Here is a 72,089-nt window from a genome sequence, read left to right as displayed (position 1 = left end):
CGATGTGTTCCGAAACGTCCGTCCGCAGCCTACTCGTTTTAACAAACCCCGCACTTCGGACTTGCAGATAGCCACACATGTTTTTGTGCGTTACGGCCCTGTGCGTGGCGCGCTCCAGCCCCAATACCTCGGACCATTCCCCGTTTTGGAACTTTTTCCTTCTAACGTCATCGTCGACTTAAACGGGACACAAGATACGATCGCGCTTGAGCGACTCAAGCCAGCATTCAGCGAGGCACCCCGCTTAATTATTTGGCCTTCCGGGGACATGCGGACTCCGCCTTGCAAGTGCGCAGTTCGTCACCTCTTCGTCGCGTTCACTGGAGTGCTACTTGTGCATTGTGAGCATCGTTCATCACTTCAGCTTCCTCTCTAAGGGGGGAGCAATCTGTAGTGGCCCGGCGATGGAACTGCGAACTACCCCTGTAGGCATAGACAACTCCGCGGTGCGTCCCGCAGGCCTCCCGCAAGCGGACCTTCGCGAGTGTTGGACACCAGCCACACGGACACATGATCCGACTCATTGTGCCGAACGTCGTACGCGAGCTCCCTTTTCTGATTACTTTCTTTACTGCTTTCCTTTCGCACTAGATCCGCGCACTGCACTTCTCTATGCTCCTTTTCCCTGTTTTCTCCTCTCACTCTCTAAAGCCCTCGCCATTTCCGGCGTGCTGCGCGCGCCCGCTCAATTCTCTCTTTTGAGAATAAACTAGACCTGGCTACCGAAAAGACGTGTGTCCGTCTCGTTTACCACGGCTCTACCCAATCGTTCTGCTCTGGTAGTCTGCGCAACCGGCGTTCCTCAGTTGGAACTGCCTCAACTCGGCGATGCTCCGAGCACCGTCCCACCACACTTGTGCTCTCTTCAAGATGTCCGTCTGTCACCCGAGGCAGTCACGTACGTCATTTTGACCGCCCAACCACAGGTTCCTGGCGGTGAATATGTGAATAAACCAATCGTCGACGTGCTTTTAGCGGGAACGTTGCTGTTCCGTATACGCTGGTCCCGGTAACCAATAATGACGTCGTTCTACCGTTTCCTGATTTCATCCTGTGCCCTCAAGTGCTTCCGGCTGATATATTCTTCGCCAGCCTTTCTAGTAGTTCCAAATTTGACATTCACATTTGATATTGAATGCCGAGAGTGGTTTATTAGCGCCAGTTGTAGCTCACAGCTCTGGTTACTTAACGGATGACTTCGCAAAAACGATTGCACCTGGCCTCACCTCTGCACAGGCCACGGACATATACGTCTCCTGCAAGCATCGTACAGTGCTTTCTTTTATTTTGGCGCGAGGCATTTAGGCCAAACGTCTGTTGTTCACCGCCGTATAAACACTGGACACACAAATCCTATTCGTCGGCGTTATTATCGCCTATCGCATGCTGAACGTAGAGTTTTCCGATCAGAAATGGGCGAAATACTCCCCAAAGGGGTCATCGAACCATCAGCCAGCGCGTCGGCTTCACCTGTCGTCCTTGCGAAAAAAAATGGTACCTGGGGTTTTTGCGTCGATTATCACCGCTTAAACAAGATCACGCAAAAAAGCGTCTACCCAATACCACGCATCGATGACGCCTTGGACTGTTTGCACAGAGCTAAACACTTCTCGTCCACTGATCTTCGATCCGGCTACTGGCCGATTTATATGATTTATATAAGTTCAACGTCGTGCCGTTTGGCCTTTGCAATGTTCCTGCGACATTTGAACGTATGAAGGACTCTCGTCTTTGAAGAGTACAAATGGACCAACTGTCTTTGTTACCTTGACGTTATTGTTTTATCTCCCAAGTTCAGCAGCCACCTTCCCGACTTGCTGCCATTCTTGCGGTCTTCCGAAAAGCCGGCCTCCAACTGAACTCCACGAAACGTCAATTCGGGCGCCGTCCCATTACCGTGTGGGGAACACCTCATTGACGCATCCGGTGCACAACCAGATCCGGAAAGTTCGCGCCATTCGCAGTTTCCCTATGCCACTTTCTCTTCTGACGTGCGCTGCTTCATTGGCCTGCGTTCTTGCTTTCGCCGTTTCGTCAAAAACGTCGCCAAAGTTGCTAGGCCGTTGACACATCTTATTAAGAAGGACACACTGTTCTCATAGGGCCCTGAACAAGTTCATGCGTTCACCGCTCTCATAAGGTTTCTGATCACCCCTCCAATACTTGCTCACTTTGAGCCATCTGCACCGACAGAACTCCACACAGATGCCAGCGGTCACAGCAGGGGCACGGTTCTCGCCCAACAGCAGAACGGTAACGAGTGCGTGACAGGTTATGCCATGCGCCTGCTGTCAGCTGCAGAGAGAAATCACTCGATCACCGAGCGGGAGTGCTTGGCTTTAGTTTAGGCTGTCGCCAAGTTCCGGCCATATTTGTACGGACATCTGTTCTAGTTCGTTACTGCGGTCTCTGGTGGCTGTCTTACCTCCGCGACGCGACAGGACGGCTTCGTCGCTGGGCTTTAGGGCTCCAGGAATTTTCATTTATTGTGAACTGCAAGTCTGGACGTCTGCACAAGGATACTGGCTGTCTCTCCACGTCACCCCGTGCATCCTACTGATCCTGCTGCGCATGATCATGTGACCTGCGGAGTGACCTGGCTTTTACTCACATGACCGACATGAGCCCTCAACACAAACGCCACGAATCCTTACTATCCATCATCGCTGGAGTGCAATCTGGCAGCATCGACGGCACGTGGCGCATGTTCCTGCTGCGCGATAGCATCCTCTAGAGCAGCAATATCAACCCTGATGGCCCTGAGTTCCCCCTTGTACTTCCTCGTTATCTGCGATCTTTTGTTCTTGAACAACTTCCCGATGCACCGATGGCGGGACACCTTGGGGGTTTTGCGTACATATGATCGCGTATGACGCCGGTTCTTCTGGCCGGGTCTCTGCCGCTCTCTGCGTCGGTATGTCGCAACTTGCGAATTGTGTCAGCAAGGAAAGGAACATCCCCTGCCACCTGTCGGGTGACTCCATCCAATTGAAGTTCCCTGTAAACCTTTCTTTCGCATAGGCCTTTGCCTGCTTGGCCCTTTTTCGACTACGACCTGAGGAAATAAGTGAATCGCCGTCGCTCCTGATTACGGGCCACGCTGCGTGATAATAAAGGCATTGCCGACTAGTTACGCAACTGAAGTCGCCAATTTTCTCCTCCGCGACGTCATTCTCCACCACGGTGCACCTCGACAGTTACTTACAGACCGCGGCAAAATTGCAATGAAGCGCATTCAAGAAGCAATCCCAGCTGTCTCAACGAACATGCTCAGACAGGCTCGAAACTACGCGAGAAGCATGGCATGTGGACACATTTTGATCCGTATACGAGTCCGAAATTATACCCATAGGATGTGCGAGCTGCGCACGACTACTTTTCCGAGAGTAAACTTGGCTGCTCTCGGTAGAACCCGTATAAGGACGACATTGTGTCAGTCATGACGAACGTCAACAACGGCTACGCCTCAAAGCTTTTTATGGCACGTTTTATCTGCGCGACATTCCAGGTATTCAAGGCAGCTCGCCTCGGAACTGCCATACCCGCCGTGGTTGCTTAGTGGCTATGGTGTTGGGCTGCTAAGCACGAGGTCGCGGGATCGAATCCCGGCCACGGCGGCCGCATTTCGATGGGGGCGAAATGCGAAAACACCCGTGTACTTAGGTTTTAGTGCACGTTAAAGAACCCCAGCTGGTCGAAATTTTCGGAGTCCCCCACTACGGCGTGCCTCATAATCAGAAAGTGGTTTTGGTACGTAAATCCCCATAATCAGTTTTGGAGCCTTCGCTCAATATAGGTGCTACTTGCACTACAACAAAATGTTTGCGTTTATCTTTACCCCGCTAATTCCAAGCTTTGCGTTCACGCGCTGGAGAGCGTAATCGGCAAGAAAAGCTTGTTGGAAGGCATGAAAGCGTTGAGCCGCTGTGGCTCGCTAACCACAGATTGTGTGTAGGATGTACGTGAGCACTGCCCAAGGAGTGAAGGCATCATTTGGCGCTAGAACACACAATGTGTTCTAGCGTCTCGTCGCAAATACAGGCATTGCAGAGAGCGTTGTCTGCCATTCAAACGCGAAATGAGCAAGATATTGTGAATGCCGCCCCTAGTCATAAGCCATAAAGCACAGTGGCCTTTCTTAGGCGGAGTCAAGTTGGCATACACAGATGCATCAAAGAGGGCAGGTGGTATTGACGATTGCTCCGGTTCGTCCGGCTGCTTGGTGTGCACTATAGAGGGAGCGTGATCTCCTGTGCAAGCACTCGAAGTCTGCTGGCTTCGTCGGACCGTGAAAGTGGCATGGCCTCTTCCCGTGTGTCTTCAAGACCTGACCGAGCGGCATTAACGGCGTCTTCGTTTCCTATGACTCCGCAGTGACTTGGCAGCCACTAAAACGTCAGGTGGTGACCTTTCAAATGTGATTATAGAGTAGGCATCTAATATTGAATACGAGCCTTTCGTATGACCCGCGACACAGAGCTGATAGCACAGATTGCAGGACTGCCTTTGAGTCACTCAACATTCACCATTGCCGAAGTGGTTCTTGATTGATGAAACAAAGAGCAGCGCGAAGAGCAGCTAGTTCACAGATGTTGATGTCGTCAGGTGGTCAATCCTAAAGCTGGTGGTAATAGCTCTTGCTTGGACAACGAAAGCACCGGACGAGCACTGGATCTCTGTGGAACAATCGGTATAAATATGTACACTGTCCGCGTACCTCTCGTGCAGAAGAAGCAGAGACAGTGGTTTCAGCACAGGCTACGACAGCTCAGACTTTTTCTCAATTCCTCGTACACTGAGATGTACTTTGGGGCTCAAACGACACCAAGGGGGTATCGATGGTTTAGATGCAGCGGTGAATCCCGAGGGAAGTTTATCGTTGTACTTGACGATAGCTTTAGAAACTGATGCTTGGTGCCTGTCTGAAGGTAGTGTTGCAAGGTGGTGATGGGGGCACGTGCAAGATGTCTGGTGTGCGTTCTCACGGCTTCCACCGTAATGTCAGTTTGCATTGGGTGGTCCCGAGTAATCGCAATAGTTGCCTCTGTTGACGTCCATCCGGGCAAACCAAGGCAGACTCTCAGTGCTTATGCTTGTGCTTACTGCGGAAAACGAATATTTGTCTTGCAGCTGTTGTTCAGTACAGGTAGACTACATCTTAAAAAAACGAGAAAAAGAGCTCTGTAGACTTTTACCATTGCGTCTACTGACATGCCCCACGTCTTTCCTGTCAAGTATTTAAACAACTGGGAAGTTGCTGTCAGGCGCCGTTTCGTGTAGGCCACGTACGGCCTCCATCAGAAGTCTCGGTGAATAATGACGCCAAGAAATCTGTGGGTTCTGATGGAGGAAATTGTCCGCGCATTCATTGAGATGACGTAAGGCGTCATTGAACCATGCGACTTTGGGAGCCGCCTCGCAGTAGGCTGGCTTCAGCCGGTCAGGTTCGATTTACACTAAACAGAAAAACAGCCAAATGGACGTTTTTCGCTTGCATTCTAGCGCATTCCCATATGTACAAGTTTTTCTCCCATTGAAGGGACGTACAATAAAACTCTGACTTAGGTGGACATTCCTTCGGCATACCAAGAGAGTACCGTAGTATGTTTACTTTACCCCCTTTTGTCTGAGATATTATGGAAGTAAAACTGAAAGTTTTATCATCTCCGATTGGGAGCACTTGCGATGGAATTTAGGCGGACTTTATGACATTTTACGGTAGTAATGAAGCAGTTTAATGAAGGAATTAAACATATATTGTTTAACCCGCCTAAAGTACTGATACGCTTGGTGGCACGGGTCACGCGCTTACGCAGCGCTAGAAGGAACACCGCCAGCCAAACTGTTGGACGCCGGCGATCAAGGCTCAAAGGAACTCAGCCGTCCGTGGAGGTGTCGCCCAAAAAGGCGTTGCGCCTACTCGGAGCGATCGCCCGCATCCTACACTTTGTAAAGCTGTAATCTGTTTGCAACTGTGTAGCCGCGGCGTTCCGCCACTAAGCATTTAGCGACGTGCTCGTCACACGTGGCCCAATCGATGGCACAGAGTGAATTGACGAAGTCACGCGCAAACGCGGTCTAATGACGAATGAACTCGTCACCGCACTACCTAATCTTTTCGTTTCACAGATCACAGAGCCCTTCCTTGCAAGTCACGTGCTGTCATGCAGTCGTTCTCGCGACAATGCTAGTTATCGACAGTGCCTGCAAGGCCAGCAAACGCCTTCGAGAGCATTCGCTACTTGCCGAAAGGAAAAATACTCGAAACATATGCACTGAAAGAGAGTAATACTCATTACAGACACCAGATGTCACAAATATAATAAAATATTGCTACGGCACAATATGTGGAATCACGAAAGGCGAGCAGTGGGAAGACGACGACGACGATTAGAAGCTAGCGCGGGCTGTTGCCTCTTGGCCAAGCGCAGTGTATTGCCTTGTAAATATACTTGTAAATAGCTTTTCGTCGGTGTCTTCCTACGTAACATATCTGGTGGAGGTGGAAGTTCCGTGTACCTCGTCACGGAGCTTCGCAGTGGACGGTACGTCGAGCCTTCCTTCATGGCTCCCGGCGACGACAACCCGACTCCGCCGGCTCCGACACCTGCTGCCACTTCGACGACCTACATCACTCTCCCCGCTCCCCGTGATCCTGGCGTATTCTGAGGCAAAGACGGGGAAGGCGTCGATGACTGGATCAGCCTGTAGGAACACGTCAGCCGCAATAACCGGTGGGACCCTACTATTATGCTCGCCAATGTAGTCTTTTACCTCGGTGGCACACCTAGAGTTTGGTATCGCACGCACGAAGATGAGCTCACCAGTTGGGATTCACTTAAGACACAGCTTCGAGACTTGTTCGGCAACCCCTACGGTCACCAACTTGCCGCGCAGAAGGCGCTTTCCGGCCGTGTGCAGATTTCAACAGAACCCTATGTCACGTACATTCAGGACGTCTTGGCTCTGTGCCGCAAAGTTGACACCCACATGACTGAGTCCGACATGCTTTCCCACATCATCAAAGGCATTGCCGATGACGCCTTCAACTTGCTCGTGTGCAACAACGTAGCGACGGTGGATGCTGTTATAAAAGAGTGCCGCCGCCTGGAACTCGCCAAAAGCCGACGTATTGACCAGAAGTTTGCCCGTCTGCCGAACACCCCAGCGACTTCTTCCTGTGCCGACGCTCCTCGTCCCAACAACACTGCTGATGTTACCAGGATCGACCGGCGTGAGATCGAGGCCGCCTATCCGGCTGCCTTCGACTCCAGTCCCACCAACACATCTGCTATCACGGTCTCACTGATCCAGGCAGTTGTCCGCCAGGAGTTTTAATACATGGGTCTTCACACCATCTACTCGGCCCATCGCCCTGATACCCGCCCGGCTTCTTCCTTTCCGCCCCGTCCCGCATCTTCTTACTCACCACGTTTCCGCAACCCATCTGAATGGCGCACTGCTGACGACAAGCCCATTTGTTTCTACTGCCATCGAATCGGGCACATTTCCCGGCACTGTCGCAGTCGCTGGAGTTCCCCGATCCGGTCTACTTCCACTGCCTACTCTCGCTCCCCAGGTGGCCCTTCTCGTCCCTATGCCGCACGCTCCGATAATGCCGCCACCGATCCTCCTGCAACGAACCGCCCCTATTCTCTTCGCATTCCCCCCAACGACGACAATCTCGCTCTCCCCAGCCCCGTCGCTCCTATTCGCCGACTCCTTTCGGACGCCGCTCCCAGCCGGAAAACTAGACGATGCAGCGCCTCGAGGTGACGCTGCATTGCTCCAAATGCCGCCAAATCCTATACTGACGTTGCCCACTCATCTGAACCTTCTTGCCGTGTAAGTCGACGGTGTTTCTGTGTCTGCACTCATAGACACTGGGGCGCATTTGTCCGTAATGAGCGCTGACCTTCGTAACCGGCTCAAGAAATTTATCACGCCCGCCACGACGCCTGTTGTCCGTGTCGCCGATGGCGGAACAGCCCCCGTTATTGGTTTGTGTACCGCCCGCATCTCCTTCGCCGATCGCTCAACAATCGTGCTATTCACAGTCATCGCCCACTGTCCCCACGACAGCATCCTCGGCTTAGACTTCCTCTGCGCACATTCTGCTCTCATCGATTGTTCCGCCAGTACTCTCCACCTTGACCTGCCTGTTCTCGATCCTGCTGAACCACACCCCAGTCGCCTCAGTACCGCCGACTTCGTTCGCTTGCCACCTTCGTCACTGACCTACGTTGACCTAGTTTCATCCCCCCCAGTCCGCGACGGTCACTACATCGCGGCTCCTATGCAAGACGTCCTCCTTATACACGGGATGACAGTCCCTCATACAGTTTTATCTATTACGGCGAATTGCGTCTGCCTGCCAGTGGTCAACTTCGGCTTGACGACACAAGTGCTGCCACGTGGGATGTCTCTGGCCCACCTTTGCTCATTCGAGGATCACTCAGTAGCATCCATTGCAGTTGACGACACTTCATCCGATACTCCTCTACCATCGCACTCGGCAAATTGTACCATCGCTGACTTCCAGAAAATGATTGCCCCCGACTTGCCATCCGAGAACGCTTTAATTCATAGAAACAAAAATTTTCTACACCGGCAAAAATGCTGCCTACATTTCATAAAAAGCACTGTACATGGTAAACATGCCAGTCACTAAAATTCTGTATGTCTTAACACACTAAAATTAGCAAACGAATGAAATGCTAACTTAGGAAATCTTATCTCTTTCCATATTCAACTGCAAATGCAGAACCACGTGTTTCAAGCGTTACTTTGCACAGACAATCCACACTTTTGCACAGACTACACAGGGTGTCGCGCGCAACTTGAGTCAAAGGTTAAAAATATGCAAGGGCCACATAACTGAACAGAACCAAAGTAACGTTGTTCGCCGGTGCTTGGAGATATTCAATTCATTTTTTTAATTCTGCTTAATTATCTGATCAGTCTTAATTATTTATTCAACTTCTGAAATATTAAAATTACATGCAAAGTGTCAGTTAGAAAATTGTAGACCAATATGAAAAGCTCCCGATAGAGCTTTTCGCTGCGCAAAAGGTGCTACATAAAAGTGCTTTTCCGCGCGTGGAAGAAGCTCGCAAACACATGCAAGACAGCGGCGCAGCTCGCCGCTTGAGACACTTTGCGCCTACTCGTCGGCTTCTTCCCCTCTCGGAAAAACACTTTTATGTAGCACGTATCCAACAACAGAAAGCGGTGTGGGGAGTTTTTCATGCTCCTCAACAATTTTATCATTGCTTTCTAATCATAACATGAGGATAAACATGAAGTAATTGGAAAGCAATACTGCATTTTGTTCAAGTAAATAATATACTGCTCATTCTAGTTTGCTGGATGCACAGGACATTCTCTTTCTTCGAATGTGAATTTGTTACCTTGTCATGGGTCGCCAATTGTATTGGGGTAACGTTGATCAAGAGTGGTCGAATGGAGGATGTATTTGTCAGGCTATAGAAGAAATGCTTCGACAGTGGTTCGATGTCAGGATGAACAAGAAATTCTTCAGGCTGGAGGCATTTGATTCCCTTGTGAAGATGTTGGCTACATCTTGAGACGTCCTTGACTAATGTCGCCATCTTTCTGTTTACCGTCGTGTTATTCAGCCTATTGCTGCATACAGCGGCTGCATTTTCTGTTAAAAAATATTTTTGCACTCAAGAACCTTGTGCATGGCTGGGACTCCAATTACGAAAATTTGATTTCAGTAAATCACAGAGTTAGTACCTTTCTTCAGAATTCAAAATAAGCTCGAAACAGTGAAAAACAAGCTCCCTGTGGACGTGGAGTGTCATTTCTTCCTTTTACACCTAGATTATCGTCAGCATGAGATGCTCTGAATATTGAGCAAAATTTTATAATGAAATACATATTGAGGACATTCTCTTGATATTTCAAAATTTAATCTCTTTATTCATATTTACGTGGAAACAGCGCCAAGGACACTGACCAAGTAAGGGCTGATAGAATAACGACACGTAGTGCTGACTTACATGTAACTCACGCTGCAACAGCCGTACAGTTTAGTACTCTGGGAGACTTCCTAAAAACCAATAAGATTCCTAAGAGGCCGGGAGCGGTTACGCACAATAATTTATGCCCACAGAAAATGTATGTGGTCATCTGTTAGCAAACAAGTAAGCCGTTTCCTAATAAGTAAATAAAGAAGGGGCTACACTGAAGCGTTTTTCCTTCAATTGGCGATTCTGCGCACTTCGATAATTTCTCGGGTCAGTTGGTTCCTGTGCTTAGTGCTATTAGAGTACGGTGAATTGCAACATATGGGACAATGTGAGGCTAGACAGACAGGACAAGCGCTACTGACAACTGTGAAGGTTTTAGAAGATTTCGCTGACGCAGGACAATGCGCTACGCATCCAAGAGAAGCTGAAACCAGCAACAAGCAGATCAGGCGTAAAAAAAAACTGGAAATTCGAAAACATTGTTAACAACACGTGCGCAGCCTTTCTGTGGAGCCTTTCACTTGGGAAGCGCGTATCCGCTATCAACTGCACACAACTGGCACGACAGAAGTAAAAGACCCAGCTTGGCCTTGGCTACCCATTAATCGCGCTTTGTTTAAAAGTGCCACCGAGCCACTCTAATGCACATACTAGACCCAGAACTTTCAATTAACACCACTTCCGAAAGTTCACGTTCTGATTTTGTGTTAGGGTGATAGCTCGACTATTCTAGGTAGAAACCCAGGAAATACTGGTTCCGTAGATCTGACCTTCAAGCTCAGCTAAGCTCATTTCATTCGCGTTTCATTTCACGCGCTATCGAGGTGCGACTCCCGCAATGCAGCTGGCGTTGCACCTCATCAGACCAGCGTTCTGAGATTATCGCTTACAGTGCAGCTGCCAGGGCTGCTCTTACTGCTACGCAGCAGCATTTGGTTGACATGCTGCTGCAGGCCAACATGTCTTCCCTGTGTATTGTTCGAACACCAAGGCAAAATAAACCTTGCTATCGCTTTCGATGCTTCGCCCCTCTGTCGCGCACGCGTTTATAGTAGTTCTTGCCGTATTTCCTTGTTTTTCCGCATGCTGTGTTTGTTTCTGGTTTCCGGGTGTCCTGGGCGCATGCGCACACACACCTGCTGCTGCAAAATCTGTCAATAAACATTCACAGAAGTCCGTACAGCTTGTCCCGTTTGTCTCGCCGCAACTGGTCCTATCTATTTCGCTTCACTGTACTCTAGTATCCATCACGAACACGCCCGAAATTGTACTGTTCTGAAGGTCTTCCTGTTACTTCGCACTTGTAAAATTCAGGCCGGCCGCTGTACTTTGCACTATGTATACCTACATGAATTGGAAGTTGAAGACGTGGATTTATTTGGGCGCAACGACTAAACGGAAAGTAAACGATGACAAAGACGCTCAGGACGCAAGCGCTTACTCCTAACTAGCTTTAATATTGTTGCGTAGGAAGACGCCGACGAAAGCTATACACAAGTATATTTACAAGGCATTATGGCGCACGTGACCAAGAGGCAACAGCCCGCGCTAGCCTCTAATAGTCGTCGTCGTCGTCTTCACCCAGCTCGCCTCTTTGTCATCGCAAATACTGTTCCGTAGAACTACCCCCGGCGGCAAAAGCACCGTCCCGGAGCGACTAAACGCCGGACTCGGAAGCAGTGTAGTTGGCCTTGAGCCTACTGACGTGCACATCACTAGATGCCAGAGCAGAGGACGAGGTTGAACGCACAGGTGCAATTTCGTACGTCACAGGCGTCATCTGGCGTAGCACGCGGTAGGGTCTTGTGTATCGCGAAAGGAGTTTCTCGGAAAATCCGACGTGACGAGAAGGCGACCACAGGAGCACGAGCGCACCAGGCGAAAACTGTACGTCACGGTGGCGGGCGTTGTTCTGACGCTGCTGAGTGGTTGCGACGCCGTCAGTCGAGTACGAGCAAGCAGGCATGCATGTTCGGCAAGGGCGATGGCGTCGCGCGCATACTCGCTTGTTCAGATCGCAGCAGAAGGAAGTGCGGTGTCTAGGGGCAAGGTCGGTTCGCTACCGTACAATGGATAAAATGGAGAAAATCCGGCGGTGTCGTGCCGGCAAGAATTGTACGCAAATGTGAAGTAAGGAAGGGCAATGTCCCAGTCCTGGTGGTCCATGGAAGCGTACTTGGACAGCATATCTGTAAGGGTACGGTTTAACCGCTCTGTCAGGCCATTGGTTTGAGGATGGTATGAGGTAGTCAGCTTATGTTCAATGGAGCAGGAACCCACAATGTCGGCGATAACTTTCGAGAGGAAGTTAGGACCACGGTAAGTAAGCTGCTCTCGCCGGGCACCATGAAGTAAGATAATGTCACGCAAGAGAAAGTCCGCGACATCAGTGGCGCAACTGGTAGGGAGAGCCCGCGTGAGAGAGTATCGAGTGGCGTAATCAGTTGTGACGGCTGCCCATTTATTCCCAGAAGATAACGTGGGAAAGTGACCAAGTAGGTCTAATTGAACACGAAAGAACGGTTCCACAGCGACGGTGATCTGCTGGAGGTGACCGGCAGGTAACACCTGAGGTGTTTTCCGACGCTGTCAGGGATCACAGGCAGCAACATAGCGTCGGACGGAGCGAGCGAGACCAGGCTAATAGAAGTGGCGGCGGGCGCGGTCGTACGTGCGGGTTACCCTACGATGTCCTGCAGAGACTGCGTCATGCACCTCAAAGAGCACAGTCTGTCGTAGATGTTTTGGCACGACAAGAAGAACATCAGAGCCGTCAGGGAGGAAGTTTCTTCGGTACAGAATGCCGCCCTGGAGGACGTATCGGCGAACGGATGCGTCGGTAGGTGTAGCGCGTAGACGGTCGATGAGTACTCGCAGCGATAGGTATCGGGAATGCTCATTGGCGATGTTAGCGAAGGCAGGAAGAGAGAAAGTGCCGCTAGCGGTACTACTCTTGGCGTTGTAAGGCTCGTATACCGGGTAGCGAGACAGACAGTTAGCGTCCTTGTGTAGTCGGCCAGATTTTTAGGTGACAGAGTACGAATTATTCTTGCAGGCGTAAGGGCCAGCGACCAAGTCTTCCGGTAGGATCTTTCAGTGAGCATAACCAGCACAGCGCGTTTTGGTCTGTGACAACGGAAAAGGGTCGGCAATATAAGTAAGGGCGGAACTTCGCAACCTCCCAAACTAGGGCCAGACACTCACGCTCAGTGATGGAATAGTTGCGCTCCGCGGGCGAGGGGAGCCTGCAGGCGTAAGCGATAACACGGTCGTGGCGGCGCTCGCGTTGTGCCATTACTGCGCCAATTCCGTGACCGCTGGCATCAGTACGGACTTCGGTATGCGCAGAAGGATCGAAATGGGCCAGAACGGGAGGCGTTGTGAGAAGGTCGATTAGAAGCGAGAAGGCAGAGGCCTCGTTATCGTCCCACTGGAAAGGGGCGTCTTATTTCAAAAGCACGGTTAGTGGTCATGCTATGGCCGCGAAATTTTTCACGATACGGCGGAAGTGCGAGCAAACGCCGATGAAGCTGCGCGCATCCTTGACAGGCTATACAACTGGCGACGGCTGGCGACGGCTGAATCGGCACTTTGATGCGTTGAGTTGCAGACCGGCTGGACGAAAAACGTCCAGGACTGCTGAGAGGCGCTCGAGGTGCGCAGCGAACGTTGGGGAGAATACAACAACGCCGTCCAAGTAACACAGCTACGTGGACCATTTGAAACCGTGAAGAAGGGAGTCCACCATGCGTTAAAAAGTAGCAGCAGCGTTACATTGACTGAACGGCATCACTTTGAATTGATAAGGACCGTCGGGTGTTACAAAAGCAGTCTTCTCGCGGTCGAGATCGTCCACGCCAATCTGCCAGTTGCCGGAGGGAAGGTCAATAGAGGAGAAATAGCGAGCACCGTGGAGGCAGTAATGGGCGTCATCAATCCGAGGTATAAGGATACACGACTTTTTGGTAACCCTGTTAAAGTGCCGATAATCCACCCTAAAGCGCCATGATCCATCCTTCTTTTTCACCAGTATGCAACAGGTGACGCCCATGGACTACATGACGGTTCAGTAATGTTCTTGGGAAGCATATTGCGAACTTCGGCGTGAATAACTTGACGGTCAGCCGGTGATACTCGATACGGGCGGCGACGAATAGGAGGGGCATCGTCGGTATTAATGCGATGGTTAGCAGCTTTAGTTTGTGCCAAAAGACGATCGTTAAATTCAAAAATATTGTGGGAGGAAAACAGAACGCGGCAGAGCTCACGAGCGTGCTCGGACGGCATGTCGGGCGCAATCATTTTCTGTAAGCCGGTGATGCTAGAAGTTGCCGACGGCGATGATAAAGGCGGATTGACTGAATTGTCGTCTACTGCAATAGATGCTACTGAGTGATCCTCGAATGAGCAAAGCTGGGCCAGAAACATCCCGCGTCGCAGCAGTTGTGTCGTCAAGCCAAAATTAACCACTGGCAGGCAGACGCAATTCGCTGTAATAGATCAATCTGAATGAGGTACTGTTATCCCGTGTGTAAGGAGGACGTCTTGCATAGGAGCCGCGATGTGACCGTCGCGGACTGGGGGGAATCACACGAAGTCAACGTAAGTCTCTGCTGAAGGTGGTAAGCGAACGACGTCGACGGAACTGAGGCGACTGGGCTGTGGTTCAGAGGGATCGCGAACAGGCAGGTCAAGGCGGAGAGTACTGGCGGAACAATCGATGAGAGTAGAATGTGCGGAGAGGAAGTATAAGCCGAGGATGATGTCGTAAGGACAGTGGGTGATGACTGTGAACAACACGAAAGTGGAGCGATCGGCGAACTAGACGCGGGTGGAACACATACCAATTACAGGGGCTGTTCCGCCATCGGCGACACAGACAACAGGCGTCCTGGCGGGCGTGATTATTTTCCTCAGCCGGTTACGAAGGTGAGCGCTCATTACCGATAAATGCGCTCCAGTGTCTATGAGAGCAGATACAGAAACACCGTCGATTTGCACGTCAAGAAGGTCCAGATGAGTAGGCAACGTCATTAGAGGATTTGGCCGCGTAAGGAGCAATGCAGTGTCACTTCGAGGCGCTGCATCGTCTGGTTTTCCGGCTGGGAGCGCCGTCCGAAGGAGATCGGCGAATAGGAGAGACGGGGCTAGGGGGAGTGAGATTGTCGTCGTTGGGGCGAGGGCGAACGAGAATAGGGGCGATTCGGCGCAGGAGAATCTATGGCGGCATTATTGGAGCGGGAGCATGGGGACGAGAAGGTCCACCTGGAAGGCGAGTGTGGGCAGTATAAGTAGACCGGTTCGGGGAACTCCAGCGACTGCGACAGTGCTGAGAAATGTGCCCGATTCGATGGCAGTGAAAATAAATGGGTTTGTCGTCAGCAGTGCGCCATTCAGACAGGTTGCGGAAACGTGGTAAGAAGATACGGGACGGAGCGTAATCGAAGAAGCCGGGTGGGTATCACGGCAATGGGCCGAGCAGATGGTGTGACGACCTTTGTTTGCGAACTCCTGGAAGACAACTGCCTAAATCAGGGAAACCATGACTGTAGGTGCTTTGGAGCAGCTGGAGTCGAAGGCAGCCGGATAGGCGGCCTCGATCTCACGCCGGACAATTCTGGTGAGATCGCCAGTGTTGTTGGGACGAGGAGCGTCGGCAGAGGGAGATGTCGCTGTGATGTTGGGCAGACGGGCAAACTGCTGGTCGATACGTCAGCTTTTAGCGAGTTCCAGGCGGCGGCACTTTTCTATAACTGCATCGAACGTCGCCACGTTGTTGAAAACGAGCAAGTTGAAGGCGTCATCGGCAATGCCTTTGAGGATACGGGAAACCTTATCTGACCCAGTCATGTGTGTGTCAACCTTGCTGCACAGAGCCAAGGCGTCCTGACTGTACATAACGTATGGCTCTGTTGACGTCTCCACACGGCCGGAAAGCGCCTTCTGTGCGGCAGGTTGGTGACCGTAGGGATTGCCGAACAAGTCACGGAGCTTTTGCTTAAGCGAATCCCAACTGGTCAGCTCATCTTCGTGCTTCTCAAACCAAACTCGAGTTGTGCCACCGAGGTAAAAGACTACGTTGGCAAGCATCATAGTAGGGTCCCACTGGTTATTGTGGCTGACGTGTTCGTACAGGCTGATCCAGTCCTCCACATCTTCCCCATCTTTTCGCGAGAATACACCAGGATCACGGGGAGCGGGGAGCATGATGTAGGTCGTCGAAGTGGCAGCAGGTGTCGGAGCCGGCAAAGTTGAGTTGTCGTCGCCGGGAGCCATGAAGGAAGGCTCAACGTACCGTCCACTGCGAGGCTCCGTGACGATGTACAGGGAACGTCCACCTCCACCAGATATGCTACGTAGAAAGACGTAGACGAAGACCTATATACAAGTATACTTGAAGGAAAATACGCTGCACTTGGCCAAGACGCAACAGCCCGCGCTAGCCTATAATCGCAGTCGTCGTTTTCACCCTGCTCGCCTCTTTGTTATCGCAAATAGTGTTCCGTAGCAATATTAAAATACACCTATACAATAGTGGTGACATGAAGTGACTCATTCAAAAACAGGTTATTCATGCAGTGTAGCTGAGAATGAGTGATGCATTAATTTTGTCGTTTCAATTCTGAATCTCGCAAAGCCTAATTGTCTCATGTATAGTCTGGTCATAATTTCTGGCTAGAACGAGTTTCGTAGAACGCAAGGATGAACCCATCTTTGTTGCAGTGCGTCAAAATGCGCGGATGAGGGCTGTTGGGCACAAATAGCTCAATTAGCCCCATACTCAAATTAATACAATGTCAGTCTGCACATTGTAGGAACGACCAGATGTGAGTGGCGGACTGTACACAACCTTGGTTGCACAGTGCACCGCCTGAGAATAGTTCCGCACTCAACTAAATTATTCGTTTTCATAGCTTCTGCCTTTTTCCTCACATAGGAGCAAGTCTTTCCTCACACGCTTCATACTGAACAATATTTGTAAACCGCAGGGACCTGCTAGGCTATCTTTAACTCATGAAAATCAAAAAAGCATACGGAAGAACTGCGACAATTACCGCCGTGCTTTTTAGTGGCTGTGGCGCTCGGCTGCTTAGCACGAGGCCGCAGGATCGGATTCTAACCATGGCAGCCACGTTTCTACAGCGGCGGAATGCGAAAATACCCATGTACTTAGATTTAGGTGCACGCTAATGTACCCCAAGTGGTCCAAATTTTCGAAGTCCCCCACTAAGGTGTGCCTTATAATCAGATCGTAAAACAAATCATTAAATTTTTTTTTGAATGGGACTCTCCTTTTCGCTCAACTCACTCATTACATTCCATCTTCATGCCTTGTTTATTTGCGTAAAACATTTTTTTTTGCATGCCCTTGTTCTGAGGGTTTTGTGCTGGGCAATAAAAGGCAGAAGCTGAAAAATAAAAAAAACGTTGGTTGTGGCTTGCAGCATAATATGCGTCCGGCGAGATAGGCCACATGTGTTGTTTACAGTCTGGCGTCATGATAACGTCTCGCCTACACAGGACAGATGGGACACTGTGCTATAGCGCGATAGAGCGCAGCGTGTGTCATCTGTGTGAGACTATCTTCCCTGACACATCAGAAAAAATGTGGCTGCGGTCCTGTATTTCACAAAACTTCCATTGCAGCGAGGTATTATGACCAGACATGCGGTGTAATTATGGCTTGCGACATAGAACAGCAAATGCAAATATTATCCATCACATGCACCGCATGAAATGTTTCTTTTAACAGATAACACCGCAGCGTGTCTCCACGTGTCATAAATTTTTCCTGTTTGAGTATTACTGTTTCCGTTACAGTTTTGGCGCAGCCGTTACAACGTGAAACTCATGTTGGCTCAGGTTGAAACCATGATGGACGTGAATACGTCCAGAGTTACCGGATCGACGGTAAGGAGCTAGTCAGCTTAGAACCTGGAGTTAGCTCAACGGTGTTCCTTACCTACGTCGCGACCAAGTCGGGTACAACCGGGGCCGGACTCCTTGAGTAAGGCAAGGTGAAGATTTCTGTCAAGATGGAAGAGTACTTTAAGTTCTTCCAACCAGTTCAACTAAAACGACCTATGGATCATCAACGAAACTTCACCGCAGTAATTCTGCAGCTCATTGAGACTCAACGCGAAGAGTTAGAAAACGAAAAACAGCTTTTGTCTTCTAATGGTAGAAGCGATGCAGCCTAAGAACTATCAACAAGATGACACCATAAAACCAATCATGGTCGATGGAAAATCAGCAGTTCCTACTTAGTGGCTGGACTTTTAAGAGTACGCTTGTGTGCAGTATCTGTGGATGACTGACGAAGAAAAGATATTTAACCTACGCTGCTTTCTCTATGACACTGCAAGGAAGTGGTACGACATTCGACTTGGTGGAACACGTTATTGACGAATGGACTGAGTGAAAGAAGAGCCTGTTGTCCTGTTTTTCCTTAAATGTATTACAAGAGTTGGATAAGGCAACTGCTTATAAGCCCACTGGTGGCAGTATCCGTTACTATTTTGAAAAAACGAGACTACTTCAACTTGTCGATCCTATTTTAGCAAAAACATCAGTAGTGCCCCTTCTGTGGCTTGGTAAGAGTAAAGAGTGTGAAACACAATTGCAGGCTTGGCAGGTCAGCACTGCAGAAGACATTATTTACTCTCTAAAAGGCATTGTTGTAGAAACCACATGATGCGGTAGTCAGTGTGGAAGCATCGCCATCAGGCAGCAAGCAGCCATCGTGCAACTCCAGCGAATGTACTACATAGGCTGAAACTTCCGAATGTGGAAACGCCGAATATACCCCCCCCCCCCATGGTGCATCCCAGCAGCCCGGACCACCTGAAAAATATTCCGCTGTATATTTGATAAAAACAACATTCTTCGCGCGAGAATGAAAGTAAACAGAAAGGAGGTAGATATTCCTGTGGATAAAGGTGCATCCGGCAGCTTGATAAACCCAAGTTTGGTAGAGAGAAGTCAAATCTGCAAAGACAAAATTATTGAGGTGCGTAGTTATCATGGAACACCAAGGCTCCTAGAGAACCGGGCAACAAAAACAGTTTAATTTAAAGATGCCACTATACCTATTGAAGCAATAATCATGAATGACGTCGAGTTCATGTTCATACTGTCAAGGACAAATATGAAGCTTTTGAGGGTCCACATCTCATGGCAGGATGAACTGACTATCGATCAATATCGATATGAAGATAATAAGGGAAGAAGCGGAAACCTCCGAGTTGTGAAAACGTCAGAGAATGGTCGCAGTGCTTACCCAGAAGTGGTATGCATTGGGCCTTACCATCCTGCTAGACCATATATTGAAGTGCCATTAAAATTTAGAGAAACAGAAACTTTACAGTCTATGACACGAGAAAAAGATGTGGTTGAAAAAGGTACTACAGCAGATGCTTCCAAAGGGAATTATAAAACCGTCAACGTAGCTTTATGCTTCTCCCATTACAATAGTGCCAAAGGAAGCTGGAACATTAGGTCTTTGTACTGATTGCCGTATGATTAATAAACAAACAGACCTGCTTCCGTTTCCTATGCCCCACATCGATGACATTAATAATAAAACAGGGGGATGTCATTGGTATTCAATGATTGACCTTTCTTTGATACCACTCCGGAAAGAGTACAAAAAAGTACACCGCTTCGTGACCCCATTTGGTATATATGAATATAACAGGCTCCCATTTGGCTGGAAAAATTCAGAGGCATGGTTCCAGAAAATGATGCACACCGTGTTAGAATCTCTGGCTGCTAAATGTTGCAATGTGCACCTCGACGACATTATTGTCTACTCTCGAACAAAACACGAACATAAGCTGCATTTATCGCAAGTTTTGAACGCTTTGGCAAAGGCAAAGTGGAAGATCAATTTTGAAAAGTTTGTTTTTCAAAAGATCAGGGGTTTTTCTAGGAAGGACATATGATGGTCATGCAAGAAGTACGAAAGAAGAGTCAATGCAGAGGAATAATACTTTGACAAAACGTCGTGACTTGCACTCTTTGAGGGTTTTCCTTGGTCTAGCTGGGCATTTCAGTGCCTTCATCGAGAACTTTGCCACAAAAAAAAGTGTTTGACAGCTCTGACCGAAAAAGACACCCAGTTAAATTAGAGTAAGGAATGCGAAGACATTTGTCAAGAACTTGTGAAGACAATATCGTCGGATCCTGTATTAGTACTCCCAAACTTCAATAAACCTGTTGAGTTGTGTACTGACGCATCCCTCTATGGAACCGGCGCAGTCCTCTATCAACGAGATGCCAGTAAACCAACTGCGATCCAGCTGAATATAACTGGATATTACTTATACATCAGAAAAGGCTACAATGCCACGGAAAAAGAGGCATTGGCCGACATCATGGCGTTGCGATGTTTCGCCTTTACCTCGAAGGTCAACACTTTAACTTGTTTACGGACAACCAAGCTTTACCTTATTTGCTGAATATCACTCAATCGAAGGGAAAGATTGCTCATTGGGTCAGCGAGATCCAGCAGTTCGCCTTCGATGTCGCTCACCGTCCTCGAAAATGCTCCCCGACGTGGACGCTTTATCAAGATTGCACATTACGGAGACTCAAACAACTGAAAGTCAGCGTGTCGCAAGTATTTGGGAAGACACAGTACAGATTGTATTAAAGGATTAGAAACTTCGAGGTACGAGAAAGAAGTCGCCAGAAGATTTTCAAGCTTTATCATGACAACCCCGACTCGGGAGGGCACGATGGCTTTTGGAGGACATATATGAAAGCGCAACAGCGGTTCACATTGAAACGTATAAAAGATTATATACACGATAACGTTAAGACATGCCATGATTGCCAAGTAAGAAGCGCAATATATAGGCCTAACGGAAAAGAATTGACCATACCTATGTACTCCAATATGCGATTTGAAGTTGTGCAGCTAGCCTTTGCCGAACTTACATATAAAGGGGAAGGAGTGCGTGAGACGCAAGCTTTTTTGGTTGCTATTGGCCGATGTACACGAATGGCAGCTGCGAAACCAGGGAACGAAGACTCCAACGCTGTCATTTCGCTTATGCAGCGGGAAACGATTAAGAAAACTAAAATCATTGTCACAAACAACGGTCCAGCATTCAGAAGGGAAAGGCTAAGAGCTTGGCCAGAGCAAAAGGGGATCACCCTGCGATTCACTCCACCATACCATGCTGAGGGTAACGCTCTGGCCGAGCGATTGATCCGCGATTCAAAGCCATACATACCATTATATCGAAACTTCCCTGGTGCATGTAACTGCGCTCTGGAAGCTGCTGTCCAGCGTCACAACCGCTCCTATACGGCTGGCCTTTGGCGCACACCTCATTTTGCGGCCTGTGGAAACAGCCCATGGCTACCGGCGGATCATCTCAATGGAGTAGCGGGCAAGACAATTCTACACGAACGTGCCATGCCAAATAGCAACAGCATCAGTACAAGCTATCATTGAACAAGTGTTACGACTCCAAATATCGGTATAAAATTGCAGACATCGAAGCAGGGCACTTATTGCTTGCAAGCAAAGGACTGGACGGCTCCAAGTCTCCATTCGCCGGCCCCTACATAGTGATCAAAACAGTGAAGCAACTACGCGTTCTGAATGCCATTCATTACAAATCACCAGGGGAGAAGAGTGAATCGAGCGCCATCAGCAACGTGGCTGCATATTAGCCTAGGAGGGTACTAGCCAAAAAACCTCCGAAACTTGAACGTTTCTATAGACACCCATACTTCAAACGTCGCCCGCAATTTTGAACAAGTTTCCGGCCGTACGTAACAGCACTGTTTGCATGAGATCTCTGGCTAGGCGCGCAGAGCATATTTCTATGGGAATATTTCGAAAGATTGCTTCTATGATTAGTTATTCTCAAAAAGCGACGTTCCTCCATTAAAACGAGCATGTTTCTAGGATAAGCAGCTAGAGGCACTGTCTGCCGATGTTCGGCAGTACGGGCGCGAGGGGTTTGCATGGCTTCGCGAGTTTGTTTAGCAAGAGGTGGTAGGAGAATTGGTGGAATAAAAGTAGGGAAACGACAAACAAAAAACGGAGACGTACAAAAGCACAGTTCGGAATAGGGGATCAGGAAAATTGGTCATGGGAGTTTTTAGTTTTTTGTTCTTTTTATTCTTGTTTAACCTAGGTAGGACATTATGCAGTATAATAACAAGAGCTTGGTGGCGCAGCCCACCACCCCGTTTCAAAGGGGACGCTCATAACATCCATCCATCCATTCATGAATCCATCCATCCATCCTAGTTCCTGGTCATTAGGACACGCCGCACTCTGCCCCTTTGGCAGATCGCTTTCAAGAAACGGGCCCGCGCGTGTCTCTTCAACGTTAAGCTACGAGAAAACAGTGCACAAAGCAATCAGCAGTCGGCACTCTCTGTCGGCACTGCGTATCGCTTTTAAGTTATGGGCGGCCCTGCTCTGCAATAGGCAGCAACCCACCGCAGTACATTCGGTCATGCTTCATAAAGGGCGATCCACATGACGGACCAAATTGCTCTTTTGGACTGCAGTCCAGATGTCACGTGATAGGACGTCACTAGTCCGCGCAAGACCGCGGCCCTCACGGTCCAGCAAATCGCCGAGGCCTATCCCGCTTCAGTTTTCGCGGCGGACCGCATGCAAACCGCAGCAATTTTGGCGCAGCCAACGAATCTTGTCCGGCAGCAAAGTGTCTTCAGCCAAATCCAACCTAGTTTTCGGCTCAGCAAAAACCCAGTCGTTTCATATCCGCCGTTTTGACGATTCCAATGCGCGATACACGCGCAGTATGGGCGCGAAGGGTTGGCATGGGTTTGCGAGTTTGTTGAGTCGCGAGCACTGTGGCCGAGAGTGTAGCTGGTTGGTCTACTCTGTCGTCTGCTATGACGTTCCGCCGTGTGGATACGCTCTGCGCAGGACCGGACCGCGGTGGGCCATGACCCCGCATCACATGATCGCTCGGCCCGCAGTCTTGGTCCGTTGTATGGACTGACCCTAATGGTTCGACGCGGATGGATAAGTCGCTAAAGAGTGATAACGGCTTTTAACGGTTCTAAGGAAACCTCAGAGGTTTCCTTAGAACTGACCGGATCAAGTTTCATGACATTGATAAAGACATCGAGATGCGTGGAAATGAGCAAGTGGCACAATGCTGACGCATACTTAGACAACTGCCGGAGGAGTATGCGTGAATTTTTTTGCACCTAGTGTGGGCCCTTAAAGTTTAATTTAACAATCATGCTCGCTCTCTATTCGTAGTGGGCCCGTTTCCTTTGCAGACGGCGTATAGGCACTAGGGTAAGGAAATAACGGTGATCGTTGGCGCTCCTGCACTTGCCTCAATCGCTTGCACTTGCGCTCTCTATAAAGACGGACACATTCCGCTGCGACAAAACGGGTTAGATATCTCTTCGTTTTGCTGCCCGAGTCTCTCTAGGCATTGTTCTTGGCCGTGCGTGTTGATAACACCAAGACCATGTAAAATGAACTTCACCGCAGTAATCAAGGGATGAGACGAAGGCGGGCATCACAGAGATGGAAATGAAACAAAAAAAGATTTTCGCAAGATTTGTACAGCATAGTCGCTCTATCAGAGACTTCCGCTGTTTCGTTTAAAGATACGACCTCGCGGAATCAAATGAAGTGTCGCTAAAGCCAAGAAAATCAATGGAGAGGTGCAAGGAATGGCCGTTAAAGAAAATGGCGGGCCCATAGCTGACTCGCGACCTCAACAGCTGCGCTCCCCTCGTTGTTTATTTCACTGGCTCAGGTGATTTCAGGGAGCGCCCGGGGCCTATGCGACTGGAAAATGGTTATTCATAAATTAATGCCCGAGGCTGAGCTCAAAGAAGACAAATTCAAATTGCGGTTTGCAGTTTTACCATAACCACCTTAGTATGTGACACACCTCAACAGAGAACACGATTTATGCAATTTTCTTGAAGAGGGTGACAAAAGAAAGCGAGCTGCCAGCTTTGACCAAACTTGCGATACCGAATACAAGGCCAGTCATAACAGCATCGAACGCAGGGGGGCAACAGCCAGATAGAAAAACACTCGCCAAGGACAACAGTATAGGTAGAGCTCTACAGTTGACACACCAAAAATTTCGCTGTTTGTTTTTTGTTGTTGTTGTTGTCGTTCTAGAATGGGGCAAATCTGTATCTCCAAAAGAATATCCGCCCCTCGACGTACGATGCATCGCCGAACCTTTGATGACACCTAATTTCCGCGAAAGTCTCGCAACAAAGCGCTACGAATATTGTCACGTGGTGGCGACGTTGAAGAGCACAATAGCAATAGTGTGAAAGACAAAACTAACTTTTATTGGGCGAACCTGTGCCCACAAAAACAGGCTACACTTATAGCTCAACGATAGCGGCGAACACGGTCGGCGATCGTCGAAAATCTGACCAGCGGGTCAAGCGCATCGGCCTTTACACATCAGTCGTCGAATGTTCCAGAGTAGTCGCTGAGACCCGCGTGCCTTCCACAAAGTTCTACATTATTCGCGTCGCGCACACATGCGATCACATTACACAAGGTTCGGTCAGAGACAGCGGATAGAAGCATTGATAACATTCCAAAACTTCCGACACATGCAGGCGCGTCCTGCGCTGTGCGATAACATTTGTTAGGTGGTAAAACGTGTCGCCCGATAAAAACAAACAAGTACACGTGTCAATACCCCCCTCTTAAATAGCATCGACCCGATGCTGCACACAAACGAAATAAAGAATCACTCGTAGCAAAGAAAACAGCAAAATAAGGAAAGTTTGTTAGCGTCCGTAAAAGGGTTTAAGACGCACCACGTGGACCACTTCAGATCGTGCGCGGCGCCGCTGTGAATGCGAAATGCCGTCTGGCACGATCTCATAGTCCAGTGTGCCAATACGTCGGATGACCTTGCAGGGTCCGAAATGGCGTCGCAATAGTTTCTCACTCAGTCCTCGTCGGCGTATCGGGGTCCATACCCAAACACGGTCGCCGGGCTGGTACTCGACGAAGCTTCGTCGGAGGTTGTAGTGTCGGCGGTCGGTCCTGTGCTGTTTCTTGATCCGCAGGCGGGCGAGCTGTCGGGCTTCTTCGGCGCGCTGGATAGAGGTAGCGACGTCAAGATTCTCCTTGTCAGTGACGTGCAGCAGCATGGCGTCGAGCGTCGTCGTCGGGTTCCTGCCGTAAACCTACTTGAACGGTGTGATCTGTGTTGTTTCTTGCACCGCCGTGTTGTAAGCGAAGGTTACGTACGGCAGGACCGCATCCCACGTCTTATGCCCAACGTCGACGTACATCGCTAGCATGTCGGCGAGGGTCTTGCTCTTGTCTTGTGAGACCATTCGTTTGGGAACGATAGGCAGTTGTCCTACTGTGGCTTGTCTGGCTATATTGCAGTATGGCTTGGGTGAGCTCTGCTGTAAAAGCCGTTCCTCTGTCGGTGATGAGGACTTCTGGGGCACCATGTCGCAGCAGGATGTTCTCGACGAAAGATTTCGCCACTTCGGCTGCGCTGCCTTTTGGCAGAGCTTTAGTTTAAGTGAAGCGAGTGAGATAGTCCGTCGCCATGACGATCCACTTATTCCCAGATGTTCACGTCGGGAACGGCCCCAACAAATCCATCCCAATCTGCTGGCATGGTCGACGAAGAGGTAACATCGGCTGTAGTAACCCTGCTGGCCTTGTCGGTGGTGTCTTGCGTCGTTGACAGTCTCGGCATGTCTTTACGTAACGGGCGACGTCGGCGGTCAGACGCGGCCAGTAATACCTTTTCTGTATCCTCGACAGCGTGCGGGAAAATCCGAGGTGCCCAGCGGTTAGATTGTCGTGTAAGGCGTGCAGTACTTCTGGACTCAGCGCTGACGGTACAACAAGAAAGTAGCTGCTGCGGGCTGGTGAGAAGTTCTTCACAAGCAGGTTGTTTTGTAGCGTGAACGAAGACAACCCGCGCTTAAATGCCCTAAGGACAACGTCGGTGTTTCCTTCTAAATACTCGAAGAGGCCTTTTAGCTTCGGGTCTGCTCGCTGCTGTTTAGTGAAGTCTTTCGCGCTTATTATTCCAAGGAAGGCGTCGTCGTCCTCGTCGTCTTGCGGAGGGAAATCGATGGAGGCGCGTGATAAGCAGTCGCCGTCAGAATTTTCTTCAGGACTTGTATATTACGGAGACGTCATATTCTTGCAGTCGGAAGCTCCACCGCGCCAGCCGTCCTGGAGGGTCTTTTAATTTACCTAGCCAACACAACGCGTGATGGTCGCTGACGACTTTGAATGGCCTGCCATAGAGGTAAGGGCAGAATTTTGCAGTAGCCCGAATGATGGCGAGGCATTCCTTTTCAGTCGTAGTGTAATTGCCTTCCGCTTTTGACAGGGACCGGCTAGCATAAAATATAACCCGCTCAAATCCGTCTTTCCTATGGACTAGCACGGCACCGAGGCCTAGGCTACTGGCGTCAGTGTGGATTTCAGTATCGGCGTCCTCGTCGAAGTGTGCAACTACCGGCTGCGGCTGCATGCGTCGTTTGAGTTCTTGAATTGCGTCGGCCTGCGGTGTTTCCCACTTGAACTCGACATCACATTTCGTTAGATGTGTTAGCAGCTATGCGATGCGTGAAAAGTCCTTGACAAAGCGCCTATCGTAGGCACACATCCCAAGGAAGATGCGCACTGCCTTCTTGTCGATTGGCTGCGGGAACTTTGCGATGGTCGGGGCGTACCCCAAATTTGCTGATGACATGGCCTAGGAATAGAAGCTCATCGTAAGGGAAGCGACACTTTTCCGGCTTTTAGAGTGAGCCCTGGTGACTTGATGGCCTCTAATACTGTCGCAAGCCGCTTAACGTGATCGTCGAAATTTCCTGCTTAGATGACGACGTCATCCAAGTAAACAAGACATGTCTGCCACTTCAATCCTGCTAAAACCGTGTCCATCACGCGCTGGAACGTTGCAGGCGCCGAGCACAGTCCAAATGGCATAACCTTGAACTCACAGAGGCAGTCTGGCGTGATGAATGCGGTCTTCCCGCCATCCCTTTCGTCGACTTCTATTTGCCAGTAGCCAGACTTGAGGTGCATCGATGAGAAGTATTTAGCATTGCAGAGCCGATCCAATGCGTCGTGTATTCGTGGGAGGGAGTATACGTCTTTCTTCGTGATTTTGTTCAGTCGACGATAATCGACGCAGAAACGTAGGGTTCCGTCCTTTTTCTTCACTAAAACAACTCGAGACGCCCACAGGCTTATCGACGGCTGGATGATGTCGTCGCGCAGAATTTCGTCGACTTGTTGTCGTATAGCTTCGCGTTTTCGCGTCGAAACTCGGTAAGGGCTCTGGCGGAGTGGTGGAGCGCACTCTTCGAGTATTATGCGATGCTTTGCGACTGGTGTTTATCGAAACCTTGATGATGTCGAAAAGCAGTCTTTGTATCTTCTAAGCACACTGTTGAGCTGTTGCCGCTTAATCACGGGGAGACTTGCGTTCATGTCGAAGTCTGGCTCGGGAACTACGGTCGTCGGGGTAGATGCGACAGAATCCGAGAGGACAAACGCATTGTTGGTTTCCAGAATTTTCTCGATGTATGCGATCGTCGTGCCCTTGTTGATGTGCTTGAACACCTGGCTGAAGTTTATCAGTAACACTTTCGTGTTTCCTCCGTGCAGTCGAGCGATCCCTCTTGCGACGCAAATTTCACGGTCGAGCAGTAGACGTTGGTCCCCTTCGATCACGCCTTCTACGTCAGCGGGCGTTTTGGTGCCGACCGAGATAACATTGCTGGAGCGAGGCGGGATGCTCACTTGATTTTCGAGTGCACTCAAGGCGTGGTGACCAAGAGGGCTCTCCGGTGGTATCGCTTGATCTTCCGACAGCGTTATCGATTTTGCCTTCAGGTCTATGATTGCGCCGTGTTGGTTCAGGAAGTCCATGCCGAGAATGACGTCTCGTGAACACTGTTGGAGGATAACGAAGGTGGCTGGGTAAGTCCGGTCATGAATGGTAATTTTTGCCGTGCAGATTCTAGTCGGCATGATGAGGAGTCCTCGAGCGGTTCGAATTAACGGGCCTTCCCATGTAGTCTTAACTTTCTTCAACTGGGCTGCGATGGGTCCACTCATGACGGAGTAATCGGCTTCTGTGTCTACTAAAGCGGTAACTGCGTGGCCGTCGCGAAGCCCGTCGAGGTCGGTGGTTCTTTGTCTCGCGTTACAGTTAGGCCTTGGCGTTGGATCACGGCTTCGTCGCGTTGACCTGTGGCTGATACGTGGCCTCGTCAGGTGGTCTTTCGTCGGCGTATTCTTTGCTTCCAGTCTTCGTCGGGACGGCGGCATGTCGTTGTTGTGTCGTCGAGGCAGTCTCTTCGTAGTCTTCGTAGGCGGCGGAGGATCTTCTTTAGTTCGACGAACAGCAACCTCACCTCCGTCGTTTGCTGCTTTTAGTTTTCCGGATATGGACTCGCGGATCGGCCCCGTGCTGGGCCAGTGTATAGACTGCGCTGCGGCGACAGGTAGCGGCCTGGTGACGGCGAACAGGACGGTCGTCGAGGGCTCCACTGAGTACCGGTGAGGTAGTCAGCGATGTCACGAGGGCGTTGACCTTCTCTCGGGCGCTGTGCGTTGACGGCGAATCCTCGCAATCCCAGGTCGCGGTATGGGCATCGGTGGTACATATGGCCTGCTTCGCCGCAGTGGTAGCAGAGCGGGTGGTGGTAGGGGCTGCGCCAAATGTCCGTCTTCCTCGCGTAGGTGCGCTGGGCGACGGGTGGTCGTGCTGGCGGCGGCGGCGGCGGACGACCGAACTGCGGCGTGACGGGGCCCTGGCGCGGTCGTGAAGGCGGACCTTCACAGCTTGCGACGTCGGCGCAGGTCATCGCTTCTGGCTGGGGTTGCGGTAATTGAGGTTGCACCTCAGGAGCTCCCAGCGATCGCTGAACCTCATCTTTCACGATGCCAGCGATCGAGGCTACTTGAGGCGGCGACGAAGGCAAGACCTTGCGCAGTTCTTCGCACACAATGGCCCTTGTGGTCTCTTGGAGATCAACGGAGCCCAGGATGGCGCAGTGAGGCGTGAGCACTTGGCGGTTATATTGCCTAGTGCGCATTTCTCACATTTTCTCAATCGTCATAGCCTCTGTCAGGAACTCCGCTACGGCCTTGGGTGGGTTTCGGATTAGTCCGGCGAAAAGTTCTTGCTTTACGCCTGGCATCAAGAAACGCACTTTTTTCTCTTCGGACATTTCCAAATTGGCGGGCCGGAAAAGACGGGTCATCTCGTCTGTGAAGATGGCGATGGTCTCATTGGGTAGTTGGCCTCGGGTTTCCAGCAGAACTTCGGCCCTTTCTTTTCGGACAACGCTCGTGAACGTCCTCAGGAAGTTGCTGCGGAACAGGTCCCATGTTGCTAGGGTGGACTCCCGGTTCTCGAACCAAGTCCTCGCGGCGTCTTCCAAGGAGAATTTCCAAGAAGTCCAGTTATTGAAGTTGGAGATCCTTTCGTAGGTTTCGAGCCAGGTTTCAGGATCCTCCGAAGTACCTCCACGCAAGGTAGGGGGCTCTCTGGGTTGTCTAAGTACAATTTGTGACACTGGGCCAGCCACTGTGGTTGTCTTGGCCACAATCTTCTCGGTCTTCTCAGGTAGAAGTCCGTGCTCCGGGAGCAGCTGTTGTAGACGACGGCTTGCTCGATGGTCCCTGACTACGTTGGTGCTCTCTTTACCGTCCGGGCTTAGATTACAGTTTGTCGGGGGCGTCGGGTACATGGACGAAAAGCACGTCCACCAGATGTCTTGTGGTGGTGACGTTGAAGAACACAGTAGCAATACTGTGAAAGACAAAGCTAACTTTTATTGGGCGTACCTGTGCCCACAAAAGAAGGCCACACTTATAGCTCAATGATAGCGGCGAACACGGTCGGCGATCGTCGAAAGTTTCACCAGCGGGTCAAGCGCGTCGGCTTTTATATATCAGTCGTCAAATGTTCCATAGCAATCGCTGGGACCCGCGTGTCTTCCGCAATGTTCTGCATTCTTCGTGTCGCGCACACATGCGATCAGATTACACAAGGTTCGGTCAGAGACAGCGGATAGAAGCATCGATAACATTCCAGAAACCTCCGATACATGCAGGCGCGTCCTGCGCTGTGCGATAACATTTGTAAGGCGGTAAAACGTACCGCCCGATAAAGCAAACAAGTACACGTCTCAATATTATAAAAGGGCGCAAGGGCCTAATACTTGCGAGTGCAGCCAATTGGATGAGCCTCCTGCTGCGGTCGCCATAAACGACATACGGCGAACTCGGCGCAGTACAGTCATGCTCGTGTACACCTGTCTTTTGTGATGGGATACGCCTCCTATCAAGTTCTTTTTTTGTTTATCTCGCTCACACACTTGTGTTCTCTCCTCATGTGCGTTATACTTTCAAGGCTACGCGAATTGCCCTGAAGCTTTGCTACCTGTGGCTTTTGTAGTGTGTGCGGCCTTTTGCAGCACGTCTTTTGCTTTTTGGCAGTTCAAGTAGGAGCTAGTTGAACTAGTTGGCAGTTAATGACATAATATGTAGGTAAGTGAGCGTGACTCTACATTATTCCGAAACACAGATTGCAGTAAAGAACTCTACCTACTGAATGTACACATCATGCAGCATACAAACAATATGTGGTAGTGCGGCGCAGCTAGCCATCCTTTACCAGCAACAAAAACATTACTTGAATGCGGGGTCACCTTTAGAAACCAGCCGTGGAGCACCGTGAGAATATGAGGCATTATCGTTGTCAAGAGCCTCATTGATACCCCTTAGCTCCCGTACAGTTAGCGTGTCCTATGCCACTACATGGCAGGCAAAGAAGCGTTGCCACGTCCTTCTTTTTTTACGCCTTCAAAACTTGAAGCGAACACAACATCTGAGAAGCCATGTTCAGCGTGAGATACCACGTGTGGCACGCGCGGCGAACATTCCCTGCCAGTTGCCGATGACAACAGAAAAGGGCTCACATGTGGCTAGGTTAAAAGGCAATCTCAGTCTGACTTCACGCACCCAAGCTTTTCACGCATGCCAGCATTTCACCTTGGCCGAAATCTGCGCCCCACCCGACACAGCGTCCGCGCATCGACGATCACGAAGCTGCCGTTCAGTTTTGGACGAGTCATATGCGAATCACCAGTTTCTTGAGTGCCCTAACTGTGGCGTACACTTTTTTTGTCGTTTTCAGACACCACCTGATATAGTCCACATAATCTGAAGCTAACCACCACGAGTTTCTAGAAAGGCTCCGGTATAGGTATATCCAACCGTCACAAATCGATTCCACAGATGGCTGTGAAATGTTTTGTACGAATGTATACTGAGCTGATCCGTGTTGATAATGTAAAATGATGCAGTTCCCCGCAATGTTAGTTTTAGGTGGTAGTTCGGAGTGATCTTTATCAAGCTACCTCGTCGGTGTCTTGCCTGGCATTATTTAATTAAATGTGAACTTCAGCCCGCAACACTTCCGGAGCACACTAACCGCGCAATTGTGATAGTTCACGATCCCGGTCCACTTTGTTACACGAGAAAATTTCAGGCTTTTTTGAACGCGGAATCGTTTATCCGATGCAGCAAGTTCGGGCATCATGAACGATTCCGCATTTCTGTGCGACAAATCAAAACAAACCAAATTCCACGGATTGATGCGATGGCCTTCACCGACAAGTGCTCCCACTGTCAGCTCATCGCTTTTCATGCGGCTAACAAAGTGAAACTTCAATAGCGCATCTAGATGATTCTATGCGATATGAAATTGCTCGTACGCTTGATATTTTTTTTGTCTGTCTTTTTATGTGTCTTTTTATGTGTTAAAAAGCGTTATCGGCACCCGAAAATGAATTATATTTCTAATTGGTACCGCACGCAGAAGTGAAAGCACTTATTGCAATATTTTCTGAATTCACGGTCGAATTCGGTGAAATCTAAAGACGTTATGTCGAAAGCCTTCTTATTTCCTTTTTCGGACGCTTCAGCGTATGTCTTTTCCATTTGTTTTTGGTGTGGCCTACACTGGAAAAAATAAGAAACTTCAAACACAGCCCCAACGTCAAAGGCTTTGCAACTTTGAACCACTTTTATGCGGCTTGAGCAGAATGTAAATATAGAACGTTACATTTGCGGCATTCCTGCATATGAGTGTGTTCCTGAAAATAATAATAGCTAGATAGACAATTCTTTACAAAAAGCTCAGTTTCAAAAAAAGAAAGCAAGAAAACTTCACTCCCGAAAACAAAAAAAGAACAAGTGTTGATGAGAGTCGGCTTATATGAAGGAATGTATGTCTTGCGAATTTGTTTTCTCGTTTCCTTTATTCACATAATATACCGGGCCAAAGTGACCATACCTTGAGCATGCTACCTTCGGTGCACTTGCTGGTTGTCTACCAGGCTTAAGTGTGTGTTCTAATTATATAATTATATGTTCTAATTATCTAATTCTAAATATATAATTATATGGTCTAATTTCGTTTCTCCAAAAGAACTTCGCACTAGTAGCTTGCTTAAATAAACATGTATTCTCAGTTTTTGTTTGTACCGTGTGTGTTTGGCTGCCGGCCTCTTAAGTGCTAACGCGTGCTCACTTTCGCGCATACATCTTAGATATTCCGTTTGCACTTATGTAGCGCGATTTAGTTCTTATATATTTCTTGCCTCAGAAGGTGGTTCGTATTATATTTGTGCTTGTTACACGATTATCAAGCCTCTTTTTTCTTTGACTCCCTCTCTACTGCTACCTCTACGGCTTGCGCAAGTGAGCCCATACTGATTGTTGCCACTGTGCATTTCGTGCCCTCATTGTTATGATTTAGAACACTGTTGATGTCACAATAATGTGTTTACGGTGCATAATTCGCAATCTTCAGCAAGGCGATCGGCGCTGTTGGGTAGGCGTATCAAAAGGGTCGTCTTCGAAGTCACGTGGCGCATCACCTTGTGCATCGTGAGTTAAGAGTGAAACGCTTTGCCGTACTCAGTTATCTCCCGGGCAATCTTAAAATGTTTGCCAACGCCTGTCGCAAAACTTTGGTGGAATGGAGGAACACGCCATTGTCGCCAACAATCACAAAGACGTCAGCAGTGACAAGTAATTTCGCCTGCGCTCCGCCCTCCACTTCATTTCTCGGCGGCAGTTACTAGTAACAATGAATAAAGCCGTGCGCCTCCGCTTTTAGGCATTCTTTTCAGTTTTTGTTTTTGCGACATCACATAGCGTTATATTCATTCATTGTTAACGAAGGACAAAATAAGAGAAACCAAGAAGAAGATCGCGAGACGCTGGCTGCTGCGAGTTGCTGGTCAGCCATTTTAACTACATTGACTCTGCTTGTACGAGTACATATATTGTAAATACAATCTGTCTATACTCGGAACTTCCCTGTAACCTATTGGCGGACGCGCTAGGTACCACGGCTGGAAACGGAGCTCCGCAGTGGACGTCACATCACCGTACCAATCAAGAATGACGGTGAGAACGCGGGATCAACGTCGTTGCTTCCTCCAATGTCACCATCGCCAGCTGCGTCGCTGTTGCCTTCGGTTGTGGTTGTGTGCAACCCAAGGATCTTCGAACTTTCGGCGAAACCGATGGCGCCGAAGTTGATAAATGGGTGGGTGTGTACGAACGCGTTAGTGGAACCAACAGGTGGGACCCTACGCTCATGCTAGCTAGCCTGTTGTTGTACCTAAGAAGCACGGGAAAGGTGTGGTACGAAAACCACGAAGAAGAGGGAACCAGCTAGGACCACTGCAAAGAGATGTTGACAGAGTTGTTTGGTAAACCAGCCAGCCGTAATATCGCCGCAAAGCAGAAACTGGCCTCCCGTGCCCAGTCCCCCACGGAGCCCTATGCATCGTACATTCAGGATGTGCTGGCACTTTGTCGTAAAGTCCATCACGACAAGACAGAAGCTGAGAAGGTTGGATACGTACTCAAGGGAATTGCGGACGACGCCTTTAATCTGCTTATGTGTGCTCAACAGTTGATGCTATTATCAAAGACTGCCGACCATTCGAACAGGCGAAAAGCCGACTCGTCCTGCAACCTTTTGTCAGACTTCCCAATAGTGCCGCAAGGTCAACATGCGCACCCGCACAGCATCATGCGTCGCCATCAGAGGACGTGGTGCGAATCGTACAACGTGAATTCGATGCGAGCGCGCCCGCAGCTTTCTGTTCGCATAGTGCTGATGCCACCACTTTTTCTGGTCCTCCCGTACAATCCGAACTTCGCAAAGAACTTGAAAGCATTTTTCTACATTCTGTCTATGCTGTCGCCAAACTAAGAGCCAATGAACGCCCTTCTACTATTTCGACTTTACCCCGACGCTTCTCTCCGCGTTATCGCAACCCGACTGAGTGGAGAACTGCGGTCGATCAGCCGATATGTTTCATCTGTTACGGCCTTGGACATTTCGCCCGATACTTTCGCAACTCGTGGCCCTCAACACCCCGCGGCAACACAACAGTAAACGATGACCGCCTTCCAGTAAACGTTCAGATGGTACTCGCTACAGCCGCGGTATTGGACCTCAACAGCCTGGCCAGCTTGGCGGACAACGTCATGGAGGTGGTGGCACCAGCGGTGTGCAACGTAACACCATCAAGCACTACTGCGAGTTCAGTGCACCAAACATTATCCTTAGCCCCTTCTCCCATCGACGCGCTCTGTAATCGCCTTGAACAATTAGGTTGTGCTGCGGAGCGTCATCGCACTTCACCCCGTCACAGAAGGTACCGCAGCTCGAGTGGATCACGGCGTACAAGAGAAGAACGCTGCCGGTCTCAAACACCACCATGGGTATGCTTTTATCACCGCCGCTTCGGGCAGGAGGCCCGGCGCTGCCTTCGTCCTTGTGCATGGCAGCGAAACCAGCCGGCCGACCTTTAATGGCGACAACCGGTCAGGGCCAAAGCAAAATTCACCTATTTCATGTCATGGACAGAACCACAGGCCAGCAATACCTGGTGGACACCGGGGCGGAGGTCAGCATTATTCCCGCGCAACATTCCGACCGAGCGACACCACCGACATCCTATTTTCAAGCTGTCAACAGTAGCAGGATACCTGTTTACAAGTCGCGGTCCCTCACCCTGAATCGTGGCCTGCGCCGCGTGTTCCGTTGGGTTTTCCTCGTCGCTGATGTTTGCCGCGCTCTTATTGGCACTGATTTCCTGAGCTACCTTTTGACTGCTGATGGATGTGAAACGGCAACGCCTGCTGGACACTGCTACGTTGCTCTCAGTTCATGGCGTCGTTTCCTGTGACTCGCCTATAGTCGTTCCAACCACAACAATTGCTGGTGATCATTTTGCTTGCCTCCTTGAAAAGTTCCCCAACCTCTTGCGACCACCAGACTGGACAATGCCCGTACAGCATGATGTACGTCATCACATCCTAACAAATGATCCACCGGTATTTGCTGGCCCACGACGAGTCACCCCGGACAAACTCAAAATTGCCAGAGCAGAGTTCGAACACATGTTGGAACTTGGAATCATACGATCATCGTCCAGCAGCTGGGCGTCTCTGCTCCATCTGGTCCCCAAGAAATCAGGGGACTGGAGGCCGTGTGGGGAGTACCGATCCCTAAATACAAAAGCCATTCCGGATCGCTACCCACTGCCTAACATCCAAGATTTCACGTCGGCACTGGATGGCACTACAGTATTTTCCAAAATTGACCTGGTGCGAGCCTTTCACCAAATTCCTGTCGCACAAGAAGACATTTCAAAAGCAGCAATTACCACCCCATTTGGCCTCTTTGAATTTTTAGAATGCCATTCGGTCTCCCAAATGCTTCACAGACATCACAGTGGTTCACCGACACAGTTACACGTGGTCTGCAGTTCTTTTTCGCCTACGTTGAAGACTTGCTTGTGGCAAACTCATCCCACGAAGAGCACCTCAAACAGCTCCATCAGCTTTTTTGAGCGCCTATCAGCCAATTATATCGTCGTCAACACTGCCAAGAGCGAGTTCGGAGTACCATCACTTGATGTTCTCCTGCATCGCTTGGATAACAACGGCATCCGCCCTCTTCCTCACAAAGTGCAAGCCATCATGAAGTTCCCCAAGCCAGCTTCAATCACTAAGCTGCGCCATTTCCTAGGCCTGGTAAAGTTTTACCACCGATTCATTAGAAACTTTGCTATGCTGCTGGATCCCCTCGAGCGTTTGCTCTGCGGCAAAACGGCACTGCCGTGGGACAGCACAACAGATGAAGGTTTCAATTCTATCAAGCACGCTTTGGCCGATGCCGCACTGCTAGCTCATCCCAACCCGAGCTATCCATTGTCGCTCATGACGGATGCCTCCAGCTCTGCGCTCGGAGCGGTATTGCAACAAAAAGTAAACGGTGGGTGGCAGCCCCTTGCCTTTTTTCTCAAAACGCATGACCCCTGCACAAACACGCTACAGTGTTTTCGGCCGTGAGTTTCTCCCCGTATTTCTCCCCGTGAGGCATTTCCGATATCTACTTGAAGGCCGCCCGTTCACAATCTACACTGAACACAAGCCTCTCACCTACTCAATCGGCCGCTCTGAATCATACACTCTACGTGAGGTGCGCCAGCTCGCATTCATCTCAGAGTTTTCAACTGACATACGCCACGTCAGCGGCGTTCACAACTCACCAGCTGACGCTATCAGTCACGTGGATGCTATCACACGCAGTCGCTCCGAGCGCCCTATCTCAACATATTTTCCTTTCAACCTCCCAGAATTGACAGCAGAACAAGCTAGTGATTATGAGCTGCGTCACCTACGTGACGCGTCAACATCTCTTCAGCTAGAATCAGTTACCTTTGAAGATGTGCCAATTGTTTGCGACACCTCCACGGGCACACCTCGGCCTTACCTAACCACCTCTTTCCGCAAGCCAAAATTTGACTCATATCACACTTTTGCAAACCCAGGCATTAGCGCATCTCACAAGCTTGTCTCATCACGCTTCGCCTGGCCAGGCATGAACGCAAATATCAGGGACTGGGTCTGCTCGTGCGCACCTTGTCAGGGCGCGAAAGTTCAGTGGTACCCTGTCCCCCCACAAAGCCTTTCTTGCAACCCGACGAACGCTTATTTGTGGTGCACGTCGACATTGTCGGCCCGCTACCCTTATGCCAAGGCTATCGCTATCTTCTGATATGCGTCGACCGCTTTAGCCGCTGGCCCGTAGCGACACTTATCCACGACATGTCTGCAGCTACTGTCGCCGCAGCTTTTGTTTCCATTTGGGTATCACGATTTGGCTGTCCAACAGAAGTTGTCACTGATCGAGGTCGGCAATTCGAATGGTCCGTTTTCACGGAGCTACTTCAACTTCTCCGAACAGCACGCTTGCTAACTGCCTCCTACCACCCTCAGACAAATGGTCTCGTCGAGAAATTTCATCGCCATCTCAACGCAGCACTCACAGCACACGGCTGCCCAAACAAGTGGGTTGACAGACTTCCACTCACGCTTCCCGGAATTCGATCTGCCTTCAAAGAGGACCTCTCCTGCGCTACTGCGGAGCTTGTTTACGGCACATCGCTTGGCCTGCCAGCCAACTTCTTCTAAGAAAAGACCCTCACCTCCTCTCTAACAGCAAGCGAGTATGTCGACCAGCTTCGCGATGTGTTCCGAAACCTCCGTCCGCAGCCTACTCGTTTTAACAAACCCCGCGCAGTGTACATCACTTCGGACTTGCAGATAGCCACACATGTTTTTGTGCGTTACGGCCCTGTGCGTGGCTCGCTGCAGCCCCAATACCTCGGACCATTCCCCGTTTTGGAACTTTTTCCTTCTAACGTCATCGTCGACTTAAAGGGACACAAGATACGATCGCGCTTGGGCGACTCAAGCCAGCATTCAGCGAGGCAACCCGCTTAATTATTTGGCCTTCCCGGGACATGCGGACTCCGCCTTGCAAGTGCGCAGTTCATCACCTCTTCGTCGCGTTCACTGGAGTGCTACTTGTGCATTGTGAGCATCGTTCATCCCTTCAGCTTCCTCTCAAAGGGGGGAGCAATCTGTAGCGGCGCGGCGATGGAGCTGCGAACCACCCCTGTAGGCATAGACAACTCCGCGGTGCGTGCCGCGGGCCTCCCGGAAGCGGACCTTCGCAAGTGTTGGACACCAGCCACACGGACACATGATCCGACTCATTGTGCCGAACGTCGTGCGCGAGCTCCCTTTTCTGATTACTTTCTTTACTGCTTTCCTTTCGTACTAGATCCGCGCACTGCACTTCTCTATGCTCCTTTCCCCTCTTTTCTCCTCGCTCTCTAAAGCCCTCGCCATTTCCGGCGCGCTGCGCGCGTAAGCTCAATTCTCTCTTTTGAGAATAAACTAGACCTTCTTACCGAAAAGACGTGTGTCCGTCTCGTTTACCACGGCTCTACCCAATCGTTCTGCTCTGGTAGTCTGCGCAACCGGCGTTCCTCAGTTGGAACTGCCTCAACTCGGCGATGCTCCGAGCACCGCCCCACCACACTTGTGCTCTCTTCAAGATGTCCGTCTGTCACCTGAGGCAGTCACGTACGTCATTTTGACCGCCCAACCACAGGTTCCTGGCGGTGAATATGTGAATAAACCAATCGTCGACGTGCTTTTAGCGGGAACGTTGCTGTTCCGTATACGCTGGTCCCGGCAAACAATAATGACGTCGTTGTACCGTTTCCTAATTTCATCCTGTGCCCTCAAGTGCTTCCGGCTGATATATTCTTCGCCAGCCTTTCTAGTAGTTCCAAATTTGACATTCACATTTGATATTGAATGCCGAGAGTGGTTTATTAGCGCCAGTTGTAGCTCACAGCTCTGGTTACTTAACGGATGACTTCGCAAAAACGATTGCACCTGGCCTCACCTCTGCACAGGCCACGGACATATACGTCTCCTGCAAGCATCGTACAGTGTTTTCTTTTATTTTGGCGCGAGGCCTTTAGGCCAAACGTCTGTTGTTCACCGCCGTATAAACACTGGACACATAAATCCTATTCGTCGGCGTTATTATCGCCCATCGCATGCTGAACGTAGAGTTATCCGATCAGAAATGGACAAAATACTCCCCAAAGGGGTCATCGCACCATCAGCCAGCGCTTCGGCTTCACCTGTCGTCCTTGTGAAAAAAAATGGTACCTGGGGTTGTTGCGTCGATTATCACCGCTTAAACAAGATCACGCGAAAAAGCGTCTACCCAATACCACGCATAGATGACGCCTTGGACTGTTTGCACAGAGCTAAACACTTCTCGTCCACTGACGTTCGATCCGGCTACTGGCCGATTTATATGGTTTATATAAGTTCAACGTTGTGCCGTTTGGCCTATGCAATGTTCCTGCGACATTTGAACGTATGATGGACTTTCATTTTTGAAGGGTACAAATGGACCAACTGTCTTTGTTACCTTGACGTTATTGTTTTATCTCTCAAGTTCAGCAGCCACCTTCCCGACTCGCTGCCATTCTTGAGGTCTTCCGAAAAGCCGGCCTCCAACTGAACTCCACGAAATGTCAATTCGGGCGCCGTCCCATTACCATGTGGGGGACACCTCATTGACGCATCCGGTGCACAACTAGATCCGGAAAAGTTCGCGCCATTCGCAGTTTCCCTATGCCACTTTCTGCTTCTGACGTGCGCTGCTTCGTTGGCCTGCGTTCTTGCTTTCGCCGTTTCGTCAAAAACGTCGCCAAAGTTGCTAGGCCGTTGACAGACCTTATTAGGAAGGACACACTGTTCTCATAGGGCCCTGAACAAGTTCACTCGTTCACCGTTCTCATAAGGTTTCTGATCACCCCTCCAATACTTGCTCACTTTGAGCCATCTGCACCGACAGAACTCCACACAGATGCCAGCGGCCACGGCATGGGCACGGTTCTCACCCAACAGCAGAACGGTAACGAGTGCGTGACAGGTTATGACATGCGCCTGCTGTCAGCTGCAGAGAGAAATCGCTCGATCACCGAGCGGGAGTGCTTGGCTTTAGTTTAGGCTGTCGCCAAGTTCCGGCCATATTTGTACGGACATCTGTTCTAGTTCGTTACTGCGGCCTCTGGTGGCTGTCTTACCTGCGCGACGCGACAGGACGGCTTCGTCGCTGGGCTTTAGGGCTCCAGGAATTTTCATTTATTGTCAACTGCAAGTCTGGACGTCTGGACACGGATACTGGCTGTCTCTCCACGTCACCCCGTGCATCCTACTGATCCTGCTGCGCATGATCAAGTGACCTGCGTGATGGCTTTTACTCACATGACCGACATGAGCCCTCAACACCAACGCCACGAATCCTTACTATCCATCATCGCTGGAGTGCAATCTGGCAGCATCGACGGGACGTGGCGCATGTTCCTGCTGCGCGATGGCATCCTCTAGAGCAGCAATATCAACCCTGATGCCCCTTAGTTCCTCCTTGTACTTCCTCGTTATCTGCGATCTTTTGTTCTTGAACAACTTCCCGATGCACCGATGGCGGGACACCTTGGGAGTTTTGCGTACATATGATTGCGTATGACGCCGGTTCTTCTGGCCGGGTCTCTGCCGCTCTCTGCGTCGGTATGTCGCAACTTGCGAATTGTGTCAGCACCGAAAGGAACCTCCCCTGCCACCTGTCGGGTGACTCCATCCAATTGAAGTTCCCTGTAAACTTTTCTTTCGCATAGGCCTTTGCCTGCTTGGCCCTTTTTCGACTACGACTAGAGGAAATAAGTGGATCGCCGTCCCTCCTGATTACGGGCCACGCTGCGTGATAATAATGGCATTGCCGACTAGTTACGCCACTGAAGTCGCCAATTTTCTCCTCCCCGACGTCATTCTCCACCACGGTGCACCTCGATAGTTACTTACAGACCGCGGCAAAATTGCAATGAAGCGCATTCAAGAAGCAATCCCAGCTGTCTCAACGAACATGCTCAGACAGGCTCGAAACTACGCGAGAAGCATGGCATGTGGGCACATTTTGATCCGTATACGAGTCCGAGATTATACCCATAGGATGTGCGAGCTGCGCACGACTACTTTTCCGAGAGTAAACTTGGCTGCTCTCGGTAGAACCCGTATAAGGACGACGTTGTGTCAGTCATGACGAACGCCAACAACGGCTACGCCTCAAAGCTGTTTATGACACGTTTTATCTGCGCGACATTCCAGGTATTCAAGGCAGCTCGCCTCGGAACTGCCATACCCGCCGTGGTTGCTTAGTGGCTATGGTGTTGGGCTGCTATGCACGAGGTCGCGGGATCGAATCCCGGCCACGGCGGCCGCATTTCGATGGGGGCGAAATGCGAAAACAGCCGTGTACTTAGATTTGAGTGCACGTTAAGGAACCGCAGCTGGTCGAAATTTTCGGAGTCCCCCACTACGTCGTGCGTCATAATCAGAAAGTGGTTTTGGCACGTAAATCCCCATAATCAGTTTTGGAGCCTTCGCTCAATACAGGTGCTACTTGCAGCACAACAAAAGGTTTGCGCTTATCTTTACCCCGCTAATTCCAAGCTTTGCGTTCACGCGCTGGAGAGCGTAACCGGCGAGAAAAGCTTCTTGTAAGGCATGAAAGCGTTGAGCCGCTGTGGCTCGCTAACTATAGATTGTGTGTTGGATGTGCGTGTGCACTGTCCAAGGAATGAAACCCTCATTTGGCGCCAGAACACAGAATGTGTTCTAGCGTCTCGTCGCAAATACAGGTATTGCAGAGAGCGTTGTCGCCCATTCAAACGCGAAATGAGCAAGATATTGTGAATGCCGCCCCTAGCCATAAGCCATAAAGCACAGTGGCCTCTCTTCGGCGGAGTCAAGTTGGCATACACAGATGCATCAAAGAGGGCAGGTGGTATTGACGATTGCTCCGGTTCGTCCGGCTGCTTGGTGTGCACTATAGAGAGAGCGTGAACTCCTGTGCAAGCACTCGAAGTCTGCTGGCTGCGTCGGACCGTGAAAGTGGTATGGCCTCTTCCTGTGTGTCTTCAAGAGCTGCCCGAGCGGCATTAACGGCGTCTTCATTTTCTATGACTCCGCAGTGACTTGGCAGCCACTAAAATGTCACGTGGTGCCCTTTCTCATGTGATGTATGGAGTAGGCATCTAATATTGAATACGAACCTTTCGTATGACCCGCGACACAGAGCTGATAGCACAGATTGCAGGGCTGCCTTTGAGTCACTAAACATTGACCATTGCCGAAGTGGTTCTTGATTGATGAAACAAAGAGCAGCGCGAAGAGCAGCTAGTTCACAGATGTCGATGTCGTTGGGTGGTCAATCCTGAAGCTGGTGGTAATAGCGCTTGCTTGGACAACGAAAGCACCGGACGAGCACTGGATCTCTGTGGAACAATCGGTATAACTATGTACACTGTCCGCGTACCTCTCGTGCAGAGGAAGCAGAGACAGTGGTTTCAGCACAGGCTACGACAGCTCAGACTTTTTCTCAATTCCTCGTACACTGAGATGTACTTTGGGGCTCAAACGACACCAAGGGGGTATCGATGGTTTAGATGCAGCGGTGAAGCCCGAGGGAAGTTTATCGTTGTACTTGACGATAGCTTTAGAAACTGATGCTTGGTGCCTGTCTGAAGGTAGTGTTGCAAGGTGGTGATGGGGGCACGTGCAAGATGTCTGGTGTGCGTTCTCACGGCTTCCACCGTAATGTCAGTTTGCATTGGGTGGTCCCGAGTAATCGCAATAGTTGCCTCAGTTGACGTGCATCCGGGCAAACCAAGGCAGACTCTTATGCTTGTGCTTACTGCGGAAAACGAATATTTGTCTTGCAGCTGTTGTTCAGTACAGGTAGACTACATCTTAAAAAAACGAGAAAAAGAGCTCTGTAGACTTTTAGCATTCCGTCTACTGACATCCCCACGTCTTTCCTGTCAAGTATTTAAACAACTGGGAAGTCTCTGTCAGGCGCCGTTTCGTGTAGGCCACGTGCGGCCTCCATCAGAAGTCTCGGTCAATAATGACGCCAAGAAATCTGTGGGTTCTGATGAAGGAAATTGTCCGCCCATTCATTGAGGTGACGTAAGGCGTCATTGAGCCATGCGACTTTGGGAGCCGCCTCGCAGTAGGCTGGCTTCAGCCAGTCAGGTTCGATGTAGACTAAACAGAAAAACAGCCAAATGGACGTTTTTCGCTTGCATTCTAGCGCATTCCCATATGTACAAGTTCTTGCTCCCATTGAAGGGACGTACATTAAAACTCTTACTTAGGTGGACATTCCTTCGGCATACCAAGAGAGTACCGTAGTATGCTTACTTTACCCCCTTTTGTCTGAGATATTATGGAAGTAAAACTGAAAGTTTTATCATCTCCGATTGGGAGCACTTGCGATGGAATTTAGGCGGAGTGTATGACATTTTGCGGTAGTAATGAAGCAGTTTAATGAAGGAATTAAACATATATTGTTTAACCCGCCTAAAGTACTGATACGCCTGGTGGCACGGGTCACGCGCTTACGCAGCGCTAGAAGGAACACCGCCAGCCGAACTGTTGGACGCCGGCGATCAAGGCTCAAAGGAACTCAGCCGTCCGTGGAGGTGTCGCCCAAAAAGGCGTTGCGCCTACTCGGAGCGATCGCCCGCATCCTACACTTTGTAAAGCTGTAATCTGTTTGCAACTGTGTAGCCGCGGCGTTCCGCCACGAAGCATTTAGCGACGTGCTCGTCATACGTGGCCCAATCGATGGCACAGAGTGAATTGACGAAGTCACGCGCAAACGCGGTCTAATGAAGAATGAACTCGTCACCGCACTACCTAATCTTTTCGTTTCACTGATCACAGAGCCCTTCCTTGCAAGTCACGTGCTGCCATGCAGTCGAGCTCGCGACAATGCTAGTTATCGACAGTGCCTGCGAGGCCAGCAAACGCCTTCGAGAGCATTCGCTACTTGCCGAAAGGAAAAATACTCGAGACATATGCACTGAAAGAGAGTAATACTCATTAGAGACACCAGATGTCACAAATATAATAAAATATTGCGACGGCACAATATGTGCGATCATGAAAGGCGAGCAGTGTGAAGACAACGACGACGATTAGAAGCTAGCGCGGGCTGTTGCCTCTTGGCCAAGCGCAGCGTACTGCCTTGTAAATATGCTTGTAAATAGCTTTTCGTCGGTGTCTTCCTACATAACATATCTGGTGGAGGTGGACGTTCACTGTACCTCGTCACGGAGCTTCGCAGTGGACGGTACGTCGAGCCTTCCTTCATGGCTCCCGGCGACGACAACCCGACTCCGCCGGCTCCGACACCTGCTGCCACTTCGACGACCTACATCACTCTCCCCGCTCCCCGTGATCCTGGCGTATTCTCAGGCAAAGATTGGGAAGACGTCGATGACTGGATCAGCCTGTATGAACACGTCATCCGCAATAACCGGTGGGACCCTACTATTATGCTAGCCAACGTAGTCTTTTACCTCGGTGGCACACCTAGAGTTTGGTATCGCACGCACGAAGATGCGCTCACCAGTTGGGATTCACTTAAGACACAGCTTCGAGACTTGTTCGGCAACCCCTACGGTCACCAACTTGCCGCGCAGAAGGCCCTTTCCGGCCATGCGCAGATGTCAACAGAGCCCTATGTCACGTACATTCAGGACGTCTTGGCTCTGTGCCGCAAAGTTGACACCCACATGACTGAGTCCGACAAGGTTTCCCACATCCTCAAAGGCATTGCCGATGACGCCTTCAACTTGCTCGTGTGCAACAACGTAGCAACGGTGGATGCTGTTATAAAAGAGTGCCGCCGCCTGGAACTCGCCAAAAGCCGACGTATTGACCAGAAGTTTGCCCGTCTGCCCAACGGCCCAGCGACATCTTCCTGTGCCGACGCTCCTCGTCCCAACAACACTGCTGATGTTACCAGGATCGTCCGGCGTGAGATCGAGGCCGCCTATCCGGCTGCCTTCGACTCCATTCCCACCAACACATCTGCTGTCACGGTCTCACTGATCCAGGTAGTTGTCCGCCAGGAGTTCGAAAACATGGGTCTTCACACCATCTGCTCGGCCCATCGCCCTGATACCCGCCCGGCTTCTTCCTTTCCGCCCCGTCCCGCATCTTCTTACCCACCACGTTTCCGAAACCCATCTGAATGGCGCACTGCTGACGACAAGCCCATTTGTTTCTACTGCCATCGAATCGGGCACATTTCTCGGCACTGTCGCAGTCGCTGGAGTTCCCCGATCCGGTCTACTTACACTGCCTACTCTCGCTCCCCAGGTGGCCCTTCTCGACCCTATGCCGCACACTCCGATAATGCCGCCACCGATTCTCCTGCAACGAACCGCCCCTATTCTCGTTCGCCTTCGCCCCAACGACGACAATCTCGCTCTACCCAGCCCCGTCGCTCCTATTCGCCGACTCCTTTCGGACGCCGCTCCTAGCCGGAAATCTAGACGATGCAGCGCCTCGAGGTGACACTGCATTGCTTCCTATGCCGCCAAATCCTCTACTGACGTTGCCCACTCATCTGAACCTTCTTGTCGTGCAAGTCGACGGTGTTTCTGTGTCGGCACTCATAGACACTGGGGCGCATTTGTCCGTAATGAGCGCTGACCTTCGTAACCGGCTCAAGAAAATTATCACGCCCGCCATGACGCCTGTTGACGGTGTCGCCGATGGCGGAACAGCCCCCGTTATTGGTATGTGTACCTCCCGCGTCTCCTTCGCCGATCGCTCAACAATCGTGCTATTCACAGTCATCGCCCACTGTCCCCACAACATCATCCTCGGCTTAGACTTCCTCTCCGCACATTCTGATCTCATCGATTGTTCCGCCAGTACTTTCCGCCTAGACCTGCCTGTTCTCGATCCTGCTGAACCACACCCCAGTCGCCTCAGTTCCGCCGACTTCGTTCGCTTGCCACCTTCGGCACTGACCTACGTTGACCTAGTGTCATCCCCCCAGTCCGCGACCGTCACTACATCGCGGCTCCTATGCAAGACGTCCTCCTTACACACGAGATGACAGTCCCTCATACAGTTTTATCTATTACGGCGAATTGCGTCTGCCTGCCAGTGGTCAACTTTGGCTTGACGACACAAGTGCTGCCACGTGGGATGTCTCTGGCCCACCTTTGCTCATTCGAGGATCACTCGATAGCAACCATTGCAGTTGACGACACTTCATCCGATACTCCTCTACCATCGCAGTCGGCAAATTGTACCATCGCTGACTTCCAGAGAATGATTGCCCCCGACTTGCCGTCCGCGCACGCTTTAATTCGTAGAAACAAAAATTTTCTACACTGGTAAAAATGCTGCCTACATTTCATAAAGAGCACTGTACATGGTAAACATGCCAGTCACTAAAATTCTGCATGTGTTAACACACTAAAATTAGCAAACGAATGAAATGCTAGCTTACGAAATCTTATCTCTTTCCATATTCAACTGCAAATGCAGAACCACGTGTTTCAAGCGTTACTTTGTACAGACAATCCACACTTTTGCACAGACTACACAGGGTGTCGCGCGCAGCTTGAGTCAAAGGTTAAAAATATGTAAGGGCCACATAACTGAACAGAACCAAAGTAACGTTGTTCGCCGGTGCTTGGAGATATTCAATTCATTTTTTTTTAATTCTGCTTAATTATCTGATCAGTCTTAATTATTTATTCAACTTCTGAAATATTAAAATTACATGCAAAGTGTCAGTGAGAAAATTGTAGACCAATATGAAAAGCTCCCGATAGAGCTTTTCGCTGCGCAAAAGGTGCTACATAAAAGTGTTTTTCCGCGCGTGGAAGAAGCTCGCAAACACATGCAAGACAGCGGCGCAGCTCGCCGCTTGAGACACTTTGCGCCTACTCGTCGGCTTCTTCCCCTCTAGGAAAAACACATTTATGTAGCACGTATCGAACAACAGAAAGCTGTGTGGGGAGTTTTTCATGTTCCTCAACAATTTTATCATTGCTTTCTAATCATAACATGAGGATAAACATGAAGTAATTGGAAAGCAATACTGTATTTTGTTCAAGTAAATAATGTACTGCTCATTCTAGTTTGCTGGATGCACAGGACATTCTCTTTCTTCGAATGTGAATTGGTTACCTTGTCATGGGTTGCCAATTGTATTGGGGTAACGTTGATCAAGAGTGGTCGAATGGAGGATGTATTTGTCAGGCTATAGAAGAAATGCTTCGACAGTGGTTCTTTGTCAGGATGAACAAGAAATTCTTCAGGCTGGAGGCATTTGATTCCCTTGTGAAGATGTTGGCTACAACTTGAGACTTCCTTGACTAATGTCGCCATCTTTCTGTTTACCGTCGTGTTATTCAGCCTATTGCTGCATACAGCGGCTGCATTTTCTGTTAAAAAATATTTTTGCACCCAAGAACCTTGTGCATGGCTGGGACTCCAATTGCGAAAATTTGATTTCAGTAAATCATAGAGTTAGTACCTTTCTTCAGAATTCAAAATAAGCTCGAAACAGTGAAAAACAATCTCCCTGTGGACGTGGAGTGTCATTTCTTCCTTTCACACCTAGATTATGGTCAGCATGAGATGCTCTAAATATTGAGAAAAATTTATAATGAAATACATATTGAGGACATTCTCTTGATATTTGAAAATTTAATCTCTTTATTCATATTTACGTGGAAACAGCGCCAAGCACACTGACTAAGTAAGGCCTGATAGAATAACGACACGTAGTGCTGACTTACATGTAACTCATGCTACAACAGCCGTACAGTTTAGTACTCTGGGAGACTTCCTAAAAACCATAAAGATTCCTAAGAAGCCGGGAGCGGTTACGCACAGTAATGTATGCCCACAGAAAATGTATCTGGTCATCTGTTAGCAAAGAAGTAAGCCGTTTCCTAATAAGTAAATAAAGCAGGTGCTACACTGAAGCTTTTTCCCTTCAATTGGTAATACTGCGCACTTCCATAATTTCTCGGGTCAGTTCGTTCCTGTCCTTAGTGCTATTAGAGTACGGTGAATTGCAATATATGGGATAATGCGAGGCTAGACAGACAGGACAAGCGCTACTGACAACTGTGAAGGTTTTAGAAGATTTCGCTGACGCAGGACAATGCGCTACGCATCCAAGAGAAGCTGAAACCAGCAACAAGCAGATCAGGCGTAAAAAAACTGGAAATTCGAAAACATTGTTAACAACACGTGCGCAGCCTTTCTGTGGAGCCTTTCACTTCGGAAGCGCGTATGCGCTATCAACTGCACACAACTGGCACGACAGAAGTAAAAGACCCAGCTTGGCCTTGGCTACCCATTAATCGCGCTTTGTTTAAAAGTGCCACCGAGCCACTCTAATGCACATACTAGACCCAGAACTTTCAATTAACACCACTTCCGAAAGTTCACGTTCTGATTTTGTGTTAGGGTGATAGCTCGACTATTCTAGGTAGAAACCCAGGAAATACTGGTTCCGTAGATCTGACCTTCAAGCTCAGCTAAGCTCATTTCATTCGTGTTTCATTTCGCGCGCTATCGAGGTGCGACTCCCGCACTGCAGCTGGCGTTGCACCTCATCAGACCAGCGTTCTGAGATTATCGCTTACAGTGCAGCTGCCAGGGCTGCTCTTACTGCTACGCAGCAGCATTTGGTTGACATGCTGCTGCAGGCCAACATGTCTTCCCTGTGTATTGTTCGAACACCAAGGCAAAATAAACCATGCTATCGCTTTCGATGCTTCGCCCCTCTGTCGCGCGCGCGTTTATAGTAGTTTTTGCCGTATTTCCTTGTTTTTCCGCATGCTGTGTTTGTTTCTGGTTTCCGGGTGTCCTGGGCGCATGCGCACACACTCCTGCTGCTGCAAAATCTGTCAATAAACATTCACAGAAGTCGGTACAGCTTGTCCCATTTGTCTCGCCGCAACTGGTCCTATCTATTTCGCTTCACTGTACTCTAGTATCCATCACGAACACGCCCAAAATTGTACAGTTCTGAAGGTCTTCCTGTTACTTCGCACTTGTAAAATTCAGGCCGGCCGCTGTAGTTTGCACTATGTATACCTATATGAATTAGAAGTTCAAGACGTGGATTTATTTGGGCGTAACGACTCCACGGAAAGTAAACGATGACAAAGACGCTCAGGACACAAGCGCTTACTCCTAACTAGCTTTAATAGTGTTGCGTAGGAAGACGCCGACGAAACCTATACACAAGTATATTTACAAGGCATTATGGTGCACGTGACCAAGAGGCAACATCCCGCTATAGCATCTAATAGTCGTCGTCGTCGTCTTCACCCAGCTCGCCTCTTTCTCATCGCAAATATTGTTCCGTAGAACTACCCCCGGCGGCAAAAGCACCGTCCCGGAGCGACTAAACGCCGGACTCGGGAGCAGTGTAGTAGGCCTTGAGCCTACTGACGTGCACATCACGAGATGCCAGAGCAGAGGACAAGGTTGAACGCACAGGAGCAATTTAGTACGTCACAGGCGTCACCTGGCGTAGCACGCGGTAGGGTCTTGTGTATCGCGAAAGGAGTTTCTCGGAACATCCGACGTGACGAGAAGGCGACCACAGGAGCACGAGCGCACCAGGCGAAAACTGTACGTCACGGTGGCGGGCGTTGTTCTGACGCTGCTGAGTGGTTGCGACGCCGTCAGTCGAGTACGAGCAAGCAGGCATGCATGTTCGGCAAGGGCGATGGCGTCGCGCGCATACTCGCTTGTTCAGATCGCAGCAGAAGGAAGTGCCGTGTCTAGGGGCAAGGTCCGTTCGCGACCGTATAATAGATAAAATGGAGAAAATCTGGCGGTGTCGTGCCGGGAAGAATTGTACGCAAATGTGACGTAAGGAAGGGAAATGTCCCAGTCCTGGTGGTCCATGGAAGCGTACTTGGACAGCATATCGGTAAGGGTACGGTTTAACCGCTCTGTCAGGCCATTGGTTTGAGGATGGTATGAGGTAGTCAGCTTGTGTTGAATGGGGCAGGAACCCACAATGTCGGCGATAACGTTCGAGAGGAAGTTAGGACCACGGTAAGTAAGCTGCTCTCGCCGGGCACCATGAAGTAAGATAATGTCACGCAAGAGAAAGTCCGCGACGTCAGTGGCTCAACTGGTAGGGAGAGCCCGCGTGACAGTGTATCGAGTGGCGTAATCAGTTGTGACGGCTGCCCATTAATTCCCAGAAGATGACGTGGGAAAGGGACCAAGTAGGTCTAATTGAACACGAAAGAACGGTTCCACAGCGACGGTGATCTGCTGGAGATGGCCGGCAGGTAGCACCTGAGGTGTTTTCCGACGCTGTCAGGGATCACAGGCAGCAACATAGCGTCGGACGGAGCGAGCGATACCAGGCCAATAGAAGTGGCGGCGGGCGCAGTCGTACGTGCGGGTTACCCTAGGATGTCCTGCAGTGACTGCGTCATGCACCTCAAAGAGCACAGTCTGTCGTAGATGTTTTGGCACGACAAGAAGAAGATCAGAGCCGTCAGGGAGCAAGTTTCTTCGGTACAGAATGCCGCCCTGGAGTACGTATCGGCGAACGGATGCGTCGGTAGGTGTAGAGCGTAGACGGTCGATGAGTACTCGCAGCGATAGGTATCGGTAATGCTCATTGGCGATGTTAGCGAAGGCAGACACAGAGAAAGTGCCGCTAGCGGTACTACTCTTGGCGTTGTCAGGCTCGTCTGCCGGGTAGCGAGACAGACAGTCAGCGTCCTTGTGTAGTCGGCCAGATTTGTAGGTGACAGAGTACGAATTATTCTTGCAGGCGTAAGGGCCAGCGACCAAGTCTTCGTGTAGGATCTTTCAGTGAGCATAACCAGCACAGCGCGTGATGGTCTCTGACAACGGAAAAGGGTCGGCAATATAAGTATGGGCGGAACTTCGCAACCTCCCAAACTAGGGCCAGACACTCACGCTCAGTGATGGAATAGTTGCGCTCCGCGGGCGAGGGGAGCCTGCAGGCGTAAGCGATAACACGGTCGTGGCGGCGCTCGCGTTTTGCTATTACTGCGCCAATTCCGTGACCGCTGGCATGAGTACGGACTTCGGTATGCGCACAAGGATCGAAATGGGCCAGAACGGGAGGCATTGTGAGAAGGTCGATTAGAAGCGAGAATGCAGAGGCCTCGTTATCGTCCACTGGAAAGGGGCGTCTTATTTCAAAAGCACGGTTAGTGGTCATACTATGGCCGCGAAATGTTTCACGATACGGCGGAAGTGCGAGCAAAGGCCGATGAAGCTGCGCGCATCCTTGACACGCTATGGAACGGGGAAGTGCGTAACTGCATGTAACTTGCCTGGGTCCAGTTGCACTCCGTTCGCGTCGACGAGATGTCCAAGGTTGTTAATCTGGCGACGGCTCAATTGGCACTTTGATGCGTTGAGTTGCAGACCGGCTCGACGAAAAACGTCCAGGACTGCTGAGAGGCGCTCGAGGTGCGTAGCGAACGTTGGGGAGAATACAATAATGCCGTCCAAGTAACACAGCTACGTGGACCATTTGAAACCGTGAAGAAGGGAGACCACCATGCGTTAAAAAGTAGCAGTAGCGTTACATTGACTGAACGGCATCACTTTGAATTGATAAGGACCGTCGGGTGTTACAAAAGCAGTCTTCTCGCGGTCGAGATCGTCCACGCCAATCTGCCAGTTGCCGAGGGAAGGTCAATAGAGGAGAAATAGCGAGCACCGTGGAGGCAGTAAAGGGCGTCATCAATCCGAGGTATAAGGATACACGACTTTTTGGTAACCCTGTTAAAGTGCCGATAATCCACCTTAAAGCGCCATGATCCATCCTTCTTTTTTCACCAGTATACAACAGGTGACGCCAATGGACTACATGACGGTTCAGTAATGTTCTTGGGAAGCATTTTGCGAACTTCGGCGTGAATAACTTGACGCTCAGCCGGTGATACTCGATACGGGCGGCGATGAATAGGAGGGGCATCGTCGGTATTAATGCGATGGTTAACAGCTTTAGTTTGTGCCAGAAGACGATCGTTAAATTCAAAAATATTGTGGTAGGAAAACAGAACGCGGTAGAGCTCACGAGCGTGCTCGGACGGCATGACGGGCGCAATCATTTTCTGTAAGTCGGTGATGCTAGAAGTTGCCGACGGCGATGATAAAGGCGGATCGGCTGAATTGTCGTCTACTGCAATAGATGCTACTGAGTGATCCTCGAATGAGCAAAGCTGGGCCAGAAACATCCCGTGTCGCAGCAGTTGTGTCGTCAAGCCAAAATTGACCACTGGCAGGCAGACGCAATTCGCCGTAATAGATAAATCTGAATGACGTACTGTCATCCCGTGTGTAAGGAGGACGTCTTGCATAGGAGCCGCGATGTAGTGAGCGTCGCGGACGAGGGGGAATCACACGAAGTCAACGTAAGTCACTGCTGAAGGTGGTAAGCGAACGGCGTCGACGGAACTGAGGCGACTGGGGTGTGGTTCAGAGGGATCGCGAACAGGCAGGTCAAGGCGGAGAGTACTGGCGGAGCAATCGATGAGAGTAGAATGTGCGGAGAAGTATAAGCCGCGGATGATGTCGTGAGGACAGTGGGCGATGACTGCGAACAACACGAAAGTGGAGCGATCGGCGAACTAGACGCGGGTGGAACACATACCAATTACAGGGGCTGTTCCGCCATCGGCGACACAGACAACAGGCGTCCTGGCGGGCGTGATATTTTTCTCAGCCGGTTACGAAGGTGAGCGCTCATTACCGATAAATGCGCTCCAGTGTCTATAAGAGCAGATAAGAAAAACCGTCGATTTGCACGTCAAGAAGGTCCAGATGAGTAGGCAAAGTCATTAGAGGATATGGCCGCGTAAGGAGCAATGCAGCGTCACCTCGAGGCGCTGCATCGTCTGGTTTTCCGGCTGGGAGCGGCCTCCGAAGGAGATCGGCGAATAGGAGAGACGGGGCTGGGGGGAGTGAGATTGTCGTCGTTGGAGCGAGGGCGAACGAGAATAGGGGCAATTCGGCGCAGGAGAATCTGTGGCGGCATTATTGGAGCGGGCAGCACGGGGACGAGAAGGTCCACCTGGAAGGCGAGTGTGGGCAGTATAAGTAGACCAGTTCGGGGAACTCCAGCGACTGCGACAGTGCTGATAAATGTGCTCGATTCGATGGCAGTGAAAATAAATGGGTTTGTCGTCAGCAGTGCGCCATTCAGACGGGTTGCGGAAACGTGGTAAGAAGATGCGGGGCGGAGCGTAATCGAAGAAGCCGGGTGGGTGTTACGGTGATGGGCCGAGCAGATGGTGTGACGACCTTTGTTTGCGAACTCCTGGCAGACAACTGCCTAAATCAGGGAAACCGTGACTGTAGGTGCTTTGGAGCGGCTGGAGTCGAAGGCAGCCGGACAGGCGGCCTCGATCTCACGCCGGACGATTCTGGTAAGATCGCCAGTGTTGTTGGGACGAGGAGCGTCGGCAGAGGAAGATGTCGCTGTGATGTTGGGCAGACGGGCAAACTGCTGGTCGATACGTCGGCTTTTAGCGAGTTCCAGGCGGCGGCACTTTTTCTATAACTGCATCGAACGTCGCCACGTTGTTGAAAACGAGCAAGTTGAAGGCGTCATCGGCAATGGCTTTGAGGATACGGGAAACCTTATCTGACCCAGTCATGTGTGTGTCAACCTTGCTGCACAGAGCCAAGGCGTCCTGAATGTACATAACGTATGGCTCTGTTGACGTCTCCACACGGCCGGAAAGCGCCTTCTGTGCGGCAGGTTGGTGACCGTAGGGATTGCCGAACAAGTCACGGAGCTTTTGCTTAAGCGAATCCCAACTGGTCAGCTCATCTTCGTGCTTCTCAAACCAAACTCGAGTTGTGCCACCGAGGTAAAAGACTACGTTGGCAAGCATCATAGTAGGGTCCCACTGGTTATTGTGGCTGACGTGTTCGTACAGGCTGATCCAGTCCTCCACATCTTCCCCATCTTTTCGCGAGAATGCACCAGGATCACGGGGAGCGGGGAGCATGATGTAGGTCGTCGAAGTGGCAGCAGGTGTCGGAGCCGGCAAAGTTGAGTTGTCGTCGCCGGGAGCCATGAAGGAAGGCTCAACGTACCGTCCACTGCGAGGCTCCGTGACGATGTACAGGGAACGTCCACCTCCACCAGATATGCTACGTAGAAAGACGTAGACGAAGAGCTATATACAAGTATACTTGAAGGGAAATACGCTGCACTTGGCCAAGACGCAACAGCGCGCGCTAGCCTATAATCGCAGTCGTCGTTTTCACCCTGCTCGCCTCTTTGTTATCGCAAATAGGAGCAAGTCTCACATAGGAGCAAGTCTTTCCTCACACGCTTCATACTGAACAATATTTGTAAACCGCAGGGACCTGCTAGGCTATCTTTAACTCATGAAAATCAAAAAAGCATACGGAAGAACTGCGACCATTACCGCCGTGCTTTTTAGTCGCTGTGGCGCTCGGCTGCTTAGCACGAGGCCGCAGGATCGGATTCTAACCATGGCAGCCACGTTTCTACAGCGGCGGAATGCGAAAATACCCATGTACTTAGATTTAGGTGCACGCTAATGTACCCCAAGTGGTCCAAATTTTCGAAGTCCCCCACTAAGGTGTGCCTTATAATCAGATCGTAAAACAAATCATTAATTATTTTTTTTTTGAGTGGGACTCTCCTTTTCGCTTAACTCACTCATTACATTCCGGTTTCATGCCTTGTTTATTTGCGTAAAATATTTTTTCGCATGCCCTTGTTCTGAGGGTTTTGTGCTGGGCAATAAAAGGCCGAAGCTGAAAAATTAAAAAAACGTTGGTTGTGGCTTGCAGCATAATATGCGTCCGGCGAGATGGGCCACAAGTGTTGCTTACAGTCTGGCGTCATGATAACATCTCGCCTACATAGGACAGATGGGACACTGTGCTATAGCGCGATAGAGCGCAGCGTGTGTCATCTGCGTGAGACCATCTTCCCTGACACATCAGAAAAAATGTGGCTGCGGTCCTGTATTTCACAAAACTTCCATTGCAGCGAGGTATTATGACCAGTCATGCGATGTAATTATGGCTTGCGACATAGAATAGCAAAGGCAACAATTATCCATCACATGCACCGCATGAAATGTTTCTTTTAACAGATAACACCGCAGCGTGTCTTCACGTGTCATAAATTTTTCCTGTTTGAGTTTTACTGTTTCCGTTACAGTTTTGGCGCAGCCGTTACAACGTGAAACTCATGTTGGCTCAGGTTGAAACCATGATGGACGTGAATACGTCCAGAGTTACCGGATCGACGGTAAGGAGCTAGTCAGCTTAAAACCTGGAGTTAGCTCAACGGTGTTCCTTACCTACTTCGCGACCAAGTCGGGTACAACCGGGGCCGGACTCCTTGAGTAAGGCAAGGTGAAGATTTCTGTCAACATGGAAGAGTACTGTAAGTTCTTCCAACCAGTTCAACTAAAAGGAGCTATGGATCATCAACGAAACTTCACCGCAGTAATTCTGCAGCTCATCGAGATTCAACGCGAAGAGTTAGAAAACGAAAAACAGCTTTTGTCTTCTAATGGTAGAAGCGATGTAGCCTAAGAACTATCAGCAAGGTGACACCATAAAACCAGTCATGGTCGATGGAAAATCAGCAGTTCCTACTTAGTGGCTGGACTTTTAAGAGTACGCTTGTGTGCAGAATCTGTGGATGACTGAAGAAGACACGATATTTAACCTACGCTGCTTTCTCTAAGACACTGCAAGGAAGTGGTACGACATTCGACTTGGTGGAACACGTTATTGACGAGTGGACTGAATGAAAGAAGAGCCTGTTGTCCTGTTTTTCCTTAAATGTATTACAAGAGTTGGATAAGGCAACTGCATATAAGCCCACTGGTGGCAGTATCCGTTACTATTTTGAAAAAACGAGGCTACTTCAACTTGTCGATGCTATTTTAGCAAAAACAGCAGTAGTGCCCCTTCTGTGGCTTGGTAAGAGTAAAGAGTGTGAAACACAATTGCAGGCTCTGCAGGTCAGCACTGCAGAAGACATTCTTTACTCTCTAAAAGGCATTGTTGTAGAAACCACATCATGCGGTAGTCAGTGTGGAAGCATCGCCATCAGGCAGCAAGCAGTCATCGTGCAACTCCAGCGAATACACTACATAGGCTGAAACTTCGGAATGTGGAAACACCGAATATACGCCCCTCCCATGGTGCATCCCAGCAGCCCGGACCACCTGAAAAATATTCCACTGTATATTTGATAAAAACAACATTCTTCGCGCGAGAATGAAAGTAAACAGAAAGGAGATAGATGTTCTTGTGGATAAAGGTGTATCCGGCAGCTTGATAAACCCAAGTTTGGTAGAGAGAAGTCAAATCTGCAAAGCCAAAATTATTGATGTGCGTAGTTATCATGGAACAAGGCTCCTAGAGAACAGCGCAACAAAAACAGTTTACTTTAAAGATGCCACTATACCTATTGAAGCAATAATCATGAATGACGTCGAGTTCATGTTCATACTGTCAAGGACAAATATGAAGCTTTTGAGGGTCCACATCTCATGGCAGGACGAACTGACTATCGATCAAGATCGATATGAAGATGATAAGGGAAGAAGCGGAAACCTCCGAGTTGTGAAAACGTCAGAGAATGTTCGCAGTGCTTACCCAGAAATGGTATGCATTGGGCCTTACCACCCTGCTAGACCATTTATTGAAGTGCCATTAAAATTTAGAGAAACAGAAACTTTACAGTCTATGACACGAGAAAAAGATGTGGTTGAAAAAGGAACTACAGCAGATGCTTCCAAAGGGAATTATAAAACCGTCAACGCAGGTATATGCTTCTTCCATTACAATAGAGCCAAAGGAAGCTGGAACATTAAGTTTTTGTACTGATTGTCGTATGATTAATAAACAAACAGACCTGCTTCCGTTTCCTATGCCCCACATCGATGACATTATTAATAAAACAGGGGGATGTCATTGGTATTCAATGATTGACCTTTCTTTGATACCACTCCGGAAAGAGTACAAAAAAGTACACCGCTTTGTGATCCCATTTGGTATATATGAATATAACAGGCTCCCATTTGGCTGGAAAAATTCAGAGGCATGATTCCAGAAAATGATGCAGACCGTGTTAGAATCTCTGGCTGCTAAATGTTGCAATGTGCACCTCGACGACATTATTGTCTACTCTCGAACAAAACACGAAGATAAGCTGCATTTATCGCAAGTTTTGAACGCTTTGGCAAAGGCAAAGTGGAAGATCAATTTTGAAAAGCTTCTTTTTCAAAAGATCAGGGGTTTTTCTAGGAAGGACATATGATGGTCATGCAAAAAGTACGAAAGAAAAGTCAATGCAGAGGAATAATACTTTGACAAAACGTCGTGACTTGCACTCTTTGAGGGTTTTCCTTGGTCTAGCTGGGCATTTCAGTGCCTTCATCGAGGACTTTGCCACAAAAAAAGTGTTTGAAAGCACTGACCGAAAAAGACACCCCGTTCAATTAGAGTAAGGAATGCGAAGACATTTTTCAAGAACTTGTGAAGACAATATCGTCGGATCCTGTATTAGTACTCCCAAACTTCAATAAACCTGTTGAGTTGTGTACTGACGCATCCCTCTATGGAACCGGCGCAGTCCTCTATCAACGAGATGCCAGTAAACCAACTGCGATGCAGCTGAATATAACTACTTATACATCAGAAAAGGCTACAATGCCACGGAAAAAGAGGCATTGGCCGACATCATGGCATTGCGATGTTTCGCCTTTACCTCGAAGGTCAACACTTTAACTTGTTGACGGACAACCAAGCTTTAATTTATTTGCTGAATATTACTCAATCGAAGGGAAAGATTGCTCATTGGGTCAGCGAGATCCAGCAGTTCGCCTTCGATGTCGTTCACCGTCCTGGAAAATGCTCCCCGACGTGGACGCTTTATCAAGATTGCACATTACGGTCACTCAAACAACTGAAAGTCAGCGTGTCGCAAGTATTTGTGAAGACACAGTACAGATTGTATTGAAGGATTAGAAACTTCGAGGTACGAGAAAGAAGTCGCCAGAAGATTTTCAAGCTTTATCATGACAACCCCGACTCGGGAGGGCACGATGGCTTTTGGAGGACATATATAAAAGCGCTACAGCGGTTCACATTGAAAAGTATAAAAGATGGTATACACGATAACGTTAAGACATGCCATGAGTGCCAAGTAGGAAACGCAATATATAGGCCTAAAGGAAAAGAATTGACCATACCTATGTACTCCAATACGCGATTTGAAGTTGTGCAGCTAGCCTTTGCCGAACTTACAACGAAAGGGGAAGGAGTACGTGAGACGCAAGCTTTTTTGGTTGCTATTGGCCGATGTACACGAATGGCAGCTGCGAAACCAGGGAACGAAGACTCCAACGCTGTCATTTTGCTTATGCAGCGGGAAATGATTAAGAAAACTAAAATCATTGTCACAAACAACGGTCCAGCATTCAGAAGGGAAAGGCTATGAGCTTGGCCAGAGCAAAAGGGGATCACCCTGCGATTCACTCCACCATACCGTGTTGAGGGTAACGCTCTGGCCGAACGATTGTTACGCGATTCGAAGACATACATACCATTATATCGAAACTTCCCTGGTGCATGTAACTGCGCTCTGGAAGCTGCTTTCCAGCGTCACAACCGCTCCTATAAGGCTGGCCGTTAGCGCACACCTCATTTTGCTGCCTGTGGAACCAGCCCATGGCTACCGGCGGATCATCTCAATGGAGTAGCGGGCAAGATAATTCTACACGAACGAGCCAAGCCAAATAGCAACAGCATCAGTACAAGCTATCATTGAAGAATTTTGACGACTCCTGACATCGGTATAAAATTGCAGACATCGAAGCTGGGCACTTATTGCTTGTAGGCAAAGGACTGGACGGCTCCAAGTCTCCATTCGCCGGCCCCTACATAGTGATCAAAACAGCGAAGCAACTACGCGTTGTGAATGCCATTTATTACAAAGCACCAGGGGAGAAAACTGAATCGAGCGCCATCAGCAACGTGGCTGCATTATTAGCCTAGGAGGGTACTAGCCAAAAAAACCTCCGAAACTTGAACGTTTCTATAGACACCCATACTTCAAACGTCGCCCGCAATTTTGAACAAGTTTTCGGCCGTACGTAACAGCACAGTTTGCATGAGATCTCTGGCTAGGCGCGCAGACCATATTTCCATGGGAATATCTCGAAAGATGGCTTCTATGATTAGTTATTCTCAAAAAGCGACGTTCTCCCATTGAAAGCGAGCATGTTTCTAGCATAAGCCGCTAGAGGCACTGTCTGCCGATGTTCGGCAGTACGGGCGCGAGGGGTTTGCATGGTTTCGTGAGTTTGTTTAGCAAGAGGTGGTAGGAGAATTGGTGGAATAAAAGTAGGGAAACGACAAACAAAAAACGGAGACGTACAAAAGCACAGTTCGCAATAGGGGATCAGGAAAGTTAGTCATGGGAGTTTTTAGTTTTTTTGTTCTTTTTATTCTTGTTTAACCTAGGTAGGACATTATGCAGTATAATAATAAGAGCTTGGTGGCGCAGCCCACCACCCCGTTTCAAAGGGGACGCTTATAACATCCATCCATCCATCCATCAATCCATCCATCCATCCATCCATCCATCCATCCATCCTACTTCCTGGTCATTAGGACACGCCGCACTCTGCCCCTTTGGCAGATCGCTTTCAAGAAACGGGCCCGCGCGTGTCTCTTCAACGTTAAGCTACGAGAAAACAGTGCACAAAGCAATCAGCAGTCGGCACTCTCTGTCGGCACTGCATATCGCTTTTAAGTTATGGGCGGCCCTGCTCTGCAATAGACAGCAACCCACCGGAGTACATTCGGTCATGCTTCATAAAGGGCGATCCACATGACGGACCAAATTGCTCTTTTGGACTGCAGTCCAGATGTCACGTGATAGGACGTCACCAGTTCGTGCGGACCACCGTTGGCCCGCGCAAGACCGCGACCCTCACGGTCCAGCAAATCGCCGAGGCCTTTGCCGCTTCAGTTTTCGCGGCGGACCGCATGCAAACCGCAGCAATTTTGGCGCAGCCAACGAATCTTGTCCGGCAGCAAAGTGTCTTCAGCCAAATCCAACCTAGTTTTCGGCTCAGCAAAACCCAGTCGTTTCATATCCGCCGTTTTGACGATTCCAATGCGCGGTACACGCGCAGCATGGGCGCGAAGGGCTGGCATGTGTTTGCGAGTTTGTTCAGTCGCGAGCACTGTGCTTACGTTGCAGCTCGGCCTCCTCCTTAAAAGGTAACATTAGGTCAGATACTACTATCTAAATACATGTAAAAAGAGAATTCGTTTTTCTCGGCAACCACTGCACCAAATTTGATGAGGTTTGTTGCATTTAAAAGAAATACTTACTTCTAGTGACTGTTCCGGATTTTTGATTGAGGTCGTCGATATTTTATTGTAAAGTGGCAAAAATGGAAAATTTTCGGAAAACAAAACAATTAAGTTTACCACTTTGTAAACCATTCATGAAAATTGATATCACAAATCTGTGAATTGCACATAATAGTACATCCACAGTGGACAAAATTGATATGTTACACATGAGTCTAAAAAAATTAAGTATCATGGAAATACGGCTTTTGCAGAACCCTTGTTCGTAACATAACCAATTCACGTAAAATACAAAGTGACATACCAAATTTGTGCGCTTCGAATGGTGTAATGGATGCCGATTACAGAACTGCGATATCTGTTCTTCATGCAGAGCTATTAATTTGTAAACTTCGTGCTTCTGTTTTTTTCCGAACTTTCGAATTTTTCAATATACGTTGAACAAAGTTCAGGCCCTAAATCGAAATTCTGCTTCCCACAGACACTAGAATTTGACCTAGTCTCTCAAATGCTACAAATTTCATTAAAAGCGATTCAGGACTTATCTCAGAAAAGTGTTTCTGCGTTTTACATGTATCTGAATAGGCCGCGTCGGAGTTGGACCCGAGCTAAAGCTTCCTCTTAAACAATTTGCCTAGGATACGAATAATAACTGCATTGTCATTGCTAAAGATGCTGCAAGCGAATTAGTGAACGGTACGCATTGTCAATACATGTAGAATATGTATTTTTTCATAAAAGAGTATACTCGTACGTGTCAAAAATTGTGCCCAACATAACTGATGTCAATGCTTTCATGTTATTTGTCTATTTAATAAGTAAAGAAAATATCACACGAACTTTAGAACTACATCAGTTCGAAACCAGCAAAGTAGTGCATGTCGCTGATGTGAAAATTGTATACGCCATGAAATGAACAAGTTGAGGAGAAATATGTTAATGACCCTTTCTCATTCAAGATCCTTGTTTGCATTCTTGTACATATGCAACGGCCAGTGAAAAATCTCAATTACGCTTTCATTTGTTCCAATGTAGTACGCAGCCGCAGCTGTCACCGGTCGTGTATCGTAATTGCACCAAAATTAGTCGCAACAGATCTAGAGCACGTGTAAAAACCAGGAATTCTGCAGAATATACGATAGTGAGTCAAATGAAAGTGAGCCAATGCGAATATATGACTAACGGGGTAAAAGTAGCCTCCCTGGGCATTTAGACATTAGTCCCATTGACTAACGAGTCGAGTAATTCCCGTCTCATAAAGCTCCTTGGGTTGTTGTTTCAAAACGTCTGCAACTGACTTTCACGTCATCGTCCGAGATGAATCTGGTTCCCTTGAGCTGTTTTTTCGGTTGCACCAAAATGTGGAAGTCGCAAGGCGACAGGTCTGAGCTGTATGGCGGATGTTTAGCCTTTCCCGCTTGAACTTTGCCAGTTTTGTATTAACCACATCGGCGACGGGGGGACGGGCATTCTCGCGGAACAAGATGACCCCATTCGTCAATTTTCCACGTAGTTTATTCTTCATTGCGACACGCAGCCGATCTGGCGTTTCACAATATCGGAAACAATTGATATTCTCTCCAGATTTAGCAAATTCAATCAGTAATGGCCCCTGACGAGCGAAAAATAAAAGTCAACAACACCTTTCCGGCGTAAATGACGGCCTTTGCTTTATTTGAGTCTGGAGAATTCGAGTGTTTCCACTGTAAGCTTTGCCGTCGTGTTTCAGACTCGTAGTAGTGGCATGATGGTTCGTCTCTGATCACAACTGCAGACAATAAATGGTCACCCTTATTGTGATACCGGATCAGATTAGCAAAGACAGCGCCGATATTCTCCGTTTTCTGGCAGTGGTTCAAACACTTGCGCATCCATTGCGCACCCAAGAGAGGATAACCGAGATGTTCATGAATTATGGCGTGAACCAAACCATGACTGATGTTCACAGGCTCTGCCAGTTCATCGATGCGCATTTTCCGTTCTTGTCTCATCAGCTCATCAACCTTTGCAATTTTGTTAGGGGCGATTGCACGATGGCTTTTGCCCGTTCTGGGATCGTCTTTGCAACTTTCCCGTCCTTCTTTCAACCGTTTGGTCCAACGCTTCACAGTGGCCAATGAAATGCAATGTTCAATTTACACGGCAGCCATACGGCGACTAATTCCTTTTTGGGAAACACCTTCAGCGGTCAAAAACCTCACGGCACCTCGCTGCTCAACTTCTGGAGCGTCCATTCCGGCACGCAACCATATTCAACCCAGTGTATGAGAGCATTAAAAAACATTCATCCTCACACCTGTGTGTCACTTTTTGTAAATGAGGGATGCCTGTGTGCTAGGCGCAGGCCTTGGAAATAATGAACAGAACCATAATTGCGTGGGGTGAGTAGGCTCACTTTCATATGACTCGCCCTCGTACATTAGAAATGCGGAGATACAATGGAATATACAAATGCGCAGATACAGCTTGATAAAGGACAAAAAAGTGCCACTGGAAACAATTGAAGTTCACTGCACGTATCAACAAAACCTCGCAACAAGATATTTAAGCATACGTATAAGTAAGTCTCCAATATATCTACGTAACTCCCCCCCCCCACGCCCCCCCCCACGCATTCACTCGCACATACAGCATGCGGCGCGGGGTCACGATGTTATCGCCCTTGGACTTTATGCGGAACATGAGGGCGACGGCGACGGCATGAATGCGCCTACAGTGTCCATATAGTTGCTATCGCAATAATATAATAAGAGTATCCGCAACTGAAGCGTCCCATGGCCCATTACTTTCCGCAAAAGAAGTAACAATGTAGAACTTTGACCATGCGACAACTCGCTGCACCGCAACAACGCTTTCTTTTTCCTTTTGTGGGGCGGGGGCACCGTAATGAAAAAAAAACGCAAAGTATGTTGGTCACAATCGAATGCCTACTTTGGGCAACTAATGTGGCTATTAAAGGAATATCGACGAAAACGCGAGACGCTTGGTCCACCGAGAACCATGCGCATACTGCTCGGTATCATACACCGGCGAGACAAGACCTTCTGGAGAGGTTGCGCTTAAGCGAACGCGGTGCAATCCGTCGAGTCCCCACAGGGATGGTGGCTAGTGACCATTGTTTCTTTTTCTCGTCTGCTGGCTAGAAATCGTCGAAAGCTCTGCTAGGTGAAAATGCACTTGGCCAGAGAAAACCGAACACGCACCGAAGTGCGCAGCGCGGTGGTCGGTGGTCGGGGCACCACAAGAAAAAACGCTCGTGCTCTTGCTGGCTCTGGCAGCCCGCGGGTTAGGGAGCGAGAACAAAAAAATTGAAGAGGCTCAATTTGTCTTCGCAATTAAGTCAAAGCAGAAAAAATAAATAAGAACGTAGTTACCTTGTATGTCTTTAGTGTCTTCGCTGAATGCCTTGCCACAGGTGAAAAAAAAATGTTGATATTTTTTTATGTGACATGACGGCACGAATGAACCACCACGACGCTTCGTCTCATCGGGCGTCGCTGCGGGCTTTTTCAACTTCTCTGATAGTGTGTTGACTTGGCTTGTTTCGTTGTATGGCCCGATGTACGACTTTGAAAAATCAATGCATCTTTGGCGTCAAATATTTATTGGAGTATTAATCTAAGAAAGTTCCGCAATTGAAAATCTAAAGTACATGTTTGGAAATGTCAATGCGCCTTTCACATCAAAAGTTTATGAGCACTCTATACACATAAAGTTTCGGAATTGACATCCACGCGCTCCGTAAATTCCATGATAGAGTGTAGAATTCCGCAGCCTCCGCGAGATGCCGCGGCGTCCCCGTTCGCCATCAAAACATCCTTGAAACTTTGTGATCGGATGGGGCTGCTTGCGTTATGTGACTCCCTGTGCATGGGTGTTGCCGCGAAATGCAGCCCAAGTTGGCGCTTTTCGCGGTGAAATGGTTTTTGAGCGTGAAAAAGACGCTCTAGACAAAATACAGAATGATTTTCGGCACCGGGGGCTGCTTTGGTCGGCGGTGCATGGACAGTATGAAAAAATTTCGAAGGGGGGGGGGCTGAAGCCCCATAAGCCCCCGCACGCCCGGCTACGCCACTGCATTATAGGTATAGTTCTACGGGTCACACACCAAAAATGTTGCTGTTTTTTGTTGTCGCTGCAGAATGTGGCGAGTGTGCATCTCCAAAATAATATGTGCCCCTCGCCGGACGATGTTTAGCCACACCATGGATTACACTTAATTTACGCGAAAGTCCAGCAACAAAGGGCTACGTATAGTAAGAACGTGCGCAAGGGCTTCATACTTGCCAGTACAGCCAGTAGGATGGGCCTCCTGCGGCACTCGGAATAAACAACATGCGGCGAACTAGACTCAGAACGATCCTACTCGTGCACATTAGTCTTTTTTGATGGAATACTCCTCTTATCAATTTTTTGTGTTAGTTTATCCCACTCACACACTTGTGTTCTCTCCTCATGTGCGTTATACTTTCAAGGCTACACGAAAGGCCCTGAAGCTTTGCTACCTGTGGCTTTTGTAGAGCATGCGGCCTTTTGCAGCGGGTCATTTGCTTTTTGTCAGTTGAACTAGTTGGCAGTTACTCAGATAAAAGGTAGGTAAGTGAGGGTGGCTCTATATTATTCTGAAGCACAGATTATAGTAAAGAACTGTATCCCGGCCACGGCGGCCGCATTTCGATGGGGGCGAAATGCGAAAACACCCGTGTGCTTAGATTTAGGCGCACGTTAAAGAACCCCAGGTGGTCAAAATTTCCGGAGTCCTCCACTACGGCGTGCCTCATAATCAGAAAGTGGTTTTGGCACGTAAAACCCCAAATATTATTATTATAGTAAAGAACTCTGCCTGCTGAATGTAAACATCATGCAGCATACAAAAAATATGAGGTAGTGCGGCGCAGCTAGCCATCCTAAAGCAGCAACAAAAACATTAATTGATTGCGGGGTTACCTTTAAATATCAGCCATGGAGCACCGCGAGAATATGAGTCATTATCGTTGTCCAAGGCCTAATTTGTACCCCTTACGTCCCCCCGTACTGTTTGCGTCTCCTATGCCATTACATGGTAGGCAACGAAGTGCTACCTCGTCCTTCTCTTTTTACGCCACCGAAATTTGAAGCGACCACAAGATCTGAGAAGCCATGTCCAGCGCGACATACCCTTTGTGGCCCACGCGGCGAACATTCCCTTACAGTTTACCATGACAACAGAAAGGTGGTCACATGTGGTTAGGTTGAAAGGCAATATCAGTCTGACTTCACGCGCCCACGCTTTTTGCGCATGCCAACATTGCGTCTTGGCCGAAATATAAGTGTGACCCGACACAGCGTCCGTGCATGGACGATCATGAAGCTGCCGTTCTGGTTCTGACGAGTGGCATGCAAATCACCAGTTTTTTGAGTGCCCCAACAGTGGCATGCACTTTTTTGTCGTTTTCAGGCACCACCTAATATAGTTTACATAATCTGAAGCTAACCATCACGCTGTTCTAGAGAGGCACAGGTACGTCCAACCATAACAAATCGAATCCATAGATGGCCGTGAAACGTTTTGTATGAATGTGAAAGGAGCTGATCACTGTTAATAATGTAAAATGATGCAGTTCCCCGCACCATTAGCTTTAGGTGCTAATTCGGAATGACTTTTATCAAGCTGCCTCCTCGGTGTGGTGGCTGGCAGGATTTAACTAAATGTTAACTTCAGCCCGCAACACTTTCAGAGCACACTAACTGCGCAGTTGTCACAGATCACGATCCCGGTGCGCTTTTTTAGAAGACCAGGGCCGCTATCTTGTACATGTTCGAAAAGCCGACGTTCGATTTCGCCTTGCCAGATTGTCCAGGCTGCGCCGATTTAGCGGCCAAGGTCAATCTGGTCCAGTCGTGTGAGGCGAAATTCAACGTCGTCTTTTCGAACGTGTACAAGACAGCGGCCCAGATTTCACGCTTTTTGAACGCGGAATCGTTCATCCGATGCAGCAAGGTCGAGCGTCATGAACACATCAGCATTTCTGTGCGAGAAATCAAAACAAAGCACATTCCCTGCATTGATGCGATGTCCTTCACCGACAAGTGTTCTCAAAGTCAGCCCATCGCTTTTCACGCATCGAACAAAGTACACGTTCAATGGCGCATCTAGATGATTCTACGCGAGATAAAACTTCTCGTCCATTTGATATATGTTTTGTCCGTCTTTTTATGTGTTTTCTATACATACTGAAACTGAACGGGACCGAAAATGTTTTGCCAAAGAGCGTTCTCAGCACGCTCAAATGAATGCCATTTCCAGTTTGTACCGCAGGCAGAAGTGAAAGCATTAATTGCAATATTTTCTGCCTTCACGGTCGAATTCGGTGCAATCTAAAGATGTTATGTCAGTAGCTTTTTTTTTCCTTTTCGCACGCTTAGGCGTATATAATTTTCATTTGTTTTTGGTGTGGCCCACTATAGAAAAAAATATTTAAGAAACTTCAAACACAGCCCCAACGTCAAAGACTTTGCAACTTTGCACCACTTTTATGCGGCTTGGACAGAATGTAAATATAGAAGGTTACCTTTGCGGCATTCCTGCATATGAGTGTGTTCCTGAAAACCGCTACTTATGATAATACCTAGATAGACAATTCTTTCCTAAAAAGCTCATTTCCAAAAAATAAATGAAAGCTAGAAGACTCCACTCCCTAATAATAGAAAGAAATAGTTTTGATGAGAGTTGGCTTATGTCAAGGAATACATATCTTGCGATTTTATGTTCGCTCATTTGCTTTATTCACAAAGTATACCGGGCCAAAGTGATCATGCTTTGAGCATGCTGTCTTGGGTACGATTGTTGGCTGTCTATCAGGTTTAAGTGTTTTTTCTCATCATATAATATGTTCTAATTATATAATTCTAAATATATAATTATATGGTCTAATTTCTTTGCTGCAACATAACTTCGCACTAGTAGCTTGCTTAAATAAAAATATATTTCCACATGTTACTGGTACCACGTGTATTGGGCTGCCGGCCTCTAAAGTGCTAACACGTGCTCATTTTAACACATACATCTTAGATATTTACTTGCATGTATGTAGCGCGATTTCTTTCTTATAAGCTTCTTGCCTCAGAACGTGGCTCGCATTATATTTGCGTTTGTTACACGATTATAATGCCTCTTTTTTTTTATTCTCTCCATACCGCCACCTCTACGGCTCGCGCAAGTGATTCCGTACTGAATGTTGCCACTGTGCATTTCGCGCCTTCTTTGTTATGATTTAGAACTGTTGATGTCGCATTAATGTGTTTACGGTGCATTATTCGGAATCTTGAGCAAGGCGATCGGCGCTGTAGGGCAGGCTTGTGAAAAGGGTAGTCTTCGAAGTCACGTGGCGCATCACCGTGTGCACCATGAGTGAAGAGTGAAACGCTTTGCCATGCTCGGTTATCTCCCGGGAAATCTTGACGAGTTTGTCAACACCTATCCCAAAACTTTTGGTGGAATGGAGGAACGCGCCATTGTCGCCAACAATCACAAAGACATCAGCAGTGACAAGTAATTTCGCATGCACTCCGTCCTCCACTTCATTTCTCGACAGCAGTTAGCAGTAACAATGAATAAAGCCCTGCAGCCGTCCGCTTTCATGCCTTGTTTTCAATTTTTTTTGACATCACAGCGTTACATTCATATTTTTGTTATGGAAATATAAAAGAAGAGAAAGTAAGGAGATCGAGTGATGCTGGCTGCTGCGTGCTATTGCTGGTAAGCCATCTTAACTACGTTTACTCTGCTTGTACGAGTATAAATATTGTAAATACATTCTGTCTATACTCGCAACTTCCCCGTAACCTATTGGCGGACGTGCTCGGTACCACGGCTGGAAACGGAGCTCCGCAGTGGACGTCACATCACCGTCCCCATCATGAATGATGGTGAGCACGCGGGATCAAGGTCGTTGCTTCCTCCAACCTCACCGTCGCCAGCTACGTCGATGTTGCCATCGGTTGTGGTTGTGCAACTCAAGGATCCTCGAACTTTCGGCGAAACCAATGGCGCCGAAGTTGATAACTGGGTGGCTGTGTACGAACGCGTGAGTGGAACCCACAAATGGGACCCTGGGCTCATGCTAGCTAGCCTGTTGTTCTACCTAAGAGGCATGGCAAAGGTGTGGTACGAAAACCACGAAGAGAAGGGAACCCGCTAGAACGAATTCAAAGAGAAGTTGACAAAGTTGTTTGGCAAACCAGCCAGCCGTAAAATTGCCGCAAAGCAGAAACTGGCCTCCCGTGCCCAATCCCTCATGGAGTCCTATGTCTCGTACATCCAGGACGTGCTGGCGCTTTGTCGTAAAGCCCATCCCGACATGACAGAAGCTGAGAAGGTCAGACACGTGCTTGAAGGAATTGCTGACGGCTCCTTTATTCTGCTAATGTGCAAAAGCTGCTCAACAGTTGATGCTATTATCAAAGACTGTCGATAATTCGAATCGAACGGGGGAAAAGCCGTCTCGTCCTGCAACTCTTCGTCAGACTTCCCGATAGTGCCGCAACGTCAACGTGTGAAAATCGACCCGCACAGCAGCATGCATTGCCATCAGAGGACATGGTACGAATCGTTAGACGTGAACTTGATGCGAGAGCGCCCGCAGCTTTCTGTTTGCGTAGCGCTGATTCAAATACTTTTTCCGGTCCCCCTGCAAATCCGCAATTCGCCTGGCACTTGAAAGCATTGGTCTACATTCTGTCTGTGCTGTCGCCAAGCTCAGAGCCACCGAACGCCCTTCTACTGTTTTGACTTTACCGCGGCGCTTATCTCCGCGTTATTGCGACCCGACTGAGTGGAGAACTGCGGACGACCAGCCGATTTGTTTCACCTGTCATGGCCTTTCACGGACTTCGCTCACCGCGAACAGGTCGCCCATCTTCCCGTTCACCGTAGCCACATCGCCTTTCGTCCCCTTGGTTTTCGGCTGCACCCTTCCTGAAAACTAGGAAATAGAGTCGTAGGAGGTGGTGCTGCATTGCCTACTACTGCAGCAAATTCTCTTTCTGTGGCCACAAAGAGAAGCGTAATTGACGTTAACCTCTTCGCTACCAGTGTACACGTTCGTGGACAACCACATTTATACACTCTGCTTCAAGAAAATATGTTTGGCGGAATTCAAATTCGGCACGTTTAGAAGAGGTGCTTGTAGTTTCCACTATGCCCAAGAGGCGCCACCACCAGGCCAGTCAGAGCACCGCACGGAGGAAGGAAACTAGAGCGCCGTGAGGAAAAGTTGAAATGGCGGCATCCAGCTCCAGAACCGGACAGCGACTGAGAGGTAAGTTTTGACAGTCTATTTCCCTTTATTCTTACTCTTAGCTAAAACAGTCATTTGATAATGAAGTTTATAACTCCCGAAGGTGCCATGAATTATTTCTAGGCCAAAAAACACAACGGTTGATTTCAAGTTCATCTTTTTACAATGTGTCGCATTTGTGGACAAAAGTTGTGAACATGGGGCCGTATTCTTTAGCGGTTCGCTTTGGAACCGGTTCGGTCAGGCTGTTAAGTCTGGATAACGTCACTCGGGGAAAGAATGGAACGGGGCGGCGTGAGGGGAACCAAACAGCAAGCGGCGGTTTGCCGGAAGATCACGTCATCATTTTTGTTTGTACTTGGGGGACGGTATAGCAATTGAAGGAATTCACTGGTTTGATAAAGAAAAACATTGGTTTGTATAGAACACTTGCAAATTTAATTTTCAGTAATAAATGTGAGCTTGCGGCGCAGACGGTTACTGGGAGTTGTAATTTTATTTGTGTTGTTTTCTTATTTAGTCGCTAGGTGGTATGCCATACGTTATGCAAACAACATTGCCTCGCTTTGTTTACGTTTTGGACTTGTTCGCGTGCCGAAACCGAACCGATGTCGTCGCACAAAAACAGGCGGCTGGGCTTCATGTTTCAGCGAGGCAGCGCGAAATACTCGTTTCATTTGTCGAGGAGCACCCCTACCTAGCAAAGGCGCCGTGTGTGTTGGGCCAGCAGCTGACGGCAGCTTTCTGTTGCGCCGTGGATGGGAATCTAACCCATCCTTTTTCTTTGCCCACAACCGTAATGTCCTTGGCGACGGCTGTAATGATCCGGCTGACCGAAGGCTGCGACAGTGCAATCGCTTCTTCGTTCCCGACACACTGGAAAGCTCCCGGTGGCAAACAACCGCCGCGCGCACAGCACTTCACCTTAGTGTCGACACCATGAAATCTTTGAGGTCCGAGATGTTCTTCCAAGTCATCGCAAAGACGTCGCGCTATGTCTTTGGAGAGCCTAAAATGCCTTGGAAACTGTTCTTCGGCAATGCCGAACGCGTCGCGTCGTTGCCTCTCGTCGCGTCGTTGTCTTTCGGCGCTCGCCAGCAGCACAACCAAAGGAGCCGCGATTGCCGTCTCTGTCTCGTCTCGTCTAGGTGCCGGCTCGTCAGCTGGCGCGAGACTAGCCGGCAGCCACGGTTGCCCTAGGAACCCTCGACATCATGCTCGCCACCGCGCGTGACCCTCGAGCGAACCACTTCTCCGCGGTTCCTCTCGTAGCAGGGAACCGGTTCCTTTCCAGATGATTGGCAACTTGTGTGACGTCAACAAAATTTGTCGTCCCGACCACCAGGGATGACGACAACGAAGCGCCGACCAATGGCAACAGCCAGACCGAACCGGTTCCAAAGCGAACCGCTACAGAATACGGCCCATGGCAACTGCTCTCTGGCTTGTTCTCAACAGCCAGATTCCTGACCGATGAAGAGATCGCTGCCATGCTGGAAGAGAGCAACGCGGAACTTTCAGAGTCTGATAATGAGGATGACCGTGCTTCGCCGCTTCCGGCAAGTGGTCATGACCAGTGGCGTAGCCAGAAATTTCGTTGGGGGGGGGGGGGGGGCCCACAATGCAGCTCGGCCACCTCCTCAAAGGAAACATTAGGTCGGATGCTCCTATCTAAATACATGTAGAAGGAAAATTCGTTTTTCTCGGCAACCACTTCGCCAAATTTGATGAGGTTTGTTGCATTTAAAAGAAAAACAAATTCAAGTGATTCTTTGTGTACAATTTTCGATTTGAGTCGTCAATATTTTATTAAAAAGTGGCAAACATCGAAAATTTTCAGAAAACGAAACAATGAAGTTTACAACTCTCTAAATCAGCAATAAAAATTGATATCACAATTCTGCACATTGCACATAATAGTACATCTACAGCGGACAAATTTGATGTTACACATGAGTCTCAAAAAATTAAGTATTATGGAAATAAGGCTTTTGCAGAACCCTTGTACATAACCTAACCAACTCAAATAGACATATCAAATTTGTTCGCTTTCAATGGTGCAATGGATGCCGTTTACAGAACCACGATATCTGTTCATGATGAAGAGCTGTTAATTTGTAAACTTCGCGATTCTACTTCCTTTCGGAGTTTCGAATGTTTCAAAATATTTTAAACAAATTTCGGGCCCTCAATCGAAATACCGCTTCCAACAGAACTAGAATTTAACTTACTCTCTCAAATGCAACAAAATTCATTAATAGCGATTCAGGAGTTATCTCAGAAAAGCGTTGCTGCGTTTTTCATGTATCTGAATAGGCCGCGTCGGAGTTGGGCCCGAGCTGAAGCTTCCTCTTAAACAATTTGCCTAGGATACGAATAATAACTGCATTGTCATTGCTAAAGATGCTGCAAGCAAATTAGTGAACGGTACGCATTGTCAATACATGTAGAATATGTATTTTTTCATAAAAGAGTATACTCGTACGTGCCAAAAATTGTGCCCAACATAACTGATGTCAATGCTTTCATGTTATTTGT

The sequence above is a fragment of the Dermacentor variabilis genome, chromosome 3 (assembly GCF_050947875.1).
Source record: "Dermacentor variabilis isolate Ectoservices chromosome 3, ASM5094787v1, whole genome shotgun sequence".
NCBI lineage: Eukaryota > Metazoa > Arthropoda > Arachnida > Ixodida > Ixodidae > Dermacentor > Dermacentor variabilis.
Note: the sequence above shows the minus strand (reverse complement) of the source record.